Raw genomic sequence first — 72,089 nt, forward strand, 5'->3', positions numbered from 1 at the left:
TGATGTAACTCCTTCTTTCTCCTTACCTTTCCCTCGGCCACGCTTAATGCCATTTGCTTCCATATCAACCTCTCTTGAATTTGTCGCCTCTACCACATGCACGTTTGGGTCTAGCAAAGGTGGAACTCCTTCCACTCCTTGTGGAGGTGGTCTTACTCCATTTTTCCTTTGTATATTCCGTGGTTGTTGACTAGTTCCTTCACCTGCATTCATCACTGGGTAATTCAAGTTAGGTCTCCCTGGCTCCCCACGGGGCCAAGGACAATTATACATCCCATGTCCAGACTCACCGCAATTCCAACATTGCAAGACTCTCCTAGTTCGTGGCTCTCTCTCTTCTGACTTCTTTGCTTGTCCCTTTGGACCTACAGCTTGTGCAAGGTGAATTGACAGGCTGCTTAAAGATTCATTTAACTTCTCAATCACTTCAGCCGTTACCTCAGGAAGCTCCCTAGATGTTGATGCTTGTGACTTACCTTTGGGTCTAAGACCTTCTATTGGAACCTCTCTCCTTAAGCACTTGAGTTTCCTATACTTCTCAGCAGCCCTAGTTTCCGCTGCATCAAAAGTAGCAGGTGCACCCTCCTCAACTTTTACCTTAAGGTCAGGAAAGAGTCCGGCTATGAACCTCTCCTTCTTTAAAAATTCTGCACCATCACCAGGGTTAGCAACATTTCGTATCCATATAGCCCAAAGACGTAGAAACTCTTGCTTGTACAAGTAGTAGTCATCTAAGTCTTTTTGCTTATGAGAAACAATGTCTTGCCATAGTTTTTGAGTGTTTTGGGGATCAAAGAAGTATCTCTTAAAACGATTCAAAACTTCTGTGTAATTCCCCTTAATTTCCTCAGGCAAAGAGTCAAACCAAGTACTAGCATCTTTCCTAAGGACCACCTCAAACATTTCTACACGTTCTTGATCGGTTACTATCCTCTTGATACGGCAAGACATCTTGAAATTTGCTAAAAATAATTCTGCATCCTCTCTAGGCTCTCCAAAGAAAAGAGGATATCTAGACATTTGGCGTTGGCTCTCCATTATTATGAAAGATTACAACACGAGTTACAATAAGGGATGCAATAGAGATTTAGAACCACTCGCCTGCAAATGAAGAAGTAAGAAAATACCACTCTAGGTTTTCTTCTTCACCTATCCAAGCTTCAATGAGGTCTCGATTTGTTTGATCAAAACAAAAAGGTAGACTATTGATGAGCTCTAAGAAGGGTTGAAATTCTTCAAAGCTAAGGCGATAAACAGAAATCTCTAGAACTTCATTTTCTGGATCCAAAAGAGCAACCACATCCCAAGTTATAAATTGCACTTGCTCTACAATTCCCAACGCACAAGCGGTTTGTATAAAAACTAGATCTTCATGCTCGTCGAAGGCCGTGAGAAAGTAGCAATTGACTAGGAGCTCCTTTCCTTCGAGTTCCACACAGTCGGAGTGAGGCAACCTTCTCACAATGTCATAAAGAACATCCTCATCAAGTCCAATCAAGTTTGCAAGATTTAAAGACTCCACTTGTGCTACAAAATTCCTGGACAAAAACTCCTTAGGATTATGGTTAAATCATTCAAAAGCATAAAGAGATTTACAATGTCTCTATGAACAAAGTGTCATAGAAAGTAGAGAAGGATGAGAATTTATACAAATTTGCAATCTTCTCTATGCTCTCTTTATTGAGACAAGCTCTGAATAGCTCCCTATCTCCTTTGTTGAAAGCGAAAGGAAGACTATTAATAAGATGCAAATGAGGGAAAAATTCACCAAATGTGAGTCTATGAAGCATGAACTCTGGCCGCAAGTTTCCTGAAGAGTCTTCCTCAATGGTGAAATGCACTCGCCAAACGCCAAATTTCACTCTATTTACCAATCTTAGGGCACACACTAGTTGGATGAATACGCGGTCTTCCTTAGTGCCCAACAACAAGAGGAAAATGGAATCCACGCGTAGGACCTTTCGTCTTAACTTCACCACCCTCTTGTTATGAGGGAGACGCCTTACTACTTGCTCCTGCAACTCAATTGGTAATAGAGCTAGATCTCTAAGGATTGAACTTTCACTGCACACACATTCCCTGTTAGAACAAATGATCGTTTTTTGTTTCTTCTAACAACTTGGACAAAGAAAAAACAAACATACACACTATTTTGCCGGGCTGCACTTCATTTTAAAATAAAATGAACACATGTACATCAAAAGAAGTGTGGTAGTTGATGAGAGGTAGAATGACAGGGTTTGGTGATGCAAGAATTTCTCCTACTCTTTGGGCACCAAACATGAACACCATTCGTTGTTGAAAATGGATCTTTCTACTAATTGCAACGTTTATTCTAATGTGTGGAGTAAAATGAAAGGGAAAAACCTCTATTCCTGGGCCATTATCCATGGCCTATGCATGTCCTAATACTTAAAATAACACAAAAATATAGACGTCCAAGCTAATATCGTACCTAATGAGAGGCAAAATATAAGGATTTACCGAAGTGTTTATCTCGGCTAACCTAAGAGGACCTAAAATCCTACGAATTACCCGTTGAAACTGCAACTTAGTACTAACAATTATGTGTATCTTTTGCCTTGCAATGGGAATGAAAGGATCATACAAACTCTCGTGATTCATGCAAACTACTTGACTATGCTAAAAGTTGATCCTACACAAAAACATACACGAGTTGTTTTCCTCAGTGGGGGCACCAATTTGAAGCGGTCCGGGGCGGGCAACAAGAAGAGCAACCTCTAGACACCCATCAAGGCTCCCGTGCTGCTCAATGGGGCTGGGGAACAACACAACACAAACCAAAACAACAAACCCCCAGCCAAATCCCAACTACACAAGGGGCACCACCTAGTTTAAGAGCAACTAGGACGCAAAAGAGGAGAATCGTTAGAGCAACCCACAAACAAGCAACGAATTTACACTAACCCCTAACACCAATGGAACACTCTCACACACTAAAACACGAGAGAGAGAGAGAGAGAGAGAGAGAGAGAGAGAGAGAGAGAGAGAGAGAGAGAGAGAGAGAGAGAGAGATGGTCCTCGGGCTGCTTTGAAGTGTATCGTTAATGATCAAGCAAACATAAATATATATATGTAAGAAAGAGAGAGAAGGTGGAAGGGGGTGCTTGTTGCACTAATGCCTTCTTACAAATCTGTCATGACCAATCAAAGTGAGATTAGTATTTGTTCAACATAGCCTGAGTAAATTACACCACAACACATCACAAGAAAAAAGCCACCCCAATCACTGTCTTAAGGCCAGGGGAGTCCTCTCCACCCTCTCGCCCTGTTACAGCATGTGGGATTTATGGCTAAATTGATAACAATACCCAGAGACAAGCTATCAAGAACTTAAATAAAACACCAAGACACTTACACATCATTATTGTCCATGACTTCACGTTGGAAGGGAGACAAGGTATCCATGCTTAGTCCAAATTCACCCTCCTTGATTCAGCAAATGTTGGGCTTACACTAGTAGGAGAAATGATAGATTTCCTACTCTCAATTTAATGATCACTCTCCCTTACAATGGCATAGAGTTCCCTTGCTAATCACCCCTAATACAACACATACATATGCCTAATGCCAATGAGATTCCACTCAAGAGCTCCTTCTCAAGAGGTCGAGCTTGGCTTCTCAAGCTATAGCATAGTGCTCTTTCTTCCCTTTTTTGTGCTAGCTACACCCTCCTTTTATAGCAATTTTGAAGGCTAGGGTTACTCCTCTAACCATAGTTGGGTTAGATTTTCAACAATTTACCTAATTTCTTTTGCTTGGAATTATCAAGAAGTTGGTGGGGAAAGAGAGAGGAGAGAAATGGAGGTGATAGGACTTTTCATAGTGGGTTAGTGTTAGTAGAGTTAGTATTAATTTACAAATGGAATTGGATATTTACAATGGGAGTATCCATGTAGGATACAAATAAGGAAGAAAAACTCTTAAGAGGGAAGAAAAGGTGGATTTCTTACAAGGTTGATGCTCCAAGTGTCTTGAGTAGGGCCAATTTTGACGCTTGTTGACGGTCCACTAGCTTTGACGGTACATTTTTTCTCCACTCTTGACCTTCCTTGAGAGACAAGGTAATTGAAGCCAAGTAATCAACCACCATGATGCTGTCTTTTAAGAGAAGAGGCTGAATTTTGTGGTTTTTTGATAGATATGGGTAATTTGGAGGAGGAAAAATGAGACTAGGTGGTAAATTTTGGAATGGAATTGTGTGTGGGAGGTATGAGTTCACCATGGTTTCTCTTATTCTTCAAGGTTGAGGAGAAGGTGAGTAGGGTGCAGAGAGGAGTGGTGAGAGAGGTGGGGATGACGAGTGGAGAAGTGTGTGTGAAAGAGGAAAATGATAAAGTGGAAGAGAGAGTGTGGCTGCATAGCATGGGAAAACTGGGGTCCACTAATAAATTCATAGCTCACAGCTCGTAGCTCAAAAAAATATGAAAAAATTTGAGGCAAAATTTCAGCCCACGAGCTACAACTTCTGTTTGTATCACCTTTTTAAATTCGGAGAGGAAGTGAACTTTAAAAATTCAGCAAAACCGACTGTTTTTTTCCACTGCACAAAGTCCTTGTGGGGTCCTTCTTTGGATGATTCTTTTGAATACCTCCAAGAGTGAGCCCTCCATAGTGCATGTATGCATGCCACCTACCCTTGACCTTATTTGGTAGGTCTATAATTGAAGATATTGTTGAGATCATGATATAAGTGAATAGTACAACTAAGAAAATCAAATATTGAGGGGTCTAAAAAATATGTACATGTCAAATATAAATAATATAAGTGGAAAAAATATAAAGGGGTCAAAAGAAATCTCTCTCATTATGAGGCTACCATAAAAAGATAAATATTTTTGGTGTTCTAATTTTTTAGAAAAAAAACAAAATAGATGTAGGAAGGGAAAAATCACAATGGTGAAAAAATATACACATAAATAAAACTAGTTTTTTTGGATTTTTGTTGGGGTGGAGTTACACCAAATATAAGAGAAGCTTACATGAAAATATTTCTATATGGAATACAGAGTATGAAAAATGGTAAGAAAAATTGTGGTAATGGTGAGGCAATGTACAGAGCATAAATAACACACACCTAGGTAGAAATATTTAAATAAATACCAAAATAATTATGAAAAAATCTTTTATTTAGGCCCTATATACAAAGAAATATTAACATACGCATGGGCCATAATATACTTATATTTTTTATTTTTTTAATTTTTTTGGCTCAACTAGCTCAATGACTAGCTAATTGAGGGTTTTTTATTTAAGTAAGGAGATATGGGAAAAGTCCCCTAACTCACACGCACCTATATACAGTGAAAGGGTGAGGGTAACCACAGTGTTTGAGTGATTTGATAGGGTGAGATAACTCACTATGGCAATTACAGAGAGCCGAAAAACGGCTATCACCATCAAGTAGTGGGTCAAAAAATAATTGTGATACCAATCTAGGTGATCACAAGAGCCCAAGCTCAAAAAATGGCAAACAACCCCATCATAAAAGAGACAAAGACAGATGCACCTAGCATTGAACGAAAAAGTCAGCAAAACTCATGGAAAGCTAGGAAAGCTAGGAAGGAATGTGAACATACTTCCTTAGCCAAAGACCTAAAACAAAGCAGAGAAAAACTGAGGAGACTTGAGGGAAAATCAAACGAGGAAAAGAGAACCCTTGAGGAAGTACCAGAGCCAGGCATAGCTGAAAAATCCAAGAGCTTTAGTTTAGGAGGATCCATATTGGTAGAAAAGTTCAATGAACCATTAGACACCCTCCTTAAAGCCTATGAAGTACGGCTCAAAAACAATCAAACTCAAGAACAAAGGTGGATGACATATCCATATGCAAAACTAGAGAATCAAAAGCTTGAAATGTGCCAAAACATGATTCAAATAGCCCAAGCCTTACTAGAACCTCCTGTTGGGAAATCAAAAGATGTGATACTTGTCCCACTAGCACCAATGATCCAACCAAACCAAGAGCAAATAAATCTGGATTCTAATTAGAAGCACCATCCAGAACTCAAAAACCCAGTATTAGAACCAAAGATAGTGATGAATACCACGGATGGCTCGTTCGGGGAATTCCACCTAGGTATACCAGAGGATTGTAGAGAAATAGATGGTCTTGACAAACTATGAAAATAGGTTAGAGAGGCTAACAAATCTAATGAGCTGAGAAAACATGTGATTAGACAAATGAAACTTCAAGTTGTAGATGGATATATGGAGAAACCCCTACGGCTTCTAGAGAAAGTAACTGTCACCTCTTGCAGAATTTAATATGAGCATGTATTTGCTATTGTCAATTTTGGCAAGAAGAACGACTATGACATCATACTTGGGAGACCATTCATAAGACAATTAAAAATGGTCCAGGATTTGAGTTATGACCATATATCATGAGAACATGGAAACAACAATCAAGATAAACCTAAAAGACCATAGTTATGAGGATATAACAAGGACTCCTATTGAGGAATTCAATTTAGCTACATTAGCCGGATTTGAACTTCCAACATGCTTGGGACAGTCCAGATAGCTATGTGTGGAGCTTCAGATTGTGGGAGCTTAAAAAGCAAAGAGCGTATCCTAGAAAGGGCTTTAGAAGACAAATATTACATCCCACAACCCTTTCCAAAGGAAGAACTAGACCCTTTAGGATGGGAACATATTCTGGAAACTTTGGATTTGTGTGTTGTGTGGCTGACAATCCCACAACAAATTTCTATGGCAAGGATGGCTATGATGTGATACCATATTACATGGTCAATGTAGTTGAGGAAGGGGGTGAGAGTCAAGCCTCAAATAAACCCAAAATAAGAAAGCAAGATGAAGAAGGAGACGAAAGTTGTTTTACGACTCTTTGAAGCATTTCAAGTATGATGATGATGCAGATAACGAATGCTCTAACAACCCTAGCAATCAACGAGAAACCATAACGGATGTCAGATTTTATGATTTTCCAAATAAAAAACCTAGGTGGCAACAACATTATACAAAGAAAAGATCCTTAAAAATGGCAAGAGAAAATTTGATGCCAAGAGTAAAAGGTAAAACACAATTTGTAATGCTTGTAAAGATAGAAGATTATATAAAAGACAAAATCTCGGATCAATTCACAAAAACTCGGGACACAAAAACAAAAGAGAGTATTATAAGCTTAAGGAAGCAATTACAAAAGACTAAAAAAGAAACAAAATAAAAGAAACCAAAAGCACCAGGGATGGATGAGTTCAAGGAACCAAAATGGACCAAGGTTGAGCGTAAAAATAAATGCCAAGAACTCAAGAGAACGTTAAAGGAAGTATAGACAACAGAGATAGGAAGTGAGGAAGGAGAGAGCACCGAGAAAGAAAACATGAATGTCCCTTCCAACTATCAAAAAATCACTATCTGTGACAAGGATAGAAAAATAGTGACAACTCAACTGATAAGGGAGAAAAAAGGCAATGAATTTTATGATGGCCCAAAAAATGCAAAATGAATAGACCTAATGGAACTTGGGGAGACTACAAGACCGGACTACATAGCAACAAATCTGAGCACAGAAGAAGAGGAGCTGCTCATCCAACTCCTCAAGAAGTATAGAGATGTTTTTGCATGGTTATACAAAGACCTCAAGGGAATGGATCCATTGATATGTCAACACACGATTCCCTTGAATCCTAATGCCAAACCATGCAAACAACATATTTATACCCATAATGGCACATTTACCAAAAGGGTCAAAGAGGAGATTGACAAGCTCAAGGAGGCGGAATTGATTTATGAGATTGAACACATTGACTGGGTGTCACCCATTGTGGTTGTCCCAAGAAAAATGAGAAATTGTGTGTATGTGTAAATCTCAAAAAATTGAATGTTGCAACAATAAGGGATAACTATCCCTTACCAATCACAGAACATGTGCTCAAGTGAGTGAGTGGCAAACAAGCCTACTCATTTTTGGACGGATTCTTAGGATACAACCAATTGTCTATTGCAGTAGAAGGCCAAGACAAAATGGCATTTGCCATGGAATGGGAAATCTATGCTTATAGAGTAATGTCTTTTGGCTTAACCAATGCACTGGCCACATTCCAAAGGCTAATGATGCATGCCTTCAGATAATACTTGCAAATATTTTTAGAAATATACATGAACAACATTTTTGTTCACTATATCCTCAAGGTAGAACACATTGAGCATCTCAAAAAGGTATTCAAGAAGTACAGAACTCCCTCAATCCTGAAAAATGTATCTTCATGGTAAGACAGGGCAGAATCTTGGGACATATTGTCTTTGAGAATGGTATATCTATGGATCTTGACAAGATCAAGGTGATTTTGGAAATGCCAAGGCCAACTATGGCCAAGCAAGTATAGTCCTTCATGGGACACTGTGGATACTATCGACGGTTCATATACAAGTATGCAGTCATTACACAATCCTTGTATAGGTTGATAGTTGTCTTTCATTGGACAAAACAATGTGAGGAGTCACTCACAAAACTTAAGGATGCGCTTATATCAACACCAGTACTCAAAGCATCGGATTGGAATAGGATTCTTGTTCACATTGATGCCTCGAAACTTGTAATAGGTTGTATCTTGGCTCAACCAGGAGAAGGAACAATGGATTTCCCGGTCTTCTATGCTAGTCGACAATTAAACAGTGCATAAAATAATTACACAACCACAAAATGAAAAGGGTTAGGAATGATACATGTTGTAAAGAAATTTAGGCATTATCTTTTGGCTAACAATTTTTTCTTCTTCACAAACCACCAAGCTCTCTTATATTTGGTAAACAAACCTTGCAATACATGAAGAATTGTTCAATGGTTCATCATATTGCTTGAGTTTGATTTTATGGTTGTGGTAAAGAAGGTCAAAACACACCTCATAGCAAATCATCTCTCTAGGTTACCCAATGGAGAAGCACTCGAAGGAGTGGATGATGATATACCCGATGCTTACCTCTTCAACATTGAGAGGGTTTCTAAGTGGTCTCAAGAGATAGTCAATCTTTTGACTTACGGTAGCAAGTTTCATACGACTAAACAAACCCTTAAGCAACATACAATTAGACAAGCAAAAAACTTTCATCTCATAGGTGGATGCTTGTACCATCTAGGCTTAGAAGGAATACTGAAATTATACATTGGCCCAAAAGAACATGAGTGTTGCCTCATGGAAGCACATGTACAGGACATAGCCTTCCATTGTTCTCAAGAGAAGACACACCAATGCTTAAAACAACTAGCAGTTTATTGGCCTGATATGCATGTGGATGTACATAGATATTTTTTAAATTGTTCTACGTGTAGGAATAATCCACATTGTTTCAAATAACAGTTGCACCTCAATGGAGTCAATATATGGCTGATTACCTAACAACGAGGACATGAAAAGGTAGCGCAAGCCAGACAAAGAGCTATCGAATTGGAAACGCAAGATTTCACGTTATCGAAAATCAACTTTACAAGAGAGGGAAGGATAACCAAATCAAAATATGTGCAAGAGAAAACGAATATCCACCTATTTTAGAGCAACCACACAGAGGAATTACCGGGGGACATTTTTCATGAGATAAGACTGGTAAGATTGACTTAATTTCTAGAATATTGTGGCCTACATTTCACACGGATGTGGAATAATACATTAAGCGATGTGATGATTGCCAGCATACCAAGGTACATATAAAGAGAGATGAGATGCCACTATGGCCGATGAGATGCCTCTTATCCAATTCAAGGAGTCAAAAAGATTGTACTCACAGCAGTTAATGGTAGTTCGTTCACACTTTTTGATGTGATTTTTGTCCCTTGGTCTTGTTGTAGAGTTTGTGGATGACATACACTTTTCATGATCTATTTCAAGGGATACTATAGTGGCATCAGGTACCTTTTCTTGTGGGTTGTACAAGTTTAACTCTTATGACAAGTGTGTGGAAAATTTTGTAAATGTAGTTACAAATTCTAAAAGTTGTTCCAGGTATTAAATTGTGGTATGCACATTTTGGGTATCTGAGTTTTTCCAATTTAATACGTTTGCAAAAATCTGATATGGTTTCCTCATTTCCTTCTTTGGAGGCACCATCTAAGAATGTTTGTGAAGGCTATACTTCGGGAAAATGCAACGTTCTATGTTTTTTAAAGATAGTGCAATGCAGAATACTCACAAGTTGCAACTTGTTCATAGTGATGTTTGTGGATTGATGCACACTCCTTATTTTTGTAATAACTTGTACTTTGTGACTTTCGTTGATGATTACTCACATAGTACATGGGTGTATCTATTTAAGACTAAGTCCAAAGTGTTTATGTGCTTCATATAGATCTTGCTACTGATTGAAAATGCATCTAGTTGTACTATGGGTACCCTCCTACCTGATTCTTGGGTGTTGGGGGGGGGGGGGGGGGGGGGGGGGGGTATATATGTCAAAAGAATTTGACGAATTTTTTGTTAGCCTTGGTACAACAATGCACAGTTCGTTACACACCTCAGCAAAATGGTGTTGATAAAAGGAAAAACATGTCACTTATGGAGATGGCACAAGGTATGGTAAAAAGCCAAGCTTTTCCACATGCTTTTTAGCTAGAGGTTGTCACGTATGTTGCCACCTACATACATAATATGTGTCCCACCAAAGCTTTGTAGCCTATGCTTCTTTGGATGTGTTAAGTATGTGTGACAAGGACGAAACTCTTATGTTTGAAAAGCACAATGTTCAAACTATTGGATGGATCCTATGCAAGATGAATGTAATGTATGTGAAGAAGAATACTTGACATTTATGTGACTTACCTCATTGCAAGAAGGCCATTGGTACAAAGTGGTTTTATACGTTGAAACATAAGCCGAGTGGTAGTATTGATCACTACAAAGCAAGGCTTGTTGCAAAAGTTTATGCTCAGCAAAAGGGCATTGATTGTGAATATTTTTTTTCTCCCACTTGTATCGAATGACTATTGTTTGTTTCATTTGTGCATTGGGAGCTTATTTTGGATGGGATGTACATCAATCAAGCATTAAAACCACTTCTTTGAATGGTGACGTGTATGAGGAAGTATATGTAATGCAACATTCTAATTTTCTCAGGAAAAGAAAGCGTACAGATGTAATAAAGCATTCTATGGCTTGAAGAAATCTTCTTGGGCCTGATATGAGAAAATGGATAATCATTTGACAGCACATGGATTTTAAATAAGTCCAACTAACAGCACTTTATGTGTAAAATGTGCAAATTTAATGTATATCTTATCGTTGTTGTGTATGTGGATTATTTAATACTCACTTATCCAAATAAGATACATATTGCTGAATTTAAGATTGATTTGATTGCCACACCTAAGACATTAGACTTGGGACTTTTACAGCATAATTGGGCATTCAATTTAACCAGTGTGATGAGGTCATTTTATGATGTCAGAGAAAGTATGTGCAAACTTTGCTGAGCAAATTTGGACTTGATGATTGCAAACCAATTGCCACTCCTATGGGGAAAAAAATTGAAGTTAAGTCTACATGATGCTGGAGATCTTGATATTCAATTTGAAATCTCACAATTGGGTAGAGCTATGCATAGCCAAGGGTCTAATCATTGGTAGGCAGTTAAGAGGATCTTTCTCTATTTGAGTAGCATTATACAAGGAGGAAACCGACAAAAGCAAGAATATTTTTATGGTGAGAAGCATGGTCTTCATCCTCTTATCAAGAACTTAACATTCATGTGGTGGATCAATGAGTTTTATGTTCCAACTCTTAATCATCCTTGTTTTGTCTATTCAAGTTTCCAAATTCAATCTTTTCTCAATATTGTTGGTTGTTTGTCATTTTTCATCGGTAGTCACCACCAATGCCAGCGTTGTTTTCTGTCGTATATACATGTCATTATAATTATTGGTGGTATTTCGTATCATATCTCCTACCAGTACACCACCTATGAGTTATGTCTAGAAATATATAAATTTTGGCAAAAAGAGTACTTTTTGTCCGTAGGGCTTCAACATTTTGTAACAATTCCAATATACTCCAATAGTCCACAACATTCTTTCATCACTTATCTAAGTTTATCTTTAGATTTTTGTATTGTTTTACTTTCTAAACTCTTGAACTATACATGAAATCTGAGACAAAGATTGTGAGGCATGTCCTCTAGATCAGCTAATGGGTGAAGCGGCCCTACCACCAATAAAATTTCATAAAGTAGGCATTGGTATACATGGAAATACATTTGGTACACATATATCAGTATAGCAACTACTGATATATTTACGTTGGTATATACCAATGCAGCTACCCACACTCATAGTAATTGTTATGTTGGCACTTTGATGTTGATGCTTATCTCAACAACTGTTATGATTCCATGGATTAAATGGCATCAATCAAATGTGTTGGCATAGGCATCTTGAAATTTTTTGATGCCTTGTAGATGATCTGGATGGGAATGTGTTGAGTAGGGCCATTGTCAAAGTAACATACATGTGAATTTCCAACCAAAACACTATCATAATTTCTCAAAGTGTACAATAAGAGCTATGCTCAAAATGTACATTAAGAACCTATTTTGTACCCTACAAATAATTAGTGATAGTTACATTGGAGGAAGCATCTACTAGTATCCGTGTTTACTTCTTTATTATACAAGCCTCTTTGCATTTACCTTAGAAAGTTGCTACATATTGTGATCAATTGCCTCACAATAATTGCATTTTAGCTCTTCTTTCATTTTCACCAATTCTATAGTCCTATTACTATTTATAGAGGGAGAAATTCCTCCTATCCTAAGCGAAAACAATAAAAAATTGCAAACAAGTCTTCTACAATAACAACAGAGGGAGAAGTAGAGGACATGGTGTAGATCAAGGAGGTAGTCATAGTGATGGAAATCATAATTCAACATATGCCTAGACAATCAAATGTAGGATATAGGTGGTAGATGGAACTTCTAAGGCAAGGGGAGTCGAAGAGGTTGAGGAAAACTAGGTACAAAATAATGGCAGTGGATGTTGGACATGTGGCATTCAAGACCGCTTCAAGCATGACTATTCGCAAAGAAGGTAACAAAACAGCTATGTACAAACTAGTAGAGGTGTGGATGAGCCAAAGAATATTTGTTGTTATGTAGTTTATGGTGAACACTATGTCTGCAAATGTGGGAATAATGTATGGTATGTGGATTTGGGTGCATCAAACCACATGACCAGCCATGGAAAATGTTTAAGTTGACATACAAAATTTGGATTGTCCTATTTATGTTGAGATCGAAGATGATACAACACATCCTATTGCCCATACAGGGGATGTGTATTTCTTGCTAACAAATGGCAAAGTTAAGTATTTGGATGATGTCTGGTATGTTACCCACCATTACCACGAACTTGGTGTCTGTTGGGAAAATAGTTTAGTAGGGTTTGCATGTGAGGTTCAATTCTAATGGTTTTTATGTAGAGGAATACAAGAAGAATGGAAGGCTCATTGCACAGGGTGAAATTATGGCCAGATGTTCACCCTTGATGTAGATATACTAGAGATAAAAATTGCCACATTTGCACAAGGGTCTGAATTTGTCGTAGAAATAGGCATTTGACGTAAGTGTATTAAACATGCAATAAAATCTACAAACTATGCAAATTCAAGAGCTTATGATAGGTTTGCCAATGTTTAAGATGGTTAAAACGCATAAAGTTTATGAGGATTGTCACTTTGGAAAGCAAGTAAAGGCAATGTTTGCACATGAAAAATATGTAAGCCGAAATGCATAAGATGGTTGAAACGCATAAGGTTTATAAGGACTGTCAAATTGGAAATCAAGGCATCAATTCCCCATGAAAATTACATAAGCCCAAATGTGTTGGAAATAGGGCATTTTGATGTGTGGGGTCTTGTGAAGACAACGTCTATGGGTGGAGGTAGGTTTTATGTTACCTTCCTTATTGACCATACAAAGAAGATATAGGTGTACTTCATGAAGGATTGTTTAGTTACTTTCACAATTTCAAGGTTATGGTTGAAAAAGAGACCTGAAATATGTGCAATGCATGAGATCAAATGGAGGAGGAGAGTACTTCTCCAATCAGTTTAACAAATTTTTTGTAGAAAGCGTGAAATTTAGAGGCATTTTTCATGCAAGTACACTCCACAACAAAAATGGTGTTGTTGAATGAAAGAACACAAACATTACATAAGTTACAAGGGCAATGATGAGTGAGAAGAATACGCATATGTCTCATTTTTATTGGTTGAGGCACTTTCTACAGCTATATACACCAAGAACAGGCTATCCATTGCTACATAACATGACACCTAAGGAGAAATTTACTTGTAGAAAACTTGATATGCCACACCTTAAAATGTTTGGATGTATTGCTCATGTGGATGTGCTGGATGAATTTCGCACAAATTTAGACATGAAAGCTGAAGATTATGTGTTTAAATGGTTATTTCCTTAAGCGGAAAGAGTATATACATAACAACCATATCATGCGTCAAGTGAGGTGTGGTTTTTGATGAGTTAAAGAGCTGGTATGTTGATGTAAAGGATTATTTTGAGGCTCATGTAAAGGAAAATGTGCCTGCAAAAATGCACGTGTGCAATTACAAATCTTGAGTGGACCGCAAGGGTCACCTAGTTCAAGTCGTGCTAAGAATCCATGGAATGGTACAACATGTGAAAAAGTTAGTTGTGCAAATTTGTTAGATGTACCCAGAAAAGGTTGATCATGCCCCAAGGATGTCAATTCTGAGTGCAAGTCATGATGATGGTGATTTAGGTATTGAGCTTTCCAAAGTTTAGGAGGTATTTCACACAAGAAACCTGTTGAAAGCTTTTGAAGAAAAGTTAATTTACACTTTTGAAAATTGAAAGCTTCCAATCCCATTTCTACTATTAAGGTCTCAAGCAATCTATACAATAATCACTACTAGGAATAATGTGAGAGATTTAGCCATTTCCATAGAAGCTATGATGAGCCCAAATGGTCAGAAGAATATTTGTTGAGCACACTATTGTGTGTTTCTAGACCCTCCTTGTGTAGGAAAGGAGTGTGTCTCTTACCCTAGGTGTGAAGGGGAGACTTGTGTCTGCCTCTACGCAAACGCAAGTCAGTGTAGGGAAAGAGTGTGTCTCTTACCCTAAGTGTGAAGGGCAGACTTGCGCCTGCGTCTACGCAATTATGCTCGAGGAGAGGGTTGTGTGTGTCTATACTCTTGGATGTGTACATCACCCTTTGTGTGTTTTGAGGGGGGATGGTATGGCGTGAGTGCTATTGTGCAACAAAACCCCTCATGCGTTGTTGGGTGTAAGCTTTGTTGCACCTTGTGTGTATGAGCACTATCTCTACAACATTCTCCTCTGAGGAAAAAGTCTATGTGCATAGTAATCATTCCTAGTTTGCCTTACCCTCTCTATGCACCCTAGCTCAAGGCTATAAAAGGAGCTCATTTTTGTACACATTTTGAAGTTAATGATCATTGTACAATGCTCGTTTTTTTTTTTTAAAGAGAAATCCTTGAAATATCGGCTTCGAGAAAACAATGCCACTACTAATAGTTTTGATTGATATCAATTAGTTGCTATTTATCGTTTTCAATTCTCAACGTGAATGCTAACACCCTTTGAACGACATGCTTCAATCAAACCATGTGTTTTGTAGAGTATTGATTAATGTGTGCAGGAAGTGGTTTTGATAAATACAAATATATTATAAGGCTTTGTTCAATTTTCCGTGCTTTGCATAAAGATACTTACTTTGAGACAATGTTATTTACAAGCTAAATATCATCTTTGTGCATCTCATGAGAAAGCTTATGATCCTATAGTGTTGTTCAATTATTACTAGTTTTAAGAAATTTGAGGAAGGTTGTACTTGTTGATAAATTGATTCATTCCTCTTGAAAGTAAATCAACCAAAGATTTAATTTGTTGCTTTATAAACCTGTCTTAAGTGGGAGAAGCAAGTTTTGATTAAAATTTTCTAATAAAATTAAAGATTTGTCACGGGCATTTGGTACTACAAATTTTTACTATGGATTGGTGAAGGGTAGATTCTTCTTAGTAGTGAACTTTTGCAGACATGAGTGCCCTTTTCCCTTCCTCCAGTTTTTCAATATTTCCTGATCCCTCCTTTTGCCTCCGCACTTTCTTAGCCGGGTGTTCCAAATGGGATCTACCATTGGGCGCATGTAGGCCGTCCAATGCACATTTGTAAATTTGGGAAGCTTTGTAAATTGGGGCTAAAAGTAGGCTTGTAAGTCTGGCCCAGATAGCATCCCTTGCCTTGAACCCAAGACCTCCCCTACGCAAGCCATGTGCTCTAACTACTATAACCACATGCATTTAATGTATAGGGATACAGGTCTCATACTGTGAATGCGACGGATTTTTAAATTCGGGCCACCCCAGGCCGCCAGATCAGACAGCCCACGATCTACGAGCCCCTCCCAATTTTTGCCTCCACCGTTGATCCCACTTGAACTCTTTAGGACTGTTTAGGAGTCCATCAATTTGTCTGCCATCTCGGGATCCATTTTTTAACCCCATGGTTACAGTTAACTTTTCAGGCCAAACTTTTCATCTGATTGGTAGCAAGCTATGGCTCAAGACTGAGCAGAGCTCTCCACCAACATGCCACCTATATAAACCCTTTCATGCTTAAGACTAACCTTTAGTGTCACTATCAAAACCATTACCCTTGTTTCCAACCCAAAGAAATCCACAATCAAAAGAAAGCCTAAAATATATCATCCAATTTAACTGGGAGGTACAGTTTGTAAGACAGTAAACAAAAATTGAAAGGGTCTTTGAAAGAGGTTACAGATCTCAAGAAGTTTTCCATTGCTGTAAGGCGTAAATATATTCAAACAGCCTGCGCGCTGAACTAGAATTGACTGTCCATGAGAGAATAGGAGAGGATTTTCCCTCTCCGCAAGAACACACACACGGACGTGTGATGTAGAATGGAATTTGTCTGCAAAAATTGAGTGCACAACAATATATTTCACTTTCTGAATGTTTTTAACAGCTGAGGCCTCTCGGACGTGCACACCTGTGTGCGTGCGCGCGCGTGCGCTTGTGTGTGTGTTCTTTTGCTGCCCCGGGGGGGGGGGATGTTTTCTCTTTGCAACCCAATCATCGGGGTTACTGTCGCCGAAAGTTTGAACTCAAACTCTATAGTCTTCAGCACCTCTTTCTGCGGTATTTGAGTGTCATTGACAATCATACCAGACAGTGGTGAGCTCATGTTTGTCGCCAACTACAATTGCAATCTACTCTCCATTCTAATGAGGGCTCCATCTGGGGATGTCCTTAATACAGGAAGCTGTATAGATTCTTGGAAGATAGGATGATCGGAAATTCTGCGACTTCTCTACATTAAAGTTTGCACTCTTGAAGTCTCCAGGAGCTACTCTCGCCGCCTTCCAGCTTGCACAAAAGAAGTGGCAGTCGTCTTTCTTAAGGGACCAAAGAGGTGTGGCATACAGCCTTACCAGAATGGAAGCGGGTCATATTCACTGCAAATTCCTCAACTTGGGAATGTAACTCCTCAGAAGTGCGAGAGCCACGTTAGCTGCTGCAAATAACTCCACTCACATTGCAAACTAGGGGTATTGAACCCAAGGTCTTGCGTGTGGGACTTCAACCAGAAAAAATCATGCTCATTAATCTTCTCAACGAGGTTCAAGTGCCACCTCAAGTTCTATATGTATTGTCATCATTAACAACAGTTTCCTGGTAATGATTATCATCCTCACCAACAGTTTCATTATCAGTGGCAAGACTAGCATCCTCACTGTCCGTTTCATCTACAAACTTGATTTCATCACCGGATGTATCATCCTCATCAGCAGTTTCATCATTGATAGCAAGACTAGCATCCTCATCGTCCGTATCATCTTCAACACCGACTCTGTCAATAGCAGCTGCTAATGGTTGAGAAGAAGGTGATCGATGTTCTCCTGATGTTGGTGCTACAGTACATTCACCAACAGCTTGCTGCTCTTCCATGGAGTCATTGTTACCAGAAGATATGGTACCAGCCTCCCTTGCAGGCAATTCTTCCTTCGCTTCGCAACCCCACTCCTTGCCTTTCCAAAGGAGTATTTGATCCTCTTGAAAGGATAATACGACACAAGGAACTAGATCCTGCATTGTAGCAAGTAGAAGTTGTAAAAGGGCCCCAATAACCACTTTTTTAGCAACAGTCAGTTTGATTAACACCATACTCAGCTAGATCTTACCCTGAGCTTTGCCCCAATTTTCTTATAATCTGGCCTATTCACTGCTCTGCAATCGATTCTTACAAGATCATCTTCTTTAAAGCCTTCTCTTACAGTTTCAACAAGATCACCATAGTACCCATTCTTGGCTGCAATAAAGAGATGCGCACTCATGGACATCATCTTAAGTAGTATTAACCCCAATGAAAAGCAGACTTTTAAAACCTTACCTAGCCTGCATACAGGCAGGAGCTCACGGCCACGCTTTCTCAAAGCATTTGCTGCTTGACGTTTCAAACCCCCTGGAGCGTCAGTGACCAACTTGGGATATATAGGGGAATGAGGCCTCCAAAGCATTCGAGGAATGAAGGGCCTGTCCTTATTATTGTAGTAGCGACCCCTGAAGACGTGCAGAGTACCTCCAGCTCTATGTATTACTTTTCCACCAGTTTTGTCCTGTCAAGCAAAGCTTAGTCTAAAAGTTGATTACAAGATAAACTCTGACACAATCACAGATGAAATTGGAAACATGCCATCAAATAACCGTCAACAACTTTGACACAGAAAAAGATGTTCATTGAGCTTTGAACAAAGAGTAGCTGTCAATGAAAACATGTTAAAAAACTCTAGAGGTATCCTATGGCACGTGCTTGGACAACAGCTTCACAGACCTATTCAATGTTAGATGTCGACATAAGCTTAACCCACCATGTGCCTGGACAACAGGATCACAACTTACTAATGAGGCATGTGAAAATCATAAAATCCTTGATTTTGGATTGTGCCTTGTAATGTCGTCTATAATCAGAGTAGGAGCACCTAACACCCATAACCAACTTGTCCAAACTAAGCTCTTAAATTAACTCACAGCTTGACACAGTTTGCATGTTCTTAACAAAATTTACACACCCCACTTAAGGCGAAGGTATCCAAACTAGGGTCTTACTTAGAGTAATCCTTTTAAAATTGGGAAATTACTCCCGCGAGGGCCAGTTGCTCAAAATATCTGCAAGCTCACAAATTCATAAAACGACAACAGAGAACATTACTTTTATCTAGATGAGAAAAGCACTAGCCCCAAAACCAGCAGCCCCTGAAAGATTTCTACAAGGATAAAGTGCGGGGTAGCCCTTGGCCTGTTTATGTAGGCTCCAATAGCACATCCCCAATATCTATATATATATATATATATATATATATATATATATATATATATATATATAGAGAGAGAGAGAGAGAGAGAGAGAGAGAGAGTGGGTGTGTGTGCGCGCGTGCGTGTGTGGGTGTGAGTGTGTGTGTGTGTGTGTGTGTGTGTGTGTGTGTGTGTGTGTGTGTGTGTGGGGGGGGGGGGGGGGTGTGAGAAATGAAATGAAATGTTATATTAACGTCTTCAAAAGGCCAGAATGACCTATGAGACCAAACTGATACAAAAGTGGTGAATCTGTTACAATGTCTGGGTACCTTAGTACTAAAGTACTAAGTGTGAAAAGTGTGAAAATAAATGTGAAAAACTAAATACAAAGTATTAAATAAACTTCTTAGGAGCATTCTGGGTGTCTGGCTAGAATGCTTCTAATCCTTTGTTGTAGTCTCCTCCGGTGAAGTGTGCTTCTGCATCTCGGTCGTGGTCGTCTCGATTTCCTAAGCTCAATCGCCCTGTCAATGAGGGTGCCTTTGGTATGAATGTGGGTACTCCTTTGTGCTGGCTGCTGGCCTCTTGCTTTTCCTTCCACTCTTGCTTCTCTCGATCCGAAGAAATCTGTGAGAGAGAGAGAGAGAGAGAGAGAGAGAGAGAGAGAGAGAGGACATGTTTTTCCTGCAGTTGTCAAAAGGACGTCATACCTTCTTGGTCCAAGAGCACCCATGAACCCATGATCAGATTTGAAGTGCAGGTTTTACAAGAGGATAACTTTTGGACGAGGAAGGCTGCCTTTGATATCATACAAGAGCATACAATGATCAAGGCCAGATGTTACAAACATAACAGACAGTTTGCAAATTTGTTTGAGAGACAGTTTGGTGATGGCTTCAGAAGTTGGTTTGGTCAGAGAGATGTGCATCTTGGTACCTTCCCTTAGCTTTTGTGGCGGTCGAAAACATGGTTACTTCACCTCTCTTACAATATGATCGTGCCAGCAGCCATAGATCTGCATCCTTTTTTGGGGTACAACATCCAGACATGATAGAATCGATGTGGATGATTTTGGAGGCATAACCCAGGTGTTTTACAGTCCCTTGGCTCCATGAGCTGCTACAGGAGGTTTCTTTCAGCGGATACTTTATTACACTCAGGTAGCTAGCACTGGACTTCGTGGTTTCACTACATCACCCAAGGCAGACAGTATAAAGAGACAGAGACGCCTGAAGGAGAGACCTTGAGCTCTGGTTTTACAGTCCCTTGGCTCCATGAGCTGCTACAGGAGGCTTCTTTCAGCGGATACTTTATTACACTCAGGTAGCTAGCACTGGACTTCGTGGTTTCACTACATCACCCAAGGCAGACATATAAAGAGACAGAGACGCCTGAAGGAGAGACCTTGAGCTCTTGTTCTTTTCCAAAGAAAAAGATCCTTCTATTAGTTAATAAAAACTGCCCAGCGGGCTACAAACTGCCCCGATGAGAAGGGGCTACATCAGAATGTGGGGAGACTCTCCCAATGAAAAAATGAGATATGTACAATGACGGCCAAATCAGGATATGGGTGGAGGAAACAACCACACAAGTGGCCGGTCATGCCATCTAGAAGCCCCATGCACCATGGTGTAGAAAGCCCTGGACACCAGATTCGTAGGAATGTCTCGCCCCGTTCCCACATACGGTCGGAGCTGCCCTGAAGCCTCTCAAACTGTCCTCTTTAAGTGTATGGATCAGCTCCAGCCAGATATCTCATACAGTCTCCACTGGTGAGATGGGGCAGGCCTCTAAGATGCTGAAGCAACGGGCTCTCCAAATAAACCAAAGAGTCAGGCTGCAGATGAGCTCCCCACAAAGCTCTCTATCACTGCTCCACTCCTGAGGTGTAAGCTCTGGCGGGCTAGAGAGTAGGCCGGCCCTTCTGTATCACAATCATCCCGCTAGCTGAAGACAGCTCAAAACGAAGTGCTGGTCCCATGAGGGTGGACCAGGTAGCAGAACCCCAAGTGTACTGCCCAGCTGACGACAAGGCTGGCATTAGCCGTACAATCCGAAGCCAAGCCTGTTGCGCCATGGGCAGTCCCAAAGACAATGCCGCTTTGACTCAAATAGGTGGTCATAAGCGGCACAGCACGCCGGATGGCCATTGTAGAACAACCAACTTCCATCTATGGTAGCTCGATGGGCGACTAGCCACTGGAACATGGTGACTCTCCTCGGTTGTCTGCTCTCTCACAAGTGCCCCTAGAAGTCTGTAGGAACTCAAATGTGCGACCCTCCCCCTCCACTGACCTGTTGCAGCAGGGTGGGCCTCCCTCCGAGCAGCCAGTATGTGACACTCCAGTCGTGCTGTGTACCGGAACAAAGGGATCCTTGGGTGATCGTCGGCTGAAGCAAAAGGATCCCGCCAAAACCTCTCCTGTCACGAGGACGCGGCAACTGTTAACTATGTCCCGAGGACGTGGCAACTGCTAACCTTAGTTGTTGGTTTCTTTCCAATGATTTGTGTTTTATCTTTGAAACCCTCTTTTTGAAGTTGCAAATGGTCGGACATTGTATGGCCAATGTGAACGGTAGTTTCACCCGCAGACCGGAGGTGGGTCGGCACTGGAATTCATATAGTAAGAGGATGTCTAGGCTCAGTTCAAGATCATGTAGGTCTCCCCGTCGCACTTAGCAAGTTGGTTGGATACTAGGAAGTGAACTCAATAAAGGCATAAAGCCAAGGTGGGTCACCAAAGGAAAGTACCCGACAGTTGGGCCACATTGCATTTTTGGATGCGGTCCCAATGAGGATAGACGGTCAAAAGACCGGTGGGAGCCCAACGGAAGCATCTCCTAAAAATTAGGGAACTACTATTTTGGGCCATGAAATCTGTTCGCGTCATTATCTCCGGAATGACAAGGGGAACATTTTAGAACTCTGCCGCAAAGTCAACTGAGCAAGCAGTCGGGAGATTTTTAGGCGGCAAGCCCAAAACAGGAAATTGCTTATAAACGCGCCAAGTGGCACAATTTGGTGCACTTTCCTCTTGTAGAAAAATGGGCGCTGATTAGGTCTCATTTGTTGCCTGCCACAGGTTAAGAGCTATTGACTGCAAGCTTTCCCTCTCATGTACAGTGTGGTGCAAGAAGTCATGTCTTGCACACCTCACACTGCTCTCTCTCTTCCCTATGTGCAGTAATTTGATGCCCCACAAGAGGACTCTTCATTTGACTCACGTACAGCTGTGTGGTTACATGCGTTTTTGCTGAGGCAAGAGCCTCTCTGAGCAGGAACAAGAGTAGCTACCTGCTACTCCAAAAGCAGGCACCAGTGAGGGTGATAACCTCACCGTACAGGTGCGATTTCAGCGCTGGTTATGCGCTGTATTTTGACTGCTTTTCAGCCATATGGACGCCAAAACCATTGAGAACAGTGCCCCACTGCTAGGGGGCAGTTCAGGGACTGTTTAGGGCTGAAAACAGGGCAAAAACCAGTAACTACAGCGTGCTGAATTTACTGTTTTTGGGCAGGCATCAGAGGGTTTATGTCAGTGGAAGCGAGTTCCAGCAGAGAATTGGTTTCGGGCAAGTTTTGGGGCTGTTATGCTACCGAAATTTTGCCATAACATGTAGTATCTAGCTGGATACAATTAAAGGATTCGCGGGACTCTTCTTTGGAATTTACCCTCCTAAAGAATAAAGAAATACCAAAAGGGCGCCAATTTTGGGGCCTACAAGTCGTGTGTGTGCTTAAGTGTTAATCCCTGTCTCGCAGGTTACCTTTGCAAAGTGCTCTCTGTGTGTGTCTTTTGGGTGAAAGCCAAAGCCTACCGCCCCACGGGCCGGTTTCAAGGTTCCGTTGCCGGGACATCAATCACTTTTTCCTCAAGAAGTGAGCCTCGGTTGTTTTGGGTAAAGACACAGAGTACAGGAACACGGGATTACACTATGGCCGACAAAGGGAAGGGCATTATGGAGGAGGGTTCCTCTTCGAAGGACAGACAGGAAATTCCTATGGTGTTCGAGATTGGCGAGAGCTCACGGCCACGTCAGTTCGTACCTCCTTTTGATGTGAATGTCCCTCCAGTGCAGGGCTTTATGGCTGGGCAACTCGAGGATGATGCGTTCAGGTTGCCGCGGTGAATGCGTTTTCGCGACTGGTACAAAACCCAAGGTTTATGGAGTTCTTGCAAACGCCACCAGTGCCACAAAATAGGCAACCTACACCGTGAACAAAGCTTGTTGAGGCTCAAGCCCAAGTATTTCATGCATCTCAGCAGGATAAAGAACACTCGCATGTTGCGGAGTCAGGGGCTCCAAAACAGGTTCCTCCCGTCCTTAAAGAGGCGGTTATGACGCCTATTTCACAAGCTATGCAAGTTCAGCCCGCCACCTTTCAGAGCCCACATGTTGTCTTGAATGGACAGGGAACTGGTTACCAAACAATGCATCCAGTTTTTCCACCACCCACGGTACATCTTGGGTATTTCGGAGGTGGATCTGTGTTCCAGAGTATGGCTGGTTATGCGCCTGGAAGTCAGTCGTACATGCCAGGAACAGTGTTTGGGGGTATGAAAGGAATGATGCCAAACCCCATGTATGGTAGCATCGGCATGCAACAAGGTTTTCAGAGCAACCAGGGCGAGTTTGGGGTGCCACAGGCTCATTTTGGCATGGCTGGTTTTTCTGGACAGCAGCCAGATGATATGGCACATCTGACGCAAAATGTTAATGGCCAAGATGTGTCGATGATGCCTACTACAGTGCCCATGTTGCAGACTATTCCTTATGACAATTTGGGGGCACTCGAAAAGCCGAAAGCTTACAAAGAAGGTGGTGCAACTGTGAAGTTCAACACTTTCAGTGGCTTCGAGGATAAAGCAAAGGCTCTCACTTTCCTCCAACAGTTTGATACAGCTTATGCAGGAGGGAATTTTATAAAGGCCTCTAAGGTCAAGAAAGCTGTCACTTTCTTGAAGGACAATGCGCTTACATGGTGGACGACATTGTTAATGCAAGGACAAGCACTCGCCACATAGGTCTACTTTAAGCAAATGTTTGCATCTGCTTGGCTGTCAAATGAATTTGAAGGCGACGTCATGACAGATTGGCACCAGCTTACTTCGGCTACATCAAGAGCTTGCTGGAGTACAATCAAAGGTTTTGTAAAGCGTTACTCTCAGTGACCTCCTACAGATTTGTGCCATTGACAAAGCAGATAGAGGAGTATTGTTGTGGGCTGCCTAAAGGGCTTCAGGACTATTGTACCAAGAACAAAGTAGCTACCCTCACCTAGCTCATGGAAGTTGCTAACACTGGTCTTGCCTTGTTGAAAGGAGAGGATAGTGGGTTTCCGAGCAACGAGAAAGGAGGGCAACAAAAGAAAAATTCAACGAAGAAGCCCTTTGTGAAAACGGCTCCTGAAGCGTCACAGGGGTCAGAAAAGGCCACCAAAGATAAGGATTCAGCCGGGACTTTTGGAGCGCAGGCAAAGAAACAGAAAAGGAAGCCCTTTGTGCGTAAGTCGCTCAGCCGGGACTTTTGGAGCGCAGGCAAAGAAACAGAAAAGGAAGCCCTTTGTGCGTAAGTCGCTCGAGGAAAGAAGGTCCTAATGGCTGAAAACAAATGCTTTATATGCGAGCAGCCTGGTCACTTTGCTACGAATTGTCCACAAAGGAAAAGACCAACTGACTCAGATGATAAAGAAGACCAGAAAGGCAAGAAGCCTAAACCCACGGCAGTTTTGATGCCAGATATGGGGGTGACAGGCCCAGTACAAATGCCAACGAGTTATGCAGAGCATGGGTAAAGTTAGAGATCAGATGGCACTCGATCCAGGTGCCAAAGCAAACTTTATCTCACCAAAGTTAGCTATGAAGCCGGGCATCAAAGCTGAAGAGATGGGGTACATGGCAGAGGTAGGGTTGGCATATCCCAACCACTCAGAGTGTGTTGCTCCCATTATTGGAAAGCTGCGTCTACATATTCAGTCATATATAGACACAAAAGACTTTCATATCATGCCATTGGAAGGGTGCGATGCGCTACTTGGAATTATGTGGATGTTCAGAGCACGCCATTACTCCCATTATTGGAAAGCTGCGTCTACATATTCACTCATATGTAGACACAGAAGACTTTTATATCATGCCATTGGAAGGGTGCGATATGCTACTTAGAATTCCGTGGATGTTCAAAGTACATGGCGTGCTGCATGCCTTTGGCGAGACGATCACCCTTCAACATAGGGGCAAAACTCATGTTTTGGCTGTAAAGCTCAGAGGGTAGTCTGTCCCTATTGTATCTACTTCGGCTATCACTTCTATAATAAAGAATTATCTTTCTGTGTACTAGATTTTTGCACGTGATGTCTCAGATAATTGTCAATCAAATCTATCTGTGTTAGATAAAGAAAGGTCAGAATTTTTGCAAAAGTTTAGTGACTGTTTTTCTGATTCATTACCGTCGCAATTGCCGCCAAAGAGACCTGAGGACCATCGGATAGATTTGGTGCCAGGGTGTAGCCCACCAAATAGACCTCCCTACAGGATTAGCGCGGTGCAGCAAAAAGAGATTATGGACCATGTTGAGGAGTTATTAGAGAAGCGGTTGATTCACCCTAGTTCTTCACCCTTTTGCTCCGCAGTGCTCCTAGTGCAGAAAAAGGATGGCTCATGGTACATATTATTCCTAGAATTGATGATATTCTCAATCGTTTAGAGGGTGCTGCAATTTTCAGCAGGATAGACCTTAAGAGTGGGTATCATCAGATTCGTGTAAGGCCAGAGGATGTGCACAAGACTGCGTTTAGAACAACATTTGGTCTTTATGAGTTTCTAGTGATGCCGTTTGGGCCAACAAATGCTCTTGCCACGTTCAACAGAATGATGGACTGGATTTTCCGCTTGCATCAACAGTTTGTTGGGATGTTCCTCGATGACATGATAGTCTATTCGAAGAATGAAGAGGAGCATAGGCGTCACTTGACCACTGTGTTCGAAGAGCTGCACAGTCACAAGCTACTTGTCAATCCTAAGAAAAGTGAATTCTTCTTGGAAGAGATCCACTTTCTTGGCCACAGTCTCAAAGGATGGTGTCAAAATGGATCCCACAAAGGTCGAAGCTATTAAGACATGGCCAGACTTGAAGACTGTGCACGATGTCAGAAGCTTCTTGGGATTGTGTTCCTACTATAGAAGGTTTATCAGGAATTTTGCAGAGATAGCATCATCTCTTCACACTTTGCAAAAGAAAGAGGTCGCTTTCAGATGGACCCAAAAAGAGATTTCAGCTCTTAGTCTCTTAAAGGAAAAGTTGACTTCAGATCCGGTAATTGTTTTGCCAGATCTCAGAAAGTCATTTGTGGTCCAGTGTGACACGTGTGGCAGTAGCATTGGAGCAGTGCTAATGCAAGATGGACGGGTAGTAGCTTACAAAAGCCGAATTTTGCAAGGGCCAGAGAAGACTATGCAAGTCTATGAGAAAGAGCTCTTGGTCGTGATTCATGCGCTTTCTAGCTAGAAGCACTACCTCTTAGGTGCTGATTTTGTTGTCCAAACAGACCATCAGACCTTGCGATACTTCTTGACACAGTCAAAGCTATCCGAAAAGCATATGCGATGGACAAACATCCTTTCTATGTTCCACTTCCAGATTATGCATGTCGAAGGCAAGAAGCATGTTGTGGCTGATGCGTTATCAAGGAAGCCACAAATTTCAGCTGTGTCAATTCCTTATCATCATGAGTTAGATGACATGAAGGAACAGTATGCTACTGATGAAGATTTTGCAAGGATCTTTGAACAGTTGCAAGAGAAGCAACATCATGAGCACTACCTCCTCAAAGATGGTTTTATGATGATGCATGGCAAACTTTGTATCACTAGGCCAATGCGACATAAGGTCATGGAAGAGATTCATGTCCCACCGTATGCAAGGCATCGTGGTATTGATGCGACAGTTAAAGCGGTAGAGACATTCTTCTACTGGCCTACCTTGAGGAGAGATGTGGTGTAAGGTGCAGCAGAATGAATGTTTGCACTTTGCTCAAGACGAGTGCTCCGAACTGTGCTCAAGGTTCCTTTTGTTCTTATGGAAGGTAGAGCCTTCCGTTCTTAATGAGACAGTGCTATGATCACAAACAAAGTGAATGGACACTGTATGTGCAAGTGTATGAGACTGAAAGATAGAGAGAAGAGAGATATGACACCAGAGACGTTGTAAAACCCTCCTCCGAAGTCCCCACTCTTGTCGGCGAGAGTGGTCTACTTACGATTGCACAATCTGGTACAAATGGTATGCATGAGACTGATGCAAGTCTAGGCTATGTCGACGATAACGACGGTGATGACGAAGTCAACCTAAGGGCTGAAATCTGCAATCTTTCTACTGCTGTCCAAAAACGCTATGGGCTGAAATCTGCTAATCTTCTATCTGCTGAATTATGACTCTATGTCGATGACGATGTCGATGGCGACGATGCGACGACGACGCGCTGAAAACGCAGATGCTGAAATCTGTGTTTTCCGGGCTGAAACTGTAAACCTTGCGGAAACTCACCGTGCGGCGAGGAACTGCTGCGGGAAGGTGAGATCTGCGAGGTTCGAGACTTGATCTGCGGGTACTAACTGCTGAAAACTGAAAATGCTGATGTTCCTTGACTTTCGGTCGCAGGGAATCTGCAAAACGCTCGGGTCTGTAGCAGATGCAAAAACGCTAGGGCTGAAAATCTGTGTTTCTGTCGCCGTGGCTCTGCAAATGCAAAACGCTAGGGCTGATCTGAGGTGCTACTGCTGCCGGAATCTGCAAGTGCAAATCGCTGGCTGATCTGGTCCAAAAACGCTAGGCTGTTGCTGTGGAGCAAAAACGCTAGGTCTCTTGGGGGGGTTCTGCTCGGGTTCTGCTGAGAAGGTGCCTGTTGAGCATGTGCTCCTGCTGCCTCTTCTGCCATTTAGTGCTAACTTGGGTTTGCTTATATACAAACTTAGCAAAATTGCCCTACCTACTTTTGTTGGAAAGTCACTTAAATTAATAAGTGAAAAATGTCAAAAATAGGAAAAATACTAAAATCACTGGAAAATTCCCCTGACTGATTCTGAGGGATTCTGATGGGAATGCTTATGATCATGCTATCATGCTGTGTGCAACCAGAGGATATGCATCTATGCTAAGTGACTGGGCATGCACGGTCTACAAATAGACTCACAAAAGTGCCAGATCACTTCTAAATCTAGACAGACTTGACTGAACTGAACCCTGATCATGTTGTAGCTTGTCCACGGACACATAGGGTTGGATGTGTCACGTGACATCCCCTCCTTTTCAAAGTGAGGTACTGGTACCGAACTATATGGCGTCGAGGGAGATCGCCAATAGCATCCGGAATCCTCGAAGGGATTCTTCGCCAGCCCACTCTGATGTGTGGGTCGTGCGGTACTTGAACTTCATAAAGGTCTGCAACGCTTGCTTCTTTGGGCCGCGCCGAAAGCGGCACAAAGTCTTCTGTGGCTCCTTCGATGCTTCAACTTCGTCTAGAGTCGTGCCTTTTTCGTCTTCAAGAATCTCCATGGCTGAAAATTCCTGAAACCATTTCCAACACAAAAACATGAACATACCCATTCCATGTAAAGTGCGTGGAAAATATCTTGTCTTCCTGAAAGCCTGTGCATGCAATGTAGATGAACATAGAGACGGAGTGACAACCCGTTCATCAAACACATGCAAACAATGAGATCGAATCTTTCTCTGATGATCTAGAGCAAATTGTGGCAAAACACAATGGAAATGCCCATGCTTGGTGCTCAATCTTTCTTGTGCTCTTTCTACGAATGTATCATGCCAAGGAAGAGACATGGAATGCGACTTCCTTCCATACATACTTTTCAGCTTTTCATGAAAAATCCGCATACATTCGTGCTCATCCATGAGAGAAACGTGCTCAACATACAATATGCCATGCCTAGGAAAAGGGATCACATAAAGACGCTGACTAAAATACAAGAAACGGTCACGAATGAAACACAATGCGTCCGTATCAATCATGCGAACACATAAAACTTCCTATGAGGGTTCTTTGGACCTAGGCTCGAGAGCCAAGATCGGGTCTTCCTGAATGATCGAATCGTCCTGTGGGGGTTCTTTAGACCTCAACTCGAAAGCCAAGATCGGTTCTTCGTGATTGATCGAATCTACAACGAGGTTAGCTTCGCTGTCTGTGTCTGCACTTAAGAAATAAGTCGCAAGAACTCTAGCATGCGTCGCTCGCTCTATTCTTGTCTTGCCTTTCTTTCTGCTTCTCTTTCTGCTTTGTCTTCTGCGTGTCTGTGTTTCATTTCTGCATTTCTTGATTCGCGTTCTAAATTCTATTTCAAGAACAATTGCTCCAAAGCCTCCATAGGAGTTAGTGCAATCCTTGACGTAGATGTGGAAAGGGGAGGGTCGGAAAAACCTCCTGGTGGGGAAAATTCTTCTTCGCCTCTCTCATGCTCATCACCTCCAAGCGAAGTATCCATTCCGCTTCGAGTGATGACCATTCTAAAGTCGTGGGTTCTTGTGGTCTTGGGTTCTTAAGTTCACGAGGAACTTGGGTTCTTGCGGGTTCTTGCGGGTTCTTAAGTTCACGAGGAACTTGGGTTCTTGAGGGTCTTGAGGTTCTTGAGGTTTTCTTTCGCTTGCAAACCGCGTTTGAGAAGGATCTTCTCTTCACCCGAGTTCTACTCTTTTCCGCAGGCGCACCCCTTGGCGGCCTTGCGCTCACACCAAGGTTGCTTTTTCCCACCTCACGTCGATTGGCCGGCCGCTAAGTGCACAGTCCGCTCTCAATGAGTGAAAAGAGACACAAGGGGAGGCTGGACAAGCCCTTCTTTCCTCGGATTCCTGTCACTCTTCAAAAACACGATTAGGAATCAACACGCCCAACCGAACTTGGGTTCGTGCGACTTCAACAAGCCAAAAAAAATCATGTGATCCTTCTGGTTCTTTCCTTGAGTGATACAGAACACTGCCAAAGCTCTGATACGAATGTTAGGTGCAAGGGAATGAATGTTTGCGCTTTACTCAAGATGAGTGCTCCGAACTTTGCTCAAGATGAGTGCTCCGAACTTTGCTCAAGGTTCCTTTTGTTCTTATGGAAGCTAGAGCCTTCCGTTCTTAATGAGAGAATGTTATGATCACAAACAAAGTGAATGGACACTGTGCATGCAAGTGTATGAGACTAAGAGATAGAGAGAAGAGAGATACGACACCCGAGACGTTGTAAAACCCTCCTCCGAAGGCCCCACTCTCGTCGACGAGAGTGGTCTACTTATGATTGCACAATCTGCTACAAATGGTATGCATGAGACTGATGCAAGTCTAGGCTATGTCGACGTTGACGACGGTGATAACGAAGTCGATTTAAGGGCTGAAATCTGCAATCTTTCTACTGCTGTCCAAAAACGATATGGGCTGAAATCTGCTAATTTTCTATCTGCTCAATTCTGACTCTATGTCGATGGCGACGATGCGACGACGACGCGCTGAAAACGCAGATGCTGAAATCTACGTTTTCCAAGCTGAAACTGTAAACCTTGCGGGAACTGACCGTGCGGCGAGGAACTGCTGCGGGAAGGTGAGATCTGCGAGGTTCCAGACTTGATCTACGGGTACCAACTGCTCAAAACTGAAAACGCTGATGTTCCTTGACTTTCCGTCGCGGGGAATCTGCAAAACGCTAGGGTGTGTAGCAGATGCAAAAACGCTAGGGCTGAAAATCTGTGTTTCTGTCGCCGTGGCTCTGCAAATGCAAAACGCTAGGGCTGATCTGAGGTGCTACTGCTGCCGGAATCTGCAAGTGCAAATCGCTGGCTGATCTGGTCCAAAAACGCTAGGCTGTTGCTGTGGAGCAAAAACGCTAGGTCTCTTGGGGGGGTTTTGCTGGGGTTCTGCTGAGAAGGTGCATGTTGAGCATGTGCTCCTGCTGCCTCTTCTGCCATGTAGTGCTAACTTGGGTTTGCTTATATACAAACTTAGCAAAATTGCCGTACCTACTTTTGTTGGAAAGTCACTTAAATTAGTAAGTGAAAAATGTCAAAAATAGGAAAAATAGGCTAAAATCACTGGAAAATTCCCCTGACTGATTCTGATGGATTCTGATGGGAATGCTTATGATCATGCTATCATGCTGTGTGCAACCAGAGGATATGCATCTATGCCAAGTGACTAGGCATGCACGGTCTACGAATAGACTCACAAAAGTGCCAAATCACTTCTAAATCTAGACAGACTTGACTGAACTGAACCCTGATCATGTTGTAGCTTGTCCACGGACACAAAGGGTTGGATGTGTCACGTGACATGTGGATGCCTTTGTGCGAGCATGCCTGATTTGCCAAAAGGTCAAGTTTGACAGGCAAAAGGCACCAGGGTTGTTACAACCACTGCAGATTCCGGATAAGCCATGGAAAAGCATTGCTATGGACTTTATCTTTAATCTTCCAAGAACCCCAACAAGGAATGATAATATATGGACCATTATCTGCAGATTCAGTAAGCAGGCCCATTTTATCCCTGTCAGGAAGAAGATAAAATCTTAGCAGATGGCACGCTTGTTCATGTACAATGTCTTTAAGTACCATGGTATGCCACAATCGATTGTCAGTGATCGTGATCCTCGCATGACCAATTTGTTCTGAAGAGGATTGTTTGAGAACATGGGCACTACGCTCAAGTTCTCGTCTTTGTTTCATCCATATATACCTAGATGAATCCAGGATAAGCCCAGATTCACCCTTGAAGGAAAGTGCAAGGTATAGACCCATGGTAGTCACCCACAAGACGATATAAGCATCAGCTCCATCATGCATAGTATTGACTAAATACCACGACATCCCCACTAACGTCGTCAATGCCCAATAATGGGTGTAGAACTAGGTACTAACATATGCTCCCCAACACAACACACACACACACACACACATGAGCATACATCAACACAAAGTTCAACGTACTGAGTTTCTGTCATGACTCCGGAGATCAAGGGCAGACTCAGTCATAATGAAGCCTAGCACTAAAAGAAGCATGACATCGAAAAAATTAGCACAAATGAGGTAGTTGATAGGGCATACGCACCACAAAAGATAGAAAGAATTAGCACAATATCAACTGGTCGTAACTCAGACGGAAACTTCACAATGTGAAGTCTGCATGTCCGCTATACGACTAAAAAATATACCTAGATGAATCCAAGATAAGCCCAGATTCACCCTTGAAGGAAAGTGCAAGGTATAGACCCATGGTAGTCACCCACAAGACGATATAACCATCAGCTCCATCATGCATAGTATTGACTAAATACCACGACATCCCCACTAACGTCGTCAGTGCCCAATAGTGGGTGTAGAACTAGGTACTAACATATGCTCCCCAACACAACACACACCACACGCACACACACATGAGCATACATCAACACAAAGTTCAGCGTACTGAGTTTCTGTCACGACTCCGGAGATCAAGGGCAGACTCAGTCAGAAGAGGCTAATTCTAATGTCTTAGATCTGTTGAAATGCTAGGTGTCAAATAATAAGGGCAAGTGGGAACAGTATTTGCCTATGCTTGAGTATGCGTACAATAATACGGTGCATTTGTCGGATGGCAAAGCGCCTATTGAGATTGTTGAAGGCGGCAAAAAGGTTCCTCCCATTTTGCATACAAAGGACAAGATCTTTGAGGCAGATCGATATGTTGAGAACATGGATGAAATGTATAAGAAAATTAAAGTTGCCTTGGAGAAGAGTCAGGCAAAGCACAAAAAGGCTGCTGATCGTCACCGTCGTGAATTGTTGTTATCACCTGGTGATTGGGTTCTGTTAAGGTTTGAGAAGGCAAGGTTAAAGAAGATGAAGGGCAAGGAACGGTTGTTTCCTAAGCTTAGCATGCGTTACTATGGGCCTCAAGTACTTGACAAGATTAGCGATGTGGCTTACAAGCTGAAATTGCCTAATGCGTGGAAGATTCATAATGCGTTTCACGTGAGTTTTCTAAGACCCTTCGTGGGTAATGTGCCAGAGGATATGTCAGATGAGGATCAACCAGAAGTTGAGAAACTTGATGAGATCCTGATACCTGAGCAAGTTTTGGCACATAAGGTCAGAAAAGTTAAAGGACAGGTTGCAAGACGCTACTTGGTGAAGTTCAAGAACTATCCGCCTATGGATGCAAAGTGGATGGAAGAGCATGAACTGTCAGAGTCACCAAATGTATTGCAGCTTTACCTTTAAGCCTTTAGGTTACAACCTACTTATGCCCCAACCCAACGTGTGCAAAGGAGAGGTAATGATAGGGCTAGCACATCAAATGTACATATGAATTCAGTGTAAGTCTAGGCTATGTCGACGATGACGACAGTGATGACAAAGTCAACCTAAGGGCTGAAATCTGCAATCTTTCTATTGCTATCCAAAAACGCTATGGGCTGAAATCTGCTAATCTTCTATCTGCTAAATTCTGACTCTATGTCGATGACGATGTCGATGGCGACGATGCGACGACGACCTGCTGAAAACGCAGATGCTGAAATCTGTGTTTTCCAGGCTGAAACTGTAAACCTTGCGGGAACTGACCGTGCGGCCAGGAACTGCTGCGGGAAGGTGAGATCTGCTAGGTTCGGGACTTGATCTGCGGGTACTAACTGCTGAAAACTGAAAACGCTGATGTTCCTTGACTTTCCGTCACCGGGAATTTGAAAACGCTAGGGGCTGAAATCTGCAAATCTGCTATCTGGTGAATTCTGACACTATGTCGGCGATGACGGTGACGCGACGACGATGCGCTGAAAACGCAGATGCTGAAATCTGCGAACAGCGGGCTGAAACTGAAAACACTGGCTGATCTGAACGTGAGGCGAGGATCTACTACGGGGAGGTGAGATTTGCGAGGTTTGGAGCTACTGTTGCCGAGTCTAAGTGCTGAAAACTGAAAACGCTGATGTAATGGATGTTCTTGTCGTGGGGAATCTGCAAAACGCTAGAATGATCTGCAAGTTGCAAAAATGCTAGGCTGATCTTGTATCTGTTGCAAAAACGCTAGGCCTTCTGCTACAGAAACGCCAAGGCTGATCTGCAAAAGAAAAACGCTGGTTGGTCTTGATGGCTGAAAGCGCTAAGGAAATCTTCCGGTCACATTGAGAAGGTGCACTGCAAGTGTAGGTACTTCTTCTGCCTCTTCTGGCAGAAAGTACTAGCGCTAGTTTCCTTATATATTAACTTAGCCAATTTGCCCTACCCAGTTTCCCAACAGAGTCACTTATTAATAATAAGTGAAAAATAGCTAAAATAGGAAAAATGGGTTATGTGCACTATCACAAACTGGTGATGTGGTTGCCTAGTACAACTCACACACACACCCCTTTTGGCACGAACAATCCCGTGGAGAAAATTGGCTGAAATGCTGACGTGGCTGGCTGTACAGCAGCACCGAAAAAGTGGCGCACTTTGCGGAAATTCATCCACATGGCAGCATGTACGGATGCCCGCGTTTTACGGCGTTGATTATGGCAGCTTTTGCGTGGCCTCCTTTTCTACGAGAGAGAGAGAGAGAGAGAGAGAGAGAGAGAGAGAGAGAGAGAGAGAGAGAGAGAGAGCTTTTATTAAAGCCTTACACCTTATTTACCAAGTTGTAGCTTGTGAGAGATAGAAAGCTTTTGCTTTATTTTTGGCAAGGCTTTTGATTTTGAAGCTTTTGGGCTCTGCTTTTAACATCCTTTGTAAATCTATTTTATAGTGGCTTGGATATGCAACTACTCTAAGTGCCTGGACATGCACGGCTTGCGAACAGACTCCCGAAGGTGCCAAAACACTTCATAAGCTAACCTGAACCCTGGACCTGAAGTAGCTTGTCCACATGCACGGCAAAGTCGATACAATACGGATAGACTCGCGCTTCAATTTCACATCAAGTACAATTTTTCGGCGCTTTTCATTTGTCAATGTCGCTTTCTTCGCCCGATAAACGACCACCACGTTGTTCTTATAGTACCAAGGGACTCCAAGGAGGACATCACAACCTTCCAAGGGCATTATGTGGAAGTCCTCGCGCCCCAAATACCCCTGACAATGCAACCGAAGTTTGCCAATGACAGGTGTAATGGCTACGTCCCGTCCGGGTGCCACTAGAACTGCCTCTGCTTGTGGTCCCATCCGATCAGCTGTAATCACGAGCCGCGCCGCCAATTCAGGTGAAATGAAGTTTGCCTTGGCTCCTCCATCAAAGAAAATCAGGGCTTCTTGATCTTTTGCTTTGCCCCAAGCTCGGCAAAGTTCTGAACTTTCATCAATCCTGCTAGGGTCAGTACCCATGCAATCTGGAACCGGTCCTGCTTTCATCTTGCCTTTTCTGCCACGTTCCTCAGCTGCTCTCGAGACTCGAACTCTCTGGCCAGTCTTCATTCTGTTCTTGTTGTACCTTTTTAGGGCACTTCGCGGAGACGTGCCCATGTTCCCTGCATCCGAAACACTTCCCCTCTTTGATGTAGTTGGCCCTCTCTCAAAGAGTGAGCCGAGGTCGTGAATCCTTGTCTTTCTTTTCTTGGGAGCTCTTTCTCTTTCTACTTTCATTATTAGAAGTTTGTTGGGTTCGCCGAGTCAAGATCTCATCAATGGGGTAAGTCAGATTGCCCGAATGTATGGCAAAACCCCGTTTCGCATGACCCATCAATTCTTGAATAGAATTTGACTTTTGTTCCAAGCAGTAGTCTCGGATCTTTGTAGGAAGTCCGCAGCAAAATCGCTCAATCTGTTCTTTAAACGAGACCTTCTTAAATAAAGAGGCTAGTAGAAAAGAGCTTCAAAATCTCTCGCAATAAGCGTCTAGAGAATCTCCCTTGGTCATTTGAAGATGATTTCAAGCAGTTCGTATATCTCGTTCGTACTCCCGAGTCAGCCAAGAAGAAACAAAAAGCCTTTTGAATTTCAACTATTTAACCGGAGCTTCCTTTCACAGTAGAAGGGTGGACCACCATGTTCGAGCATTTCCCTTGGAGAAAGATGTAGCCCTCCAAATCTTGAAGTGCTCTGAGTAATGCCCTCCAGAGAAAGCTATGTCAAACTGCTGTATGAAGGCCAAAGCCCTCGGAGCATCTTGAAATCCAGAAAAAGAGTCAAACTTAATTGATTGTCCACCTTCTTTGAATTCTCTTACTTTCTTGCTTTTATCTTCAAGGAAGTCCTATTGGTTGGCTTTAAAAAAATGCTTCTTCTTTGCATAAAACATGTGATTGTCGGAGTCCGGACTGTCTGAGGATGAGTCCTCTAAAGAACTGTCAGAAGCTCGGTGAAATTTAGGCTTCTTTGCCTTTTTTTTGCCCTTTCCGAAGCTTTGCTTTTTGCTTCGCTTTTTGCCTTTTCTGTCTTCTTCGCTCGAGTCAGAAGAGCTAGAAGAACTGTCAGAAGAAGAAGAAGGGGGTAGTCCTTCAAATCATACACGCTTCTTCTGCTTTCTTGCCGATGCTCCTCTGTAGAACTGCCAGAAACTGGCAAAATTTAGGCTTCTTTGCCTTTTTCTTGCCCTTTCCGAAGCTTTGCTTTTTGCTTCGCTTTTTGCCTTTTCTGTCTTCTTCGCTCGAGTCAGAAGAGCTAGAAGAACTGTCAGAAGAAGAAGAAGAAGAAGAACTGGGTAGTCCTTCAAATTGTACATGCTTCTTCGGCTTTCTTGCCGATGCAAAAGTAGATTGACGACCCAAATAACCCGGGAAATCAGTTCCTTTCTTATGCTTTTTGTCGTGCTTTTTGGCTTTATTGTTTGCGTCCAAAAGCCGGCTGATGTGTGTCTGAACCACCTCTTGTAATTCTTGCTCTGTAAACATCCTCGGAGAAGGAGGTTTCTTGAGAACCGGTTTGATGGGTGGCTTTGTGGCCTTCTACCACTGAGTGTGCACTTTTGCGAGGGATTGCTGAGTCAAAAATTTTGCAAATTTTGGATCCTTCGCAATTTTAATCTTCTGCTTTGTTGCCTCGTCAACCAATTGTCAACGTTCCATCTCTTCAATCTCAGCCTGAGTAGGCCGAGGTGGGCCGTACTCTTCTGATTTCTCATGAGAATCTTCTCCGCAGTCTCCTCCCGCATTCCCAAATGCAGAAGACGATTGATTTCTGTTGGAATCCATAAGTGTCGCGAGAAAAGGATCGGATTTCCAAGTAGAAGAGAAATCGGCCGCGCTCTGATATCACTGTAACAAACTCGGACACCCCAAGTTAAGTCAACACCCCAAGTCAAGATTCTACTGCGACACAGCAGAGATTCACTTCAAAACATTTCACACTTCACAATTAGGTCGACACGACCCGGCGTAGTTCCGTGCCAAGAGGTATTGGCCCCAAAGACTTGCGCCCCTTTCGGTATTTCTTTTTGTATTAATATGTGTTCAAACTACAAGGAAGTGGGTAGGTGCTCACTCTCAGACTCTGCGTCCAGATACTTTGAGAAGTGAGGCCCTGCCCACTATTTTATAGATACAAGGGATGCCCAAAAGCAGAGCCCCCCGAGCATTGAATCCAAAAGCTTCCAATTCAAAAGCATTTGTCCCAAAAGCTTTTTAAATTAAAGAATCCCAAAAGCTTGCATAAATCAACCAGAGGATTTCCATACGCAATGCCACGTCAAATGCCGCCGCAAAATCCGGAAAATCCGTACGGATGACCAGCTGGGGTTTCCGCATTGTCTGCCACTAGTCCTTGTCCGGGCAGTTCTCAGCAGTGTGCCCGGGGTCTGCTGCCACGTCACCCAATTGTGACATTGTACCTAGTCCACGGCCGCCCGAGTTTTGGGGCCAGCCGCCCACTTTTGTCTGGGCGCCCACATATATCTCCATATATCTCATCACACAGAGATCTGATGTATTGACAGGGTCTTCTGCTCTGGTAGTCATGGGGGGCTGATCGCCCCCTCTTTCACCATACCTTGCGGTTGTGTTTACTATCTCTCTCTCTCCTCTCTCACGCTTCCGGACACGCGCACTCACACAGGCATGGGCACGTCTCCATGAAGTGCCACAAAAAGGCACAGCCAGAACATTATGAAGACAAGCCAAAGAGTTCGAGAGCAGCTGAGGAACATGGCAGAAAAGGCAAGATGAAAGCAAGACTGGTTCCAGATTGCATGGGTACTGACCCAAGCACGATTGATGAAAGTACAGAACTTTGCCGAGCTTGGGGCAAAGTCAAAGATCAAGAAGGCCTGATTTTCTTTGATGGAGGAGCCAAGGCCAACTTCATTTCACCTGAATTGACGGCGCAGCTCGAGATTACACCCGATCGGATGGGACCACCAACAGAGGCAGTTCTAGCAGCACCCGGACAGGACAGCCATTACACCTCTCATTGGCAAACTTCGGTTGCATTGTCAGAGATATTTGGGGCGCGAGGACTTTTACATAATGCCCTTGGAAGGTTGTGACGTCCTCCTTGGAGTCCCTTGGTACCATAAGAACAACGCCGTGGTCGATTATTGGGCGAAGAAAGCGGCTTTGACAAATGAAAAGGGCCAAAAATTTATACTTGATGTGAAACTGAAGGGCAAGTCTGTCCTATTGTATTGGCTTCGGCCGTTTCCAAATTAATGAAATCCGGTTTGTTTGTTTACTCGATCTATTTGAAAGAGTTAAATGATGAACACAGAACGAATATGTTTGAACTTGATAAAGAACGCAAAGATTTTCTCCACATTCATGCCAATTGCTTTTCTGAGGGCCTGCCAGGCGAGTTGCTACCATCTTGTCTTGAGGATCACACTATTGATCTAATACCTGGAAGCACACCACCGAACCGGCCACCTTACCGTGTGAGCCGAGCCAAGAATGAAGAGATTATGAACCAAATGAAAGACCTTTTGGAAAAGGGTCTTATCCAGCCGAGTACTTCACCCTACTGCTCTCCGGTGTTGTTGGTTTTAAAGAACGACGGATCTTGGAGAATGTGCATTGATTAAGAGCTCCCAATAAAATCACCATCAAGAACAAATTTCCGATTTCAAGGATCAAAGATATTTTTGACCGACTACAAGGATCCTCTTGTTTCAGTAGGATTGATTTGAAAAACGCATCCGTATCGCACCAGGAGATGTCTACAAGACAGCTTTTCGAACGAATGCCATTGTCCACCTTTTACGGGTCACCGCAGCATTGACACCACCTTGAAAGGTGTGGAGCGTTACTTCTTTTGGCCGAGACTCAAGAAGGATGTGGACGACTTTGTACGCAATTGCTTGGTATGCGAAAAGGTCAAGTTTGACAAGCATAAAGCACAAGAATTGTTACAGCCTTTACCAATTCCCACCCGCCCCTGGGAAAGTATTGCTATGGATTTCATTTTTTATCTCCCGAAGACTCAAAGTGGGCATGATGGCATTTGGACTGTCATCAACAGATTTAGCAAGCAAGCTCACTTCGTTCCAGTGAAGAAAACAGTCAAGCCGGATCATTTAACCAGACTATTCATTTTTCACAAATTTTCAGATTACATGGCATGCCTACGATAATAGTCTCTGACAGAGATCCCCGATTCACGAGTTTGTTTTGGAAGGCTATTTGGGAGAACATTGGCACAGAGTTGCAGTTCTCGTCATCTTTCCACACGTAGACGGATGGGCAATCTGAGATTGCAAATTCAGTCGTACTGGATTTATTGAAGTCTTACATTTCTGATCAAAAGACTCTATGGGAAAAAAAATTGCCCTTGGTGGAATTTGCCTACAACTACACGATCCACTCTTCGACGGGGAAGGCGCCATTTGAGATTATTGAAGGTGCTACGAAGGTTCCACCCTTCCTTAGCACGAAAGATAAGATTTTTGAAGCCGACCAATACACGAGGGACTTGGACACTGCTTTTGCCAAGGTTCGGGAGGGAGGCTTTAGCGAAATCTCAGGAAAGACACAAGAAGGCAACAAATCGACACCGTCGCGATTTGAAATTAAAGGAAGACGATTGGGTGCTCTTACGTTTTGAGAAGGCACGCCTAAGAAAGAAAAAGGAAAAGGAGCGGCTTTTTCCAAAGCTTAGCATGAGATACTATGGACCTTTCCAGATAAATGATGTCTCCTTTAGACTGAAGCTGCCCGATACTTGGAGGATTCACAATGCTTTTCATGTGAGTCTCTTGAAGCCTTTTAAAGGCGATGTGTCTCATGATGGGGAGCCAGATTAGCAACCAGATACTCGTTCCAGAACAGATATTGGCACATAAAGATAGAAAGATTAAAAGTAAAGTGATTAGGCGGTTCTTGGTTAAATTCAAGAACTATCCCGCATTGGATGCGAAGTGGATGGAGGAGGAAGACCTAGCAGATACTCTTCAGATTTTGGAACTTTACCTTGAAGCATTCGGTTTAGCATAGTCTACTCCGATAGAACCCCGATTTTAGCATGGGTGAATCTAGTGCAATGGGCTTGCACAAGAGGGGAGTCGCTCCGTTCCTTTGTCAACGGATTACCCCGATTTTTTATATATAGTCACTCATGTCCCTTTGGGTTTCAAGGATACTGCTGGGCACACAATATTCTACTGTATGAATTTATAAACTGGAATTCCCGAAAATGAAAATGATACTAATTGATTTGTACTTGACTTGTTTAAGTGCAGGAATTGAAAGACAAAATCACTACAACATTTCGGTCTCATAAATCTCTATAGACATGATCGCAATAAGATTAGTTAATCCGGCATCTGTGAGGTCCCGATTGGATCTAGATGCGATTACTAAATACGTTGCCGATTAATCATGGTCTAAGATTTGAAATGAATTTGAATGTGATTTGTCATGTGATGTCGTGTGATGTCAAGTGATGTCTTGTGATATCCAGTGATGTGACTTTCGATTGGTACATGTGCTAGATGTGTTGTGTCTAGTGCATGGGTACTAACAGTCAGTGTCTACTAAAACAATTTATGGCCTTTGTCTGTTTTGTAGGCGTAATCGAGGGCGATTACAATTCTTTCAAGAGGAGGGTATGTCACAAACTGATGACGTGGCAACCTACAAGACCCCTGAAATGCGCCGACAGGCTGACATAACAGTCCCGAAAAACGCGCGGGAAATCGCGCTAGCAAGCTGACACGTGGCATCTGTACGGACGTCACAATTTCCGCTAGCTATACTGACGTGCAGAATGTACGGAATTCCGTAAATTGCGTTGGCTGATTTTTGGCTGATTTTGAAGCCAAGCTTTTGAGGATAATTGCTTTTGAGTTAGAGATTTTTGGGGCTCTGCTTTTGGGCATCCTTTGTACCACTAAATAAGTGGGCTAGGCCTCATTACTTGGAGCATCTGGACGCAGAGTCTAAGAGTGAGCGCCTGCCGACTCTCTTGTACTTTGAGCACAAAAGAAATACCAAAAGGGGTGTCAGTCTTTGGGGCCAATACCTCTGGGCATGGAACTACGCCGGGCCGTGTCGTCTTTGTGAATTTTTTTGAAGTGAATCTCTGTTGTGTCGCGGTAGAATCTTGACTTGGGGTGTCCAAGTTTGTTACAAAAAATGCGAGAGCAAAACGCTAGAGAGAGAGAGAGAGAGAGAGAGAGAGAGAGAGAGAGAGAGAGAGAGAGAAGCCTATACACAATAGAGGGCGGTACTATTTCAATTACCTGCTAACTTTACACAGAGCACTGTGAAGAGAGGAGAATACAGATTGCGTCCAGCAACTAGAATGTCACTGCGCACACAAGACCGATGCCCTGTAGGCCCCAAAGACCGGCGCACCTTTCGGTATTTCTTTATTCAATTGAAAATAGACGATCCGCACACACTCACAACGCTGTCCAAACCTGGCAAGGGCTGAAAACGCACGTTTCCGGCTTGATTTCGGCAACATAACAATGCCAAAACCCCCGTAGATCAAAAGTACCTATTTAGGATGGATTCCCTCCCAATTTAGAAGCTTTCTGATGAGCTGTAACAGAATTTCAGCGTGCTGTAATTCTCTGTTTTTCCACTGTCGGGTGCCCAAAACCTTGTACACACATCCCAAGGCTTTCCCGAAGCTCCCCTGGTGTTCCTTTACAGTTTAGGTGCGAAACCCTAAACCTGTAGAAAAACACAGCATGATGTAATTCTCTGTTTTTGGATCGTTTTTAGCAGAGCGAACACGCCTACGCATGTCCCAAGGGCTCCCACACGCAAAGGGACAGTTCCCCTGTAAATTGGATAGGTTTTCACGCGAGAAAACTCTCCAAATTCGCAACGGAACTGTGTGTACTTGTGGGGGATTAGCAATTAGCTAATCCGGACCCCGGGTTCAGAAGGCTCTTGCCTTTGCAAACGCGCATAAAACCCTCAGAACTATACATATTTGTCTGAGTAGCCCAACTAGTGGGGCATTACCATATGTACAAAGGGGAGAGAGAGATGCGCGAGAGCAAATCATCGCGCTACATGAGACAAAGGAGAAGGCAAGCTTTCCATTAAAGCTGTGAACCTGCACCCACTACTCAACACACACTGTAAGTCACTTCTGAAGTTCAAATCAGCCTTCACTTCAAAATGGACAGGGCCCTCTTGCTAAGGTGTCCTGCAGATGGCTCTCCTTCTGCCAAGTGTCCAGTTTGCCCCTTTGAGTTAATTCCCTAGTTCCCACCAACTTATAAAGTTGTAAGTGACTTTCCGAGTGGCCCAGATTTCATTTGGCGCACATTTCCATACTCATCAGAATTCAATGCTAGCTGGCCCGACTAGTCCCAGACTGACCGACCTAGACTCCCAATGTGAGAAACTTGTTCGGCCGCACCCGTTTTGTCACGTGACACATCCAACCCTATGTGTCCGTAGACAAGCTACAGCACGACAAGGGTTCAGTCAGTCCAGTCAGTCCAGTCAGTGTAGATTAGAAGTGATCTGGCACTTTTGTGAGTCTATTCGTAGACCATGCATGCCCAGTCACTTAGTATAGATGCATATCCTCTGGTTGCACACAGCATGATCATAAGCATTCCCATCAGAATCCATTAGGGGAATTTTCCAGTGCATTTAGCCTATTTTACCTATTTTTTAAATTTTTCACTTATTATTTTTAAGTGACTTTTGTTGGAAAGTAGGTAGGGCAAATTGAGTAAGTTTGTATATAAGCAAACCTAAACTAGCACTAAATGGCAGAAGAGGCAACAGGAGCCAAGCTCAGCAGGCAACTTCTCCAACAAGACCTCTTGGTGGATTTCCTCCAAGCAAGAAGAATCAACCCTAGCGTTTTCTCAGCAAGGAGATCATCGCCAGAAGCAAAGACCAACCAAGCCTAGCGTTTTCCATTTGCATCATCACCACAAACCCTTCAGTTAGCGTTTTTGCAAGAGATAGCAACCGCAAGCAGGTCTTCACCGCAACAGCCCATGCCTAGCGTTTTTGGGAATCCATGACCTAGCGTTTTCAGCAGTAGAAACCTCAGCCTGCAGCGTTTTTCAGCCATGAAGTACCTGCAAATTCAGCCCTAAAAGAGTAGCAGATTCAGCCCGGAAAGACCATCAGTTTTCAGCCTAAAGTTTTCAGCCATAAACCTGCAGATTTTCAGCGACACAGACCCACAGAAACAGCCCCCCAAATCAGCGTTTTTGGATTGTAGCAGATTTCAACCCATAGCGTTTTTGGACAGCAGTAGAAAGATTGCAGATTTCAGCCCTAGTGTCGGCATTGTCATTCCCGTCGTCATCGCCGACATAGCCTAGACTTGCATCAGTCACATGCATTCAGTTTGTACCAGTTTGTGCAATCATAAGTAGACCACTCTCGCCGACGAGAGTGGGGCCTTCGGAGGAGGGTTTTACGACGTCTCTGGTGTCGTATCTCTCTTCTCTCTCTATCTCTCAGTCTCGTACACTTTCACACACAGTGTCCATTCACTTTTTTTGTGATCATAGCATTCTCTCATTAAGAACGGAAGGCTCTCCCTTCGATAAGAACAAAAGGAACCTTGAGCACAGTTCGGAGCACTCATCTTGAGCAAAGCGCAAACATTCATTTGGCTGAACCTAACATTGGTATCAGAGCTTTGACAATGTTCTGTATTACTCAAGGAAAGAACCATAGAATTTTTTTTGCTTGTTGAGGTTGCACGAACCCAAGTTCGCTTGGGCGTGTCAATTCCTAATCGTGTTTTTGAAGAGTGACAGGAATCCCACGAAAGAAGGGCTTGTCCAGCCTCCCCTTGTGCCTCTTTTCACTCATTGAGAGCAGACCGTGCACTTAGCAGCCGGCCAATCGACGTGAGGTGGGAAAAAGCAACCTTGGTGTGAGCGCAAGGCCGCGAAGGGGTGCGCCCGCGAAAAAGAGCAAAACTCGGGTGAAGAGAAGATCCTTTTGGAACACAGATTGCAAGCAAAAGAAAACCTCAAGAACCTCAAGAACCTCAAGACCCTCAAGAACCCAAGACCCGCAAGAACCCAAGTTCGTCGTGAACTTAAGAACCAAGACCCACAAGAACCCAAGACTTCAGTGGATAGTCATCACTCGAAGCGGAATGGATACTTCGATTGGAGGTGATGAGCATGAGAGAGGCGAAGAAGAATTTTCCCCACCAAGAGGTTTTTCCGACCCTCCCCCTTCCCCATCTACGTCAAGGATTGCACTAACTAATATGGACAAGTTGGAGCAGATGTTTATGGAAAGGAAGTTAGAACGCGAAGCAAGACATGCAGAAAGAATGGCAGAAATGGAACACAGACACACAGAAAGAAGAGCAGAAAGAAAGGAAGCCAAAGCAAGACAAGAACAGAGCGACCGACACAACAAAGAGTTTTGGCGACTCTTTTCTCAAGTTCAGGCACAGATGCAAGAGATTTGGGGCAAGGAGACTCTCTCAGTCTCTTCTTCTCCAAAGCATGACACACAGGATTTGCATGATTATGAGAAGCATGATGATGACTTGGTTGACAATGATGAGCATGATGATTTACATGATCAAGATGTGATTTCTCACAAGCATGATGAGTTGCATGAAGATGATGTGATTGTTCACAAGGATGATGGGTTAGTGGATGCTTGTTCTAGTGAAGCTAACCTCGTTGTAGATTCGATCAATCACGAAGAACCGATCTTGGCTTTCGAGTCGAGGTCCAAAGAACCCCCACAGGACGATTCGATCACTCAAGAAGAAACGATCTTGGCTCTCGAGCCTAGGTCCAAAGAACCCTCACAGGAAGTATTATGTGTTCGCATGATTGGTACGCACGCATTGTTCAAGTGTTTCATTCGTGATCGTTTCCTGTATTTTAGTCAGCGTCTTTATGTGATCCCTTTTCCTAGGCATGGCATATTGTATGTTGAGCACGTTTCACTCATGAATGAGCACGGATGTATACGGATTGTTCATGAAAAGCTGAAAAGTATGCAATCGAGGAAGTCACATTCCCTGTCTCTTCCTTGGCATGACACATTCGTAGAACGAGCACATGAAAGTATGAGCACAAACCATGTACATTTCCGTTGTGAATTGCCACAGTTATTGCTTTAGATCAGAAGAGAAAGATTCGATCTCATTGTATGCGTGTGTGTGGTGAACGGTTTGGCACTCCATCTCTTTGTTCATCTACATTGCATGCACGGTCTTTTAGGCAGACGAGATTTTTTCCAGTCACTTTACATGGAATAGGTATGTTCATGGTTGTGTGTTGGAAATGGTTTCAGGAATTTTCAGCCATGGAGATTCTTGAAGAAGAAAGAAGCATGACTCTCGACGAAGTTGAAGCATTGAAGATGATTTTGTGTCGCTTTCGGCGCGGCCCAAAGAAGCAAGCGTTGCAAACCTTTATGAAGTTCAAGTACCGCACAACCCACACATCAAAGTGGGCCAACGAAGAGTCCCTTCCAGGATTCCGGATGCTATTGGCAATCTCCCTCGACGCCATACAGTTCGGTACCAGTACCTCACTTTGACAAGGAGGGGATGTCACGTGACACATCCAACCCCCTGTGTCTGTGGACAAGCTACAGCACGACAAGGGTTCAATCAGTCCAATCAGTCTAAATTAGAAGTGATCTGGCACTTTTGTGAGTCTATTCGTAGATCGTGCATGCCCAGTCACTTAGTATAGATGCATATCCTCTGGTTGCACACAGCATGATCATAAGCATTCCCATCAAAATCCATTAGGGGAATTTTCCAGTGCATTCAGCCTATTTTACCTATTTTTGACATTTTTCACTTATTATTTTTAAGTGACTTTTGTTGGAAAGTAGGTAGGGCAAATTGAGTAAGTTTGTATATAAGCAAACCTAGACTAGCACTAAATGGCAGAAGAGGCAACAGGAGCCAAGCTCAGCGGGCAACTTCTCCAACAAGACCCCTTGGTGGATTTTCTCCAAGCAAGAAGAATCAGCCCTGGCGTTTTCTCAGCAAAGAGATCATCGCCAGAAGCAAAGACCGTCAAGCCTAGCGTTTTCCATTTGCATCATCGCCACAAATCCCTTCAGTTAGCGTTTTTGCAACACATAGCAACCGCAAGCAGGTCTTCACCGCAACAGCCCATGCCTAGCGTTTTTGACCTCAGCATGCCTAGCGTTTTTGGGAATCCATGACCTAGCGTTTTCACAGTAGAAACCTCAGCCTGCAATGTTTTTCAGCCATGAAGTACCTGCAAATTCAACCCTAAAAGAGTAGCAGATTCAGCCCGGAAAGACCATCAGTTTTCAGCCTAAAGTTTTCAGCTATAAACCTGCAGATTTTCAGCAACAAAGACCCACAGAAACAGCCCCCCAAATCAGCGTTTTTGGATTGTAGCAGATTTCAACCCATAGCATTTTTGGACAGCAGTAGAAAAGATTGAAGATTTCAGCCCTAGTGTCGGCATTGTCATTCCCGTCGTCATCGCCGACATACCTAGACTTGTATCAGTCACATGTATTCAGTTTGTACCAGTTTGTGCAATCATAAGTAGACCACTCTCGCCGATGAGAGTGGGGCCTTCGGAGGAGGGTTTTACGACGTCTCTGGTGTGATATCTCTCTTCTCTCTCTATCTCTCAGTCTCATACACTTTCACGCACAGTGTCCATTCACTTTGTTTGTGATCATAGCATTCTCTCATTAAGAACGAAAGGCTCTCCCTTCCATAAGAACAAAAGGAACCTTGAGCACAGTTCGGAGCACTCATCTTGAGCAAAGCGCAAACATTCATTCCACTGCACCTAACACGTTTCACACTGGCCATGCAATCTCCACTTGCACCTTTTCAAGGGTTCCAAAGAAAACAAGTAAAAATAAAATAAATAAAAATATGTAGTACAAATTTAGAGAAGGCAACATGAAAAATACACCTCCTGATGACAGAAAACGCTAGACAGAGGGCATGCCCAAAAGTTTGAAAGCTTTACTCACTGATACAACATGCCAAAAGTCCCCCTGGGGAGGGGGGGCAATAGCAAAATTACCCGACCCAGCCAGAAAACTCGACGATCTTGAAAAATGACCAAAATACTAATAAATGTATAAACTCATTGAAAGTGGCTTGCAACACACATTTAGTAGCAAAAATGCAGAACACTAAAAGAACTCTGACCATAGTTACAGGGAATGGCCATTTTCAGGTCCCTGTTCCTTGTTCCCATCCTAATTTCCCGATCCAGATCCCCGTTCCATATTTCAGACGTGAGTATCCGAAACAAGGAATGGCATTTCATGCATGTTGTCGTTCCCCGTTTCGATTTCCCGTTCGAGGTAACTATGACTCTGACCTCGGGTAACCCTAGGAACACGGGTCTTGCCTCATGGCACCCTATCAAGTGGGGGACACCGTGGAATGCATAGCCGAAAAAAGGTACGTATATGTCAGATACGGCCGGGCACAATCACAAAACAGTCCACTCCCTAATCTGCTCCTAGGAGATACTCGAGCCACCACCAGACACAAATCTGAACTCTAACAAGCCTATGTGCGTCATACTATGGAGTGGATGTTCACTACGATGGCTCCCTCCAAACAATGGATGGACGATTGCATCCAAAAAGACATCAATTGGGATAGTCCTCTTTAATGAGATGTAATGTCATTTTACACGTACTTGAGATGTTCACATGATTGACGTAATTCCAATGAATTCCATCCTATAAACTATTCCCTCGAAAGACACCCGAGGTATCTATAGCTTGCTTGATTCCATGGATTTACATCGACACCACATGGGACACGAGTGCATGATTTTTTGTGAGCATACTATGTACATGTTTTGATGAGTACGTTGTTTTCTTCCAATTTTGGGTCTTCTCTTTTGCTTCGTATGTTAGGGGTTTTAGATTTGAAAATAAGTCAATCCTATCTACTTGTTCAATTCTAAGATCAATAGAAAGCTTCTCCTTTGAGAAATTCACGTTGTATTCATTAGAACTTATGCTCTACTCCTTTCGTTGTCAACTCATAGAAAAAAAAGTAATGGCCTAAAATTGCTCCATAAATTACCAAGCATCTACATTGTGATAAGCTACAATCAAGGATTCGAAAAAAAAAAAGGAAAACAAAACTAATACAAGAAGTCATGGTAGACCCTAATTTGTTGATGCAAACCCTACTTTTTCAAGATTATCCAATTTGAAATCCTATTGCATCAAAAGATCAAGCTCCATTACTAGACCACCAACTTTGCCCTTTGTAGCATTGGTAAATTGTCTAAGCAGTTCACAGGTGTCAAGAGATTCAATGAGACTCTAAACTTGTCAAGAAGGGTGAGAAGAAGGGGTGCCGGGGGGAAATGAAGAGGGGCGGGCGGGGGGGGGGGGGCATATATAACAGAGTAGTAAAAGGCCTATTCAGTGATAAGTAGAATAGTGCGAACTCGATAAATAAATGCTTATGTACCTCAATTTGAAAGATCATATTGTCCATGTCCACGGTTGCTACTCCCATGCACTTCACCCTGACCATGCGCTCGCGTGTCCAATAATCATAAAAACAAATGAGCAGGTTGTGCGTCAAACCATCTCTCCCTGGAAAAAAAGAGACAAGATAAAAGTTATCCTTTTCTTGAGCTTTCAAACTCAAGGTCAGCAAATATTAACGTAATAAACGAAACAACCAAATTTTGGCATTGACAAAAGCATTGTTGCCTCGGTAAAAGATGGTAATAATACTTTGGAGGCAAAAGAGAAACTTAGTGCCACATTTTAATTTCAAGAAAACCAATTATTTACTTTTAAAAATCCAACAAAAAACCCACTTTACCTATACAAGTAAAATTTAGGAGGTGATCATGTCAGCCACGAAGTAAAATAGTAATGAGCTCAACCATCCTTTACATTGACTAGCACATTCTCGTTGTATGTTTTGCAAGGTGGACAGGTATGATTGAACAAGACATGAAACATGTAAATACCGTGCATAGTACAACTTGTTGTTCATCTTGCCAAATAGATAGGCCAAAAGACATATAGTTTTAAAATCATCAGAATAAATTAGTTAAAACTATACGTTTAGACTCTGTCTATATATACAAAACACAAAGATACCTAAAATTTTTCCAAGACCAAAGAAGAAATCAAGGAATGACTCTATTTAAATCAACTATTCTTCTAACCTACTTTTGACATAACACTAACAATTTCATACATGTATATAAAACACACTCACAGTGTTTTAGAAACAACATGGATACAACACGCTCATAGATTGGATACGCCTTAAAATGGTGGACATAGGGAAGGACTATAAGCCCAGAATGTGGGCACATCGAGCCTTCCACACGGTCCAAAGCATCATGCTGCATATCATGGTGAAAATTGTCTCCCGTTGGGAGAAATCCAACTAGTGACTTGCATTTGGGATCTATATCCTAAGGGAGTAAGCATGAAGACCACATATGTTGGCAGGCATTGAGAGAAGGTGTGTGACACTGGAAATTGCAAAAGCCATGCAACTGCCCCCCACGTCACAAACCCGTCATGGATGCCCACTCTAATCAAAAAATAACAAACTGCCATCCACACTGGCTATGCATATGGACAAACCTAGAAACAGTGCCTCAAGGACTCGGGCTCTGAAATAGATCGTTGACAAGTCGGATCATGACTAGCGACTGCGTCGACAGACAATCCGGCATGTGCTATTATCCACATGAGAGAACACATCATGCCCCTCACCCGGAGGGTCCAAATGCCTGACTGAAATTGTCGCTAGAAAGCAGGGAGGATGCATTGATCCTGCCATACCTCTAACTGGCGTGGACAGTGAGGTGGATGCCGGTTGTCACAAACTGCTGACGTGTCAAAACTCTGTCAAGAAGGGGAGATGTCACAAACTGCTGACATGTCAAAGCCCTGAAGAATGGAGCCAACTTGCAGATGCCGCATGAGGGGCCTAAACCCTAAGAAGAACAAGTAACAGAAGAAGAAGTCCTACCAACTTATGGGGACCCCGTCCAATGGGGCCCCAAGAGACATAAAGGATTAAAATAAAGCAGGACCCACACACAAAGAAAGAATTGCGTAGCAACTGATGACGTGGCAGCTGTACGACAAATCCGAAAAATTGTGCTGACATGATGACGTGGCAGACTATACGGATTTCTGCGTTTTGCGCTGATTGCTGTACGGAATTCTGTAATTTACGCTGGCGGCTTTTTGGCTTTGCTTTTGGACCAGATGCTTTTGAGTTTGAAGGCTTTTTACTGTAAACTGCTTTTGGGGCCTAGGGCCTTTAAATATGAGGCCATGGGCTCATTCTCTGGCACGCTTCCTGGAGAAGGTGCAGAGTCTGGAGTACCGGCTTGTATTGAGTTAATGCAATATAAAGAAATACCGAAAGGGGCGCCAAAGTTTGGGGCCAAAGCATCTAACAATGTAAAGAGCATGTTGGGCCGTCATCCCATCTAGCCCAATCAATGTGAGTCCTCTCGCGTAGCTGATGCCCTTCTAAATTTTTCGTATATGCATTCCATACAAGTGGCTGCGTTGCTCTCTCTCTCTCTCTCTCTCTCTCTCTCTCTCTCTCTCTCTCTAAAGCAACAATATATTTAATTATTTATTTATTTAAATTGCTGCTTTAGGAATTTTCGCAAAGTGTTTGACACTGTCCCACGCGAGAGGCTCTTTCGACAACTTCAGAGTCTAAAGATACCATCAGAGATTATATGCGCCATCTATGTTCTCTATGAGAGAGTGATTGGGAAAGTTCGTTGTCGAGGCGACCTGTCAGAGTCTATTGCTAGCACCATTTGTGTTAAGCAAGGATGCCCCCTCTCCCGACCCTCTTTGGATTCTATATCAACGAGATCTCGACTACATCCTATGAACGGGAGAGGCATGAGCTTATCTAGCACGTACTCCGGTCACATTATGCTATATGCTAATGACATTGTTCTGATTTCAAAGTCAAAAGAGGGCTTACAAAGCCATTTGAGCGCCTTGGATGAGTTTTGTACACACAGAGGACTAACAGTGAACATGGGAAAGACCAAGGCCATAATCTTCCACACCTCTAGATCAGTCCGACGAGCGGCCACGTTTACAACAGCAGGTGATCATGTTAATGAGGGACATCCATGTAATGTAGTATATAGTACTTGGTGATAACAGTGCTCAGAGTAGGGATCCAACAAATGAGGCAATGGTGACTGTTTAGAATTGAAGAAAATCAAGAATACTCCCTTGTCTCTTATGCAAAATATGATTCCCACCAACGGCTTCTCCAAAAGCATTCAAGGTTTTCTTTGTCTTGTAGACCACATGCATACTCTCATTCAAGAATGACACACATATACGCTTAAGCAAAAGCAATAAGCAGAAAATTAATCAAGCCTAAGCTCGTGAAAGTTAGATTATAATGTGATTTCTTGACGCTTGGGCCAATAGGAGCGTAGATAAATACATTTCAAGGCCCGTGAAAATGCTATGCGCACACAGCATTGCAATATTCAATTGATGCTTTCAAAAAAGTAATGTGGCTTGAAAAAAGCGGGAAGAGCAAGAAACAAAGCACACATGATCAAGCAAAGTTCAATGAAGCAAAAAGAAAACCTAAAACTTGATCTCAATTAGCTCTAACCTACTCCTAAAGAGTTATGCATCAATTTATTGCGCAGAGAGAGAGAGAGAGAGAGAGAGAGCACTAAATCTAGCATAGGGATCTAACTAATGTAATTAGAAGATACTAATTACGTGCAAGCTCTGATACCACTTGTAATGTCTATGGTGGATATACCAACGCAGAGAGAGAGAGAGAGAGAGAGAGAGAGCACTAAATCTAGCATAGGGATCTAACTAATGTAATTAGAAGATACTAATTACGTGCAAGCTCTGATACCACTTGTAATGTCTATGGTGGATATACCAACAAGGAAATCATCATAGTGAGAGCTTCATAACAATTAGAAGTAAGTAGATTAGAAAAAAGGTACTCAATGCAATGAAATGAACTTGTTTGATTGATTAAAATGAGAGAGAGATTACAATGTTTGGATAGTGGCCATTTATAAACGCAAGGTGGAGAAGTGCAATCAATGATTGGATGGATATGCACCACGAGTGGTATGCCAAAGGTCATGTGAGCTACCACAAGTAGCGTGTGGCTATCAAGAGTGTAGCATGTGTTTAGGGAATGAGTAGCATGTGTGAGGATTATAAGTTCCATGGGGAAAGTGTTACTATGCACATAAATGGTGCATCTTTTGCTTAAGGACATGTGCTCACAATGAGCGTAAGCTACAGGCTTACCTCAACAAAGGCCAACAATACAAACATAGAGATAATGAAAAAAACGATGCTAGTTTGATCGCCAACGTTGAAGCATCTAAAAGACCAATTGTGCAAAAAACTGCATATTTCATTCTAAGCATCTACATGACGACAAAGAGAACTAACGAACAGCATTATCTTCACTATGAAAGCTTTCTCTTAATGACAAAGAGAAATACCTATGTTAAGTTGTTTTTCGCTTTTCATTGATTGGCGTACAAGCATGTTTGTCTCCTGTTTTGTAAGAGGCTCTCCAAGTATTTGTTCTCTAGTCTTCGCTTTCTTGGGACCAGTACCAGGTAAGAAAGGCCCCGGTTCAGCAACAGGCTTTATCCCCTTCTTGGTAGGTGGATTGAAGGAATCAATCAACCGACTTCTCTTGTATACCAGCCGCTTTACGTTTATTGCTGCAGAAGTCTTAACAGGAGGAGCTTCCTGACCATCCCAGGGTCTGTCAATCCTTCCAGGCCCAAAAGGGGAGTATTTCTCCTGAAACTCAATAGGCTGCACCTTGGGAACTTCAGTATAGCTATACCTAAAAGCAAAAGGGAGGTTGGAGTGGACTGGCCGTGAAACTGTGAGAGGTTCAAAGGCGGGGGTTTCCTTCTTCTTTTTTTTGACCTTCCTGACCTCCTTGATTTGTTCTTGCCTTTGCCGATCTGGTTCCCCTGCAGCACGCTGAGCAGCTGCCTCTGCATGGCGGGCAGACCTTGATTGACCAAGTTTTGAGAGAGGCGTTGATGGGCGGGGATGCTTGGGCTGAGAAGCCAGTTTAGAGGGCTTTTTGGGGGCTGGACATTTCTGTTCAGACGGAGCCGGAGGAGAAACGGTTGAAAAGGGCTGAAGGGTGTACCTTCTTACTGCTGTGGCAAAGGAGTAACAACGCTTCCTGATGACTGAGGTGGCCATCCGCTGGCGGACCAGCTCACTGCGCAATGCTTAAACCCCTTGCCATACAGAGACTGTAGTAACTGAAACCCCCATCTTCGTCACCTTCCTGCTCTTCAAGAGACTCAAATCCACCTACACATTTTTTAAAATTAAAAACACGTTTAAATTTGTCATTGGCTGACACCAAGGGCATGATACCATAAAACAACTTTTTTTCTCAATAAAGCTTTGTTGGCACTGCGTAGGCAGCTGCTATTGCATCGATTCGATTTTTAGTACAAAAGTGTGGCCCTGAATTACGGGTCAATAATAGTAATATCCTTTTTAGAGTTGACGACGCGCCCTGTTTGATGAGTGTGGGTTGCATCTCTCTCTCTCTCTCTCTCTCTCTCTCTCTCTCTCTCTCTCTCTCTCTCTCTCTCTCTGCCGGCAGAGCAGCAACAGAGGATGAGATGCTACTCTCAACCGGTAGTGCCACTCGTCCTGTGGACGCCTTGTTTTAAAGAAAATGCTTTTGGTGTAGATTTAGATTTGTTTGTACTAAGGAAAAATGAAAAGTATGAGACATGTAGACATAATGTGATCCTTATAGGCAATCATGAAGGATCCATTGCTCCAACTGAAAAGAGATCAAGTTTTGGGTTTGAAAAAGTATTCTCAAAGTAAGGTTCATCACAAAAGAGCCTTGAAAATTTACTAACTATAAGCCTGGTGCGTGGGAGCTTTGGAAGCTCTTGGAGAAGAGCTTGTGAGAGAGCTTGCAAAATAGAACGTTGGCAGTGTTCTTCCGTGTTCTGAATTAACACAAAATCAAAGTTTTATGGCAGCATTGGAGTTTGTGAGACCGAGGCAAGTCTTTAAGTTAGCACAAGGGAGCATCTGAAGCCACTTGCAGGTTGCGCCAATGCTCTGAATACAAAGGTAGTGTTGAATACTGAAGAGAAAAATTGTAGACTTGGTGCACAATTTTTAGCTAGGAATATTGTCAGGCGCAAGGCTATTGTCGGAGCTCATGCAGCACTCGTTTGAGTGCTGCAAGCTATTGTTTGAGTGCAAGCTCTCACACATACATGCATGGGCAGCCTTCCAGATTTTCAGAGGTGCGATGCAAGTGTCTATCTCGAGTATGTATGCTCTATGAGGATTTTTATGTTGGTGTTTGAGAAGTAGCGAGAGCACGTGGCTTCTCTTGTATGTAGAAGTGTGGGGCTGATTTGGTGAAGATCGAACCAATTGAAAATTGTGTAGTCACACTTCTTTGAGCACACACATAGACATCATGCTTTGCAGATACGGAAGTGTTGAGAAGCTTGAGTATGCTTGAGTACGGATTTTGTGCATGATTTGCTCATGGTCTTTAGAATGTTTATGGCATGTATGGCTATTATGGTCAGATAGCCGAAATACACCCAGGTTTTTTTGCAATTTTGTGTGTTTATGCGCATTGTGAGGGCCATGCTACGGACCGTCGGCTACACCATCTCCAAATGGATACACCACGATTTCTGACATCCCTCCCACTTGAGACTGACACCAAGACAAGACTCATCCTGCTCTTCGATGCCAACTCAAGGGGATGATAACATTCACTTTTTTTCGTATGGAACCCTTATCCCCGAAATATCTTTCCTTATCAATTCAAACTTTTCAATCAAAGTCCTCAGACTAAATGTGAGTTTAACCTTCCAGGGTCAACTGATGGGAGTTCTCTAATTCACCCTTGGTTCAAAGTCACTGACTATGACCGAGCACAACTGTCAGTGCGTTCCCCTAAGATGAGTGTATTTACTAACTACACGAAGTCTTTGTTCTCAAGTTTAATCCCCACTCCGTAAATCAAAATCCCTTTCCTTGTTCTTAACTTAATGGACAACATAAAATTGGGTTCAACTTTTCGGCCAACAAATTAGTCCTTCTGAATCCACCCTCCCACCGAACCATTTGATACATGCACCTTTCCAAGGTAGTACTATGATACTAGACAAAACGGTATTCCAAACATGTCGAACCAAGAATACATTTCAAACCCCTTTCAAGCATTTGAAAGCAACATGCAAATTGTTGCATACCTTTGCAAGTGTACATTTATCAGGTCATTCCCACCCTTTTTCTTTTTAGAATACTTTTTTTTTCCTTTAGTATTATTAAAGTTATCTAGTTATCTTTCAAGCAGTCACATATACTTCTCTAGGCATATCGCTATCCTCGTCCCAGGATTCGCGTATCGTGTCTCCTTCACCACGTGTGGAGGTGGCGTCTTTACACAATTTTCAATACTATTTTTCTTTATCTTGTTTGGAAATGGTTTGCAAATTAATATACCTTCAGTTCCTTTTAGATAATTTTTCGAGAAGTAGACCAAAGGTCCGACTGATGAAAACAATTGCAGAATAGTCCATTTAGGTTCCTAGTATTTTCAAGGTTCCTTTTTACCAAACAATTAGAAGAGTTCTTTAATTAAACCACATTATCCTCCCTTATCCGATCCCTTCTTGGATCCATTTTCCTTCCTCCTTTTCTCGTCGGCATCATACTTACCCAGACTAGCCCAATTTTCAGACGCATCCATAGATCTCACCACCCGATCGGAACTCACTCCCATCTAGTCCCAATTCCAGGGCATTGAATGAACCCGAACTCAAAATATAGACCAACATTTATCAGTCCTAGCCAAAAAGGACCATCCCCCATTGCATCCCATAGGTAAACACTGTGCCGACCTTTTTCCAAACATGTAAGACAAGTTCCATATTTAATCTTCTATGTTATGCTAGGGCTATCCTAGTTGAGATTTGCATTAGGCTCATTGAATTATAATCCCTTAGTTCCTATTTTCTTTTAATGTGTACTCAAAGAAAAACCCCCCGGAAAGACCTTAAGAAAACAACCAATCTCTTGGGAATTAAGATTTTGTCTCGACACAAGTTTCAAGTTAACGCCATCTTGAGCGAATCCCATTTGTTTTGTTTGCATCATTTGCCATCTATCGGCATCTCCATGGAAGCAATGTGAGTTTTATGTTCAAACAACACGGTCTTCACTTCCATGAAGCTATCCCCTTACTCCTGCCCCCATTTCATAATTGCAAAACAAACCTGACAGTAGACAAACTTGAAATGAACAATGCATATGCTCTTTACAATGACTTTGCTTTAGCATGAACTATGAGTTGTGAACACTAACATTTAGAATGCATCAACTTGTGATCTTAAGATAAATAAGATGAAACTTCCTTTAATTGGTTATGAAGATTAAATGATGGTTTATGCAAGAGTAGAATCCTTCAATGAGTGATAGTGTAAGAGTAATTTGTGAAATTCCTAAGAGTGAACATACTAGTGCCATGAAAAATGCTCATACAATGGAGTATGAATGATCAACAAACTCTTCTTTAAGATGGAGTTTAGATTTACCTCTTGCTTCCGTGGAGAGGATTAATCACACAGCTAAGAGAGTCTTAGAGATTTGGGATTTTCCAATTAATAAGAGGGAAGGGAGGGAATGACTTTATTTGGAATGGGAATCTTCTTTCTCAAAGACACTTCTTTAATACGATAAATTACCCTTCAAAACTTAACTTCTCTTGAGAGAATTAGATATTAAGTTTATAATATCACTAAATCTTATACACATAATTTATGCAAAATTAAGAAAATTTTGTGAGCTTTTCATGAGAGCATTTCTTTTGGAGAAATTATAGTTCCTCTTTTTGAAAATAAGGTTAGTTCCAAAAATTCCAATACTTAGTTGCCTTTGACTTATGGCATTTGCCTTTATAGCAGTAATTTAGGTAAGAGAATAAAAGTAACTTAAAAATCAACAAAAAGGTTTATGTGAGAGATTAAGGGATAATTAAGGATATTAATCACCATTCATATTGCATACTATTTAGGTAAATATGATATCCAATCACCTATGGTTAATTAAGGGATAATTAAGGATATTAATCACCATTCATATTGCATACTATTTAGGTAAATATGATATCCAATCACCTATGGTTAAAGCGAGTGATTTCTACTCTCTCTCTCTCTATGCCATATTAATTTGGTAATCTAAAGAAACTTGAAATAATAGAACTTGAAATAACATCGTTGTTAGTTATTATTAGTAATGAACTATAATTAGATAAAAAATAACAAAATTAAGAAATTGTTCTTCTTCCCAAGCAAGAAAGGGAAAGGCTTGCTTATGGAAATGTGAGAGTTTAAGCATGAATCTAAGTGAGCATCAAAGGTAAATCACTTTCAAGCAAGTGCAATAGCATAAAAAGAACAAGAAACATTACCTTAGTGTGTGTTTTCTCCTCCCTTTCGGAATTATTGGAGAATCTTGGTGATGGAGTCGTCTCTTTCCCTCTTCACTTTTTTTGAAGACCACCAATTGTGCTACTTGGAATGAGAGAATGAAAAGAGACAAGAGAGATTCAAGCCATGGAAAGCTTGAGGGTTAGGAGAGAGGATATGGAGAGTGTATTGAGAAGGAGAAGATCAAGTTATGAAAAATTTGATTAGGGTTTTGGCCATGGAATTTCTTGGAAAGGGTGTGTGTGTGTGTGAAAGAGGCTTAGCTATGGCTTTCTCAAGCTTACTCTCAAGTTTGCACCTTGAGAAATGAAGGAGAGAAGTGTAAAATGAGAAGAGAAACCCTCTTTTTATGCACATTTTAGATAAGTGCCTTCACTTATCTTGATAGCTTATCTTCCTTATCGATAAGTTCTTTTCACTTATCTCGCTTTTCAAAACTTCTTCAACAAGTTACCTACTCATCTTATCCTTATCTTCTCTTTTTCGTTTTCCTTATCTTTTTCTCTCTCTTTCCTTTATCTTATCTTTTTCTTTATGCTATTTTTGTTGGGGTATAGACATTTGATGTGTGCCTGAGAGAGAGAGAGAGAGAGAGAGAGAGAGAGAGAGAGAGCGAGAAGAGAAATTGAGAAAGAGGAGTGAGATGGAGTAGATGATGCGTGGCTAGAACTACTTTGGTAGAGCGAGCTTTTTTAAGAAGATTAGGGAATGTAGGACAAACTTGTTGGAGATAACTTTTTCAATAATTTTTCCATTCGATCCACTTTTTAGAAAAATCTCTCTCCAAAGCTTGCTCCATAACCCTACTCCAGACAGAGCTGAAGTTAGAGCAGATGTAGTGGACAGAGATCTCGCTCTCCTTTATGACCAAAGAAGAGAATTATCAGAGGCAAATAGCTCAACTACAAGTAGCATTGATAGCAGCTCAAGGAGAAACAAAAAGTACAAGAAGAAGAGCTCCTAGACACAGTGACATCAGAGACTAGGGCACTAGAGTTCTTACATATGGAAGAGGATGTGGATCCAACTATAGTGCCCCTAGAATCCTCGATAGTTGAGCTAGAGGCTGAGCAAGGCCCATTGGTAATTTCACTGCTAAAGTAGAGAAGGCTATCAAGGTCAACTCGTCATCTCAAAGCAGATCAATGAGACATGGCATCAGTAGTCTCTTCCTTACCCCAATGATCAAGTATGAGATTCTTAAAGTAAAGGAATGACTCATCAAAGGTCAAGCTGCAACCAATGCCAATCAACATTCGGCTTGGTGAATGTACTGGCTAAAGAAACATTCAAAATATCTTATTCTCTACAACAAGCACCACCAGATATTAGAAAGGACCCAACATTATGTTCAGTGCCAAGAGTCCGGAGTTGGGGCATCCATCAATTGATTCTAAAGAAACATCCTACATGGCTCAACTAGCCAAGGCTGAGTCCACCTAATTATATGGTCCAGACCCTCTCAGAAGCTGTGGAAATCTTCAAGAAGATATAGAACCTTTCTTGCATTATGTTCATCAAGATTGCTAAGATGTTACTCACCTGCATACAAACTTTCCACCAAGCAGAGTAGACCAACACACCATGGATGGCTTTCCTCGAGGGCAACCAAGGGCTCTCCTATGATTTATATGATCAACCGCTCGATGAAGTCCTTTATGGCTTCTATGCTTGACTTATGTTTTTGCCCTCACACTACATGCAGACATTTGAGGAAGCATTCTACACGGGATTTTGTGCATTCAAATCAAAGATCTTAAGCCCCATGGTGGAGAACCTTCGTGCCAGGTTTATGGGCTATACAAAAATGGTGTGCTCAACACTCCTATCGACTTGCAGGTCTTGGCCGAAGCGGACAAGAAATTACACATCAAATATTATGATGCTCTTGATTCCCTAAGGAAGCAAAGGAAATCTAGAAAGCTTGAACACTACTCGATCCCCTAAATTTGTGTCGCGGACGAACCAGTTTAGGAGGGGGGGATATGTTAGCATGTAGCTAACATCGGAGCCTATAGATATCCAGCCTATGATGTAATTTTTCACTTTTTTTATTAATTTGGACATCCATATCCCTAAGCCTTTGTAATTCTTTTATTTTTGGAATTAATTTGTAAACCATTATGTGATTATGAGCCAGACAGAGTGTGGTTAACTCCTTCTAGATTGTATGAATGGAATCCTAGGTTGCAAAAGAGGTAGAAAGTTTCTCATTTTTGAACCATGAACCTTTGGCTAAGGTATAAAAGCCATTTTTTGTAAAACCTAAAGGAGACATTTTGGATAATAAGCGGTACGACTGTTTATTAGAGCACTATGTACTCTCTTGCTTTCTTCTCAAGCTCATATCTCCCTTGCAAAATGTCCTTTTGAAGTGTCGTCTGCTTTATTGCATTCACAATCGAAAGCACTTCATGACATTGTGATTTTCTCGTGGTAAAATTATTCATGTACCTGCTCGAGAAAAGTTAATGAGGCATATCACTTGATTCTCATTTAAAGCATGTTAATAGACCATAGTGACATCAATACACCCTCTTATACTAAAGGCATTTACATAATGCTTAAGTTTATTAATGCTATATCCATGACCTTAAGTTAGTGCTATGCAATCTTAGGGAATAGGCCTTCATAAAAGGAAATTGTTCACCCTAGGGCAATTGAGTAAGGACACTTATAAAGTATAATTGAAGGCAGAGGACTAAGCCGAATGGACCAAAGGAATCAAGATCCAAGTCAAGACATCAAAGCTCCAACTAGAAAAAAATAAGTAAGTGATTGATCAAAAGAGGCCCAAATCATATGTTGGTCACTTGGGATTGTTGGCGAGACAAAGGATAAGAAGGCTATGCCACCTTGTAGGTAGAATATGAAGGAGCTATGGAGTGCATGTGTGCACATCCATGCGTGCATGCAGTGTTGTGAGGATAAAGAGTAAGGGCATGACCTTGACTATCTTTATGTGCTTGGTAGCAAATATGTCGTAGATTACATGATAGTTGACCTCTATGTGTTTTGTCGTGGAGTGAAACACGGGTTCTACCACTACCTTGAGCCTTGATTTAGGCCATACAATGCCTTATGTAGTCTACACACCAGTTCTGCCCTCATAGGCTTTTCATATTCAATTTCAAAACCCTCTAGTTGTTTCATGGAGATGTCTTCTTCTCCATCCCTATGAAGGAAATCCGTAGTTCCATGTCCTTGGTGACTACTAGTCCAAGCACAAGATGCAATCTAGTCAAACTAGCTAAAATTTCTCGAGGGCATGAGAGACTCGCGCAGATCTCCTCATTGTTGACTGTTGGACTCTTCTCTCTTTCACGTAAAGGGTCACAGGAATAGAATAAATCCATAAAAGTACAAGATCAGACCACTTGACAATAAACATATCTCTATTGAATAGCATGTGAAAAGCGACCATTTATAAGGGTTTACAAAAAAGCTCATTGTCTACACAATGTGAGGCGTAGACTAAAATAGCTACTCTAGGTGTGATGGGCTGTTGGATCTAACTCCACAATGTTTGGAAGTAGTCCCAACAAAGATGCTTCCCTCAACGCACAATCCACCTCATCTGCATGCCTCTTGCCTCACTCTTGCATATCTCTAAGCCAAAGGGCTTAGCATATCCAAAACATTGCGCATTTTGGTGGCAAATTTCTCGTTGCTCTCGAATAGGGCCACCATACGATCCATCTAGCTCCTTAGTGTATTGCATGAGCAATTGCCAAACAAAGAAATGCCCGCATTCCATACATCATGCATAACAAAAGAAAGTTAAACAAAGCAGTGAATCATTGTTTTCAGATAGAAGATGCCAAAGTGTCCCTTACAAAGGTGTGCCATCTGTCCAATCCTCCTCCTCTAGCAAATCGAACTAGGCATCATCCTCCTACATCTCAATGGCTTCTAATGTCCTAGTGTGCTCTTTCCTCATTGCAAAAACTAACAATATGTGCATAGTCCTACTTTCTTTCTTGCAAATTGGTGTCTTACAAACAACTACGTTTAGATGGTCTTCACGCCATCTAGCAGCAACTAAAATTCCACGAACCATGCCATAATCATCAGACTAGCGGACCACTACAAACACGCCTTTGTCATCGGCTGTTGCAAGCGCAAGTTGAGCGAGTTGTCCAAATTGGTATACTTCCATTTTTTTCCAATTTGGCACATCAGAATCAGAAAGCCCATACACATGAGTATTGGATGGAAAAAATAAAATAGAAGCGTTCACTGCAGACTCAACGGGCAACCTCTCATGAATCAGAGAAAGGCATTTCATGTGTGGCTTCACGGTGCTCAACAAAGCATCCTTCAGGTCATCCTATGTCTTCTCCGAACTGAAGTCCGCAATCTGAATGCGATCACCATTACTATCTGCAAAAATCCTCAAACAAGAGCATGCCATGTCAACAAATCAAGCAAGATCCTAATTCGCACGACATTGAATAACTACCATTCATGAAGGCCACTTACCGGATGATTAGTACGTAACTAATGGCACGCCCGACACATGCAACATTTCTGTTTCCAGACTTGTTTTGCAAAGTCAATTACTTTCTTCACAGACATTCCAATCTTTTTTCCTGAACACCACAAATATAGCAATCAAAAGGTGAATTGTGATTTATTCTATGAACAACAACACAAATTACATTTTTCCTTGTTACGAATAGGTCCTTTTGAGCCTGTAGCATCTTTTGAATGCTCCATCTGTGCAACAAAATTGAAATCTCTATCAAGAACTAACTGGCATGAAAAAATTGGAGAAAAACTATTTTTATGAAACTACTAATCAAAGACCTGAGACATAGTAGAAATTTCTTCTCTTTGAGACACCTCCACACTAGCTTCTTTAAGACAAGGTAAAACCTTGTTTGTTTCCAAAGATTTTAATCGAGGATTCTTCTCTTGACATTGTTTTACAAGAATTACCCATATCTGTGACCTTCTACTCAATAGCAGTTGAGGCTAGTATCTATGCTTGTGTTCGTTGCATTTAAATGCATCGACTGGCACTATACATCATTGGTTATATACACAAAGTGCATGCACTATAGATGATGTTTTTGTCAGTAGAAACAATAGGCATGGCCTCAATATCAAGCAAATAGTTCAAGTGATAACATGATTCTTTAAGAGAGACTTACACTTGAATTAAAGAGCACAAGGCAATTGTCAGAAATGAATTTGGATTACCAGACCTTGAGAAAAATCAATTATAAGCTACTTGAGAATAGCCGCCCAGTTGTACGCTTTAAATTCTCCAAAACTTTAGATAAAGATAAAAAGAAACTCAAAAATTTGAGTTTTATACCTAGGGCTCATTTGGAGAGTGGCCAACTTACATGGCTCAAATTTCATAATCAGGCATTACAACTCAAATTACAAAATTTGGGCTCAATAATCACTCGGCTAATGAATAAGCTATGACATCAGGGCGACATGAACAATGTACCATGATTTCTTTCCAACTCTCTTGTCAATCTCTACCTGCATCCAAGTATAGACAACACACGGGTAGCTTTGCCATGATAGCCTCTTTCTAAACAAGTCCCATTGCCCACACCATCCACAACATGGATGTGTAAGAGGTAGCAACGTAACCTATGTCGTTCAATCTACATGGGATTGAAGAAGAAAACGTTAAGACAAAATGTTTCAAAGCTACTCTCGCACCACTATCCAAAGGATCTTACTTGTTTATACGCATGACAATTCTCAACATGTCCGCCTCGTTCGAAGAGTCTATTGTCACTAGTTCAACTCAAACTCTTGGGTGCATATCATGGTCTTTCTCATAAGCAACACATAAAACCAAAGAAAAGGAAACATAATAAGCGCAATGAACATATATGCGGGTTTAAACCATGAACATTATGACTTCCTCTCTTTTAGTACTTCCGTCCATGTGGCCAACCTATGATTTCCATCCCAAGTGTACAACATTTTGTCGGACAAGTCAACCCAACAAATGTCTTTACTTTTGGCCTCGAACTCATCATAGGCTGCATGCCACAAGGGATCACATGCTTGCAAGATGTCATCGTCTACATCAACAAAAGGATGGCCTGATGCATCAAGCGAGCGCATCCCTTAGGCTCATAGTACCCCTCCATCAAGAATGTATCAGCCAGTGGTTTTAGTCGATTAGTGTCCCAACTAACTTGTCCTGGTTTCTCCAACTTAGTCAATTGGCATAGTGGAACGCAAGGTAATGGAGTCTTGTGCTCCACCTGCATGGTCCAAGACAGGTTAAAAACCACACTTTGCAACAGTTATTGCTCCATTACACTTGAACGCTCTTATGCACCTTCAAGTTTTGAAGATGTTTTGACAACATATCTTGTCGAACTGTAACATCTTCGTTAAATAAAAATCCACCTCTAGTGTTTTCTCGTGCTGACATGTATGCCTCCATTTCCTTGTCTTCGATCTCTTCTTCAGAGTCTTCTAAAAAACGATCTCTCAAGGCCTTTATATAGGCACACACATTTAAGCCTTTGATCTCACCCCCTTTCCTTAACTTCTTAATCTCTCTCTCTCTCTCTCTCTCTCTCTCTCTCTCTCTCTCTCTCTCTCTCTCTCTCTCTCTCTCTCTCTCTCTCTCTCTCTCTCTCTCTCTCTCTCCCCCTCCCCCTGTTACCATATACATGTGGTAGTGATGTGTGTGAACACACTTAGGACCGTCGGGGCGTTTTTCCCCTCACTAGGAGGTTTTTCCCCTCGTGCATTGTATATACGCCCATCATTCTAGGGCTATCTATCTTACCATAGCACACTAAGTAATACACTCTCTGTTGTGTGCTTTGAGCTTCCTTCATCTTCTCCAAGCTGTGTGTGTTTCTTGCAACCGTAATTTCAATAGTTGGTATCAGAGCAGGTTACATCCTCCCAGGCTTAGTCGCCAGTAGCTCCAGCACACGCCTACTCACTTTCTTCGATTTCTGTGAGATTTGGCAAGTGTTCATAGGTCGACAAAAATTTCGGGCGATCTCAAAGTGCTTAGGCTGCTTAGATTTTTGATTCAGGCTCATTTCGGCCTCCGTTTACACTACAAGCAGTATTGCGCATGCTATTTTGTCATTTTGTGCATAATTTTTGTCATTGCCATTTTTTGCAGAATATGTCCCTTGTAGTCTTCTACATTTTGTGCTATATAGCACGTGTTGTTCTTGCTTTGTTTCTCCTCTTTTCAGGCAGTTTTCACATCAGGTGCATCATTTACCATGGCTGACAACGACACAAATGTGTTCAAGATGCTTGCTATGCTTGCTACTGAGGATGGGGACAATTACCCTATGTGGGCTTATATGATGCAACACGTTCTTGTGTCAAAGGGCGTTTAGAAAATTGTGTAGGGCATTGATGTATGTCCTGATTCTGAGTATACAACCGATGTTGAGGATGTTGCAGGTCTTGCTGCAAGGATTGCTGTTGTTAGAGTTGTTTTGCCTATGACAGAACAAGCTCGTTGGGATGTAAAAGATGCGCAAGCTCAAGCATTGATTGCGGTGTCTGTGAAGCCCACTATTACTCCTCACATTCGTTCAACGAAATCTGCAAAACAGGCTTGGGATATTCTAGCTGGTTAGTACGCAAGTCGCAATGAGGCTAAAATTGCATTGCTGCGTAAAGAGCTGGAGTCAAAGATTATGCATGAAGAAGATGATATGGGCACTTTCCTTGCTGGTGTCAAGGATATCAATGAGCAACTTATTTTTGCAGGTGAAGTCATTTCAGAAAGTTCCCTTGTATAGACTGTTCTTGATGCCTTGCCAGACTCTTACCAGACTTTTGCTAGTACTTGGAGACTTATAACCCAAGGAAATCTTGAAGTTGTCAAGTTTGATGCATTGTGCACATTGTAGTTGCAAGAGTCACTTTCCAAAAAAAATAGGACTAGACAGCGTGCAGTTGAACATGCTTTTATTGCTACTCAAAGAAAGGGTGGTAACAACAATGCAACCACTTCTCATGGTTCTTCTACGAGTGGAAAATCACATGTTCCTAAAGCTTTTACTGGCAGCAATTCGTCTGGAACTTTTGGTGACAAGAGCAAAAAGAAGATGTGTTGCCATTATTGTAAAGCTAATGATCACTTGATTAAGCAGTGTCCTAAGTTGAAGGCCAAAGAGGCTAAGAAGAAAGAGGGTGGTTCCACTGCAAATGCTGGATCCACTACAAATGCAGCTATTGTTGAGTCTTCTGTGAAAGGAGACTGTGATGTTGATGTTGATGCATAATGGGCTTTTAGTGCAGAGTGTACCTATAATCCTATTGTCCATGGTATAGAGTGTATCTATAATCCTGTTGTCCATGATGCATGCATGTCAATTGTGCTGCAGCTTCACATGAGTGGTATTGTGACAGTGGTGCTACAAAGCACATTCCCTCACATCGTGATTTGTTCACCTCTCTTGAGTCTGTCCCTCACGAGAATTCAGTAACTTGTGCCAACAATGCCTCTTATCCAGTTTAGGGAGTTGGAAAGATTGTGCTTACTACTGCAAATGGCAGTTCTTTCACACTTGTTGATGCACTTTATGTACCTGGGATCAAGAAGAATCTTTTGTTTGTGTCTACACTTGCTAGACTTGGTCTTGTAGTAAAATTTGAAGATGACAGATGTACAGTACATTATCTCAATTTTGGTGATAAAATTGTTGCATATGGCATTCTGTATAAGCTCACTTTGTATGACATGCAAATGTAGTTGTGGATCAAAGGCTATTTCAGATGCAAAACTTTGGCATGCACGTTTTGGTCATTTGAATTTTGCCAGTTTACTGCGTTTGCAGAAATCTGATATGGTTGCTTCTTTGCCGCCTCTTGAAGCACCTGCCAAACATGTTTGTGAAGGCTATATTTTGGGTAAGATGTAGCATTCGAAGTTTCCAAAGGATGGTTCAGTTAGGGCCACATGCAGGTTGTAGCTTGTGCATAGTGATGTTTGTGGACCCATGCAAAATTTGTCCTTGGGCAATTACCTTTACTTTGTGACTTTCATTGATGGTTACTCTAGGCATGCATGGGTATTTTCGCTTAAACGGAAGTCCAAAGCATTTATGTGCTTCAAACAATTTCTGGCTATGGCTGAAAATGTCTCGTAATGTACTATGGGCACCCTCCGTTCCGATCGAGGGGGGGAGTATATGTCTCATGAATTTAATGCATTTTTGGCTAGTCGTGGGATAAAACACCAATGTATAGTGCCTTATACGCCTCAACAAAATGGTGTTTCAAGAGGAAAAACAGGTCACTTACGGAAATGACATGATGTACGATCAAAAGTCAAGATTTTCCGCTTTTCTTTTGCCTTGAGGCTATCATGTGTGCCACTTGTGTATTAAACAGGTGTCCTACAAAAGCTTTGTAGTCTATTACTCCATATGAAGCATGGTATGATAGAAAGCTTTCTATTGAGCACATGCGTGTTTTTGGTTGTTTTGGCATATGCTTTGGTGCCACAAACACATCACAAAAAATTGGATGATAAGGCTGTCAAATGTATTTTTGTTGGTTATAGTGCTGAAAGCAAAGGTTACAAGTTGTATCATCCGCAAACAAAACGTATCTTGGTCTCACGGTGTGAGCGGGATGGAAACACACAGAACGCCTCTATAACAACCCGACACACACTCTTGGGAAGATACACACACACACACACTACGGGGCACCACTTGGCTTACACAACACACCTGGCCGAGACAGGGAACACACCTATGGAGTGAGAGGAGAGAGACTATCCGTTTGCCCACTCCACACAGAGAGAGAGACACACACACACACACACACACCCAAAAAATTCAGCTCAAAAGAGAAGAAATTTTGATCTTTAGATACAAATGAGCTTGGGCCAACATCAATGGGGCAAACCGCTCACACAGTATGAGTAAAATAAGCCAGATACAATCACAAACTGGAGTAGAAGCTTCGCTCATAGGAGAAACTTACACAGCAAAAATAGAAAAAAAAAGAGTGAGGAATTTAGAAAAATGGACAACGCCATCGCGTCCGGAACGGCCCAAAACCCCAGTCTACAATGTCAAAGTGCTCAAATCCGACCTTGGATGAGCAGTTTACGGCCAAAACAGGCTCCAAAAACCCCAAAAACACAGTTGCGGCTGTTCCTCCTCTCTTCTCCACTTTTTTTCTGGTCTTCTCTCTGTTTTTTCAATTCCCACACTTAGCTTTATTAGTTGGGCACCCTTGGACTTTTAGATGGCCTTAAACAGACCCCGAACAGGCCAAAAACTAACCTCGCAGTGCATAGTTGTCACCTTTTTGCATCATCCGCACACCTGGCACTCAGCTTTTTCCAATAATGCGTCTCGAAACCACGTGAAGTGGCCCCAAAAGATGTTCCTCATGATGAACTTTCTGCATAATTATCACAAGAAAACATCCACGTATAGTCTGTACTTATCCACGTGCAAGTATTGACCATGTTCGGCCTCCTGACGCCACTAGATGCCATCTGACGCACCTGCTTACCTCATGTCGTCGGCCCGCGGATAGCTTCCTCGAGAATTTTTACGCGCTACCAACTCCTCATTATTATAAAAAAAAACACTCTAGTACTGGTGATAGTGAAAAATGATGCACTATGTACATGCTGTCCTACCTGTACACATGTGGGCCCCACGTAACCACCTGGCTATGGAAAATGGGCAATCCTATATTCGATGCACCATGCATGTGTATGTACATATGCGCAATCCCTTGCTCCAAAAAACTCCTGACATAATTTTCCCATCCCCTAGTCTACTAGAGCATTCATGCTCAGCAGAGCAGCAACAAGAGATATGAGACTCGCCGCCTGGATTCCACACAAAAACACTTTGCATTCCGTGCCTCAAAAAATTAATCAAGCTTCCACCTAGTTCCCAGGGAAAACGTGTAGAGATGCCATATATCAACCTTGCATCAAGAAAACCATCAATTACTTTGGCATAGATCTGCATGTGCAAATTTATCTCCTTCTCCATAGCTGAGAGGTCTCCACTGATCATTTGTGTCATCAATTCCTGCTTCTTTGACAATTCAACCTTCGTTTGCATCAGCCCTTCAATCACTTCATAAGGCCCTTCACTCTCATCTTCAACTTCATTCGCAAATGCAACTAAACCAGACTCTTGGATTCCTTTGTCCATCAAAAGAAATGCAACATCAGCATCCTCATCACTGCTGGTAGTGCTATCACTGACCTCATCTGTCACCGTGGAATAGTCTTCATCACTAGACTCATCCTCATCTTCATAAATCTCCTCTAATCGTTTCCTTGTGTCCATATTATAAAGCTTCTTGGTACCTGTCTTTCCATAGAGGCTAATCGTACCATGTCGCCAATCTTGAACAACTCCCACTGCACGTAACCATGGTCTGCCTAGTATAATAGCATATGCTCCCAACCCTGCTGGCATCACATGAAAATCAACCACTGCCTTTGCATCATATGCCTCCACTTCTAAACTCTTTACAACACCCAAACATTTTACTTTCTGATGGTTTGCCAATCGGATCCGGAAACCTGCACCCCAGCCACTGTGAGACCCATCTTCTCAACGCATGAGTGTGTTATGACGCATATTTGGGCTTCGCCATCCACATAACCTTGTCCCAAATTTTTCCTTTTATGCCACACATCTACTATTGGACAAATGTCTGGTAGCTCATCCATTGCCAACACCTTCACTGAACCTCTCTCTGGCTCTCTCTCCATTGGGTTAACCATCCTCTTCCACTGTCGCTTTAGCTTAGGCACCATCTCTATTAGCTGCCCAAAAGTAACATCGGCTTTCCTACTTGTCAGATCCTCCTTCAAGTCATAGCTTAATTGCCCATCCCCTAGTGGAAAATCTGAAACATGAAACTTGCGACGAGCTCTCCTTTTTCTCTTGGCCTTGACATCCTCGCCTTCATGGCTCTTTCCCTTCTTCTTACTAGGACCTGGGGCACTTCTTCCTTCCTTATCCTCTGTGGTCCTCTTCCCAATAGGCATCACTAATGTATCCTCTAGCTTTGATGCCTTCTCCAAGGTGACTACACTAAGCACTTTTGTCTTTCCCTTTTCCTCCTGGGTTAATCCACTGGTTCCTTCATCTCCCTTAATTTCGATGCCATAATCATTTGACCTAGTTAGCACCTATCTTGGCAATGGATACATGTCTCCCCCCATCCTTGGTGGCTTATCACATTGCGGGCTGATGTGACCCAACTCTCCACAATTGTAACATGTGGGCGTCTGCCTCCAGAACCTACCATTGCTTTGTCCAGCACCATTCCTAGGTCTTTCTTCACCTCCTGGCTGATTTGCAAACCTCCCTCGACCTCGATTATTTCCCACTTGACCTAGCATGTTTAGGCTAAGATTCTTCATTAAATCTACCACTTGCCTCATGCCTTGCCTTAGCCCATCATCTTGCACTGTTGTAGTGACCACTGCTGGCATAACCTGAGGAGTAACAGGAACCACTGGTTCATGATGCACCCCTGGCATACAACCTTGTGAAGAATCCATAGGCTGAATTCAGACCTCATGGGCAAAGACTCCACCCCTAACTGGCTCATTTTCCTCAACTTCCACTCTTTGTTCCTTGCCACCTCTAGTGCATCTTCATATGTCCTAGGCTTCTTTAGCTCCACTCTCCAACGTATATTCTCCCAAAGACCAGCCAAGAACCTGTCCTTCTTCATCATGTCAGGCGGGGGTACTTGTGGTGCTAAGGCCTTGCACATCCTCTCCCATGCCAATGAAAACTTACGTATGTATGCATCTATTGGCTCACCTTCCTTTTGCACTAAAGCCTGTACTTCTTGCCACACTTTGTCAGGATCTTCTATCTTCACAAACTCCACTTCCAATCCATGTTGTAGATTGTCCCAACTCAACCTTACAGGTGGATCAACCACATGCAACTCCTCTTCAAATGCTTTGGACCAGACTCGTGCATCACTCTTCAAACAAATTTGGAGAAGGCGTAACATCTGTGCTGGGTCATGAATCTGGTTGCTAATGCAGGCAACCTCCATCTTTTCCAAAAAGTCTTCCACATCTTCATCACTTCTTCCATGAAATTCCGGATAAGAGAAAGCCATGGCTACCCAAGCTACGATGCTTTGAGAACCACTTCGAACACACGTGTAAGAACCCAAAACTTTTGACTGACCCAATTCCTAGAAACTTCAATGGAGCTCAACTTTAGATAAGGACAAACACATGCACATCAAATGAGTTTTCGTAGTTAATCATCGGAATTACAACAGGCAAAGGACATTCCAGGATCTCTCTTACTCTTCTTGGCTCGAACATAAAGACTATGCGCAGCTGGAAAAAAATCTTCCTGGACACATGAACATTTATCTGGATTCTTTGAGTTAAATGAAAAGGAGTGAACTGAGGTCCGTCATGATTATCCATTAAAAGCCATCCATGTAGCTTCCAAAAAAGCACACTTGACTAATCCTCTGATTTTGCCAAAATTTCAGCAGCATAACAACATAAATGGCTCAAAGGCCAAAAAACTAGCTAATGGCGGGAAAAAGAGCAGTGCAATCGGGTGGCCTCTGTACTCGTGCACACTCCACAAACCACGCCTCATGCAAACAAGCAAAGAACAAAACAAAGGGGGCACCACCCTAAATTAAGAGGTTTAGGGACCTCACACATAGTGCACATAGGCAAGTGAGACTTCTGGCATTATGATGGCATCAAAACATATGGCAAAACACATAGAAACGAAGCTTAGGGTATGTAGCATATATATACACAAGACATCAGCTTAACAATACAACGGCATCTGATCATACATAACAAGGATATAGAAAAGCAAGCCAAGGATGGCATAACCCCTTGTCAAAAACAATCAACCCAGCAAGTA

At 42.3% G+C, this 72,089-nt stretch overlaps 1 protein-coding gene across 1 annotated transcript; it reads right to left on the reverse strand.

The window, feature by feature from the left end:
• Positions 1 to 17,015: 17,015 nt before the first annotated feature.
• On the reverse strand, positions 17,016 to 54,029 carry LOC147426386 (CRS2-associated factor 1, mitochondrial-like). The gene is made up of 5 exons (XM_086498793.1): positions 53,182 to 54,029; positions 49,134 to 49,261; positions 18,443 to 18,668; positions 18,234 to 18,361; positions 17,016 to 18,138 (listed from the first exon to the last, which is right to left on the reverse strand). Exons 1-5 carry the CDS (start codon positions 53,909 to 53,911, stop codon positions 17,686 to 17,688), a joined length of 1,665 nt encoding a protein of 554 aa, XP_086354919.1. The 5' UTR covers positions 53,912 to 54,029; the 3' UTR covers positions 17,016 to 17,685.
• Between the last annotated feature and the right edge of the window lie 18,060 nt (positions 54,030 to 72,089).

The sequence above is a fragment of the Adiantum capillus-veneris genome, chromosome 24, assembly GCF_014529385.1.
Source record: "Adiantum capillus-veneris isolate H3 chromosome 24, ASM1452938v2, whole genome shotgun sequence".
Taxonomy (NCBI): Eukaryota; Viridiplantae; Streptophyta; class Polypodiopsida; order Polypodiales; family Pteridaceae; genus Adiantum; species Adiantum capillus-veneris.

Coding starts and splice junctions, on each gene's coding strand:
- LOC147426386 (XM_086498793.1), bottom strand. CDS start 53,911: ATGGCCACCTCAGTCATCAGGAAGCGTTGTTACTCCTTTGCCACAGCA. Junction 49,262..53,181: donor CGAAAAACAACTTAACATAG/GTATTTCTCTTT, acceptor CTTTTTTTCCAG/GGAGAGATGGTTTGACGCAC. Junction 18,362..18,442: donor CCTGCCTGTATGCAGGCTAG/GTAAGGTTTTAA, acceptor TCTTTATTGCAG/CCAAGAATGGGTACTATGGT.